Here is a 60948-nt window from a genome sequence, read left to right as displayed (position 1 = left end):
ACTCAACGAATATAAATTTTTCTATTTGTATACAACTTATTGTTTATTTAAAATGTTAGGTAATCCTCTATCGTTTGTTATGCATAATAGCAATTTTTTGAAGAATATTCTATATTTATAACAATTCAAGTGCGCACATAATTATTCATATTAAAAATTATACAATTTTACAAATTATAATATTTTTCAAATATAAATATACAGCGTTTCTGATTGATTTAATAGAATATAGTGCCGTATCCATTCGGAGCGAAAACTCCAAAAATAGTAATTAAGTTTAAAAAAATTATTATATTACAGACCATGTTGACTTTTTAATTTTAAATTTTATTTTAATTTATAATATAGACATTTTATTCTCTTTATAAGTGAGATATTCTGTATATAAATGTAATATAACTCAGTTTGTGATTCCTATAAAATTTGTAAAGAATGATAATAGGAATTAACAAGGAATATTTAAAATCACGATTGATTAACGAAAAAATAAATAATTATATTTTTATTTTTAAATATATTATGATGGCATTAAAATTTGTGGTGATATTTTTATAATAATTTTTTTTAGCAAGCGATGATTAATATTTAAAAAATATAAATAGGACAAAATTAAAGCGATAATAAAACGTTGGACCCAAAAAGGTAAAAGAAAGCTATAGATTATAAAATAAAAGAATCGCGGGAAAATGTCAGATAAAAATTTACTTAAAATCCTTTCAAAATTACGAGTTTAAATAATTGTGGATATATATGCCGACGGTTTTAGAGCAATTCAGTGCAATTAGACAAATAGGTTTAAACCCTGGTGCTTAGAAGAATATCAGTTTTATATTTTTTACAATTTAAATGATATTCGTCAAAGCATAAATACTACGACATAATATGCATTATATAAATTTGAAAAAAAATTGGAACAAAACAAAATAATTTAATAATGGTAAATATATATCAATCGTGAGCCAATATTTTAAACAGTTCTTCGTCTTGTAAACATCCTTTGATAAATTCTTCCTCTGTTAACAAGCCGTCGTTGTTGGTGTCCATTTTAGAGAATATTTTTTTGGCCCGTTCCTCTGGACTCTCTTTAGTTTTGTCCATCTCCGGACCTAACATGTCGTATATTGCCTGTTTTATTTATTTACAATCAATATTTTTTTTACATGTTTGTGCAAAGCAGTCATCTATTAATAAAAACCAGTTTTGAGTATCTTAAAAAAAATATTTTCTTCAATCCTCCCATTTTCTATGGTAGTGGGCCATTTGCGTGGAAAATCTCATTAAAGATAACCCACTCATATCAATAATGTATGCATAATATAACTCAATTTCATATTTATTTGAATTTTTATTTAACATCAAACCTCGATAATCTTGACCATCTCCGAGAGCTCTATCGTGCCGTTTGAGTCGATATCGTACATCCGGAAGGCCCATTTTAGTTTTTGTTCGGGACTTCCAGAAGATGTCACGTTTATGGCCAGTAGAAATTCTTGAAAATCGATGTTACCGCTGTTATCGGTATCGAAAGTCCGAAATACGTGATCGCAAAATTCTTCGGCCGAGCCGGATGGAAAAAATTGCTTGTAAACTTCGATAAATTTTTCCCGACTGAGATTACCCTTGGGGCAATCTTGCTATAATTTATTTGGGATAAAGAAATATGTATGAAAGGGTATGTAAAATCACGAGAATATAAATAAGATATCCCCATGATTATTCGTATAGAATGGTTAGAAATATCCCATGCACAATCGCCCTTAAAAAATTTGAGATAGATAGCTTAGAACAATAGACAAATGTGGTGTGGTGTTTAAAAAATCTCGCCTATAAATAAAATTTCCATTGAACCAAAGCCTAGATGAGAATAGTGAGCGGCTCCTAAAAACGAAGGGCGTATCCTGTTCAGATTTCAGAGGAAATATTATTATCATAAAAAATTATTTCATCTTCACAGAAATCTTATTAACATGTTTATAATATATGTTTTTACCCATTTGCTTCAAAAAAGTTTAAAGATAACGATTATGACAATTATCACTTTTCTATGGTTCTTCTTTCCCAAAAATTTCAATTTAACATGTTTACAATTTATTTTTTATCCATTAGCGTTAAAAAGATTTAAAAATAAAGATTATATGACAATTGTCACTTTTCTATGGCTCATTATTTTTAATAAATTGGTGCAAGATTGATTCAATGATAGTTTTAAATTTTCTATTAGCCTCAATAAATTTTAAATTTATTGCAATAAACTATTTTTTGATATCCTGCCCTATGCTTTTCCTCGAAATTTCATTTTATAAACGCGCAAAAGGAATTCGGTTTTATTAATATATTAATCATTGAGTTCATTAGCTAAACCTCGATCCTTATTGGCGAAATTGATATATAGGTTGCGCCAATATTTATTGTCTGAAGTCTTTAATATGTAGAAATTTATCAATCATGTTAATCACTAGAGTTATAAGCTATTAGACTATCTTCATCATATTTTGAATGGTGATTCAAAAATAAATTACATTTAAGCGAAATTAGGGATTCTTTAATCAAAATATTTTGAATCTTATGATTATACGATCTTAGATATTTTTTTTATCTTTTCTGTAAAATATTAGTTCAAAATTTAATAGAAATCTGAATCTAATATTGAGACGCAGCCTTAAGCATGTAGTTTGTCAAACTTTTCATACATTAATTCTATAGTTTAAGTCAATATGTAATGTTTAACCACAATATATATAGGTTAGCGCTATAGCATATATTATTATTTTTCCCTTAATTGCTCAGATTTAAAAATACTTAAAGTAATTTTTACTTTCTCTTAGAAATGAATTTCTTATAAAATAAAATATATTGCGCAGAAATATTTACAATTTATTTTATTTAAATGTATAATCATGTATTTTTTGGGTTTTCAAATTAATCAATATTCTGTGTCTTAATAATAAAATAATTCAGAGAAAATATTAAAGAAACTACTTAGGAAAATCTTCTATGATTTTAAAAAATAATTTGAGAAAATCAGCAAAAATTCTTAATTTTACTATTTTTTTACCTTTGATTGAAAAAATTTCTAAGCATTTCAAAATATTTTTACAAATTCACTTTTTATAAAGCACATTTAAAAAATTCAAAATTTACGTTGAGGGGGAGGGGGTGAATTTAGGGGTAAAAACCATAACCAAATATCCCTTCCATACTTACAATAATGAGTGGGAAGAGTCCAGAAAGATATTGGTTAATTTATTTTTTATCATATCAATAAAGATTACATGCTTGCTCAGGCGCGTAACCAATGGAAGGGGGGGGGGGGTCTCCCCTATCGCAAATTTGACTGTTTTCATAAATATTATTTTGAGCTAATAAAAATTTACCCCCCCCCCACCCCCCCCCCTTTTCAAAATTTTACAAATATTTGAATATCAATTTTTCAACATAAAACTTATATTTTATAAATAAATTTTAATAAAATTTCCTATCCTTGGGAGTACATTAACATTATTCAAAAAAATTAATAAAATGGAAATTTTTTAGTCAAATAGATTGAAATCAAAACGGTAATTTATTTTATTATTATATATAATTATTTTATGAATTTCAAAATTATTAGTGAGTTAGAATTAATAAGTATTTTTAATAATATTTTAATTATTAATAAATATCTATAATTTTTTAAATATTTTTCATTTTTACTTCCATTTTATAGAACAGAAGAAATAGAAATACAAAAGTTAAATAAGGCTGAGCATGAAAAAAATGTACAAATACAAATTGAAGGAAAAAATGGTGAATTCGAATTATGGTATAAATATTTACTACGTTTAGCTATTTTACCTGAGCATGTTATTGATGCGCTCAAAAGAAACCTTGGCTCAATTTCCTAATATTTTGAAGTTGTTTTATATTCTTGTATGTTTGCCTATTACAACATGTACGAATGAAAGGACTTTTTTCAATTTGAGAAGGTTGAAAACATATTTACGAAGTACTACTTCCGAATCTCGGCTAAATGGGTTAGCTCTGTTAAATATCCATAGAGATTTGGTTCCAATGACAAACGAAATTCTTGATGAATTGGCAACATTCCCACGAAGATTAAAAATCATATTATAATTATAGTATTTAATAAAAATTTTTGTATAATATTATATTTGATAAGAAGTTTAAAAAAACTTGATTTTTTAATTATTTTCTAGTAAATATTTTATACACACTACTATTAGTATTTTCAATAAAAAAATTATATTCTACTTATATTGTATGAGAATTTAAGCTGAGGCTAGTTTTTAAAGCAAATTTAATAATAAAAAAAAATCCAGGATACGCCACTGTGCTTACTTAATAGACAATAGGTAACAAAAGATCCATAAAACATTTCGCATTTATGATTTGAGGAACTTTTGTAGGTAAATTAATATTTAATATGTTGTTTTTCTTTAAATAAATGCAATCGCAATATATTTATTGTTTCGCGATAATGACATCGCGCAAAAATATTCGCTGTAAAGGGTTCACAATAAAAGTTTCGCTAAAATATATTCGCGATTAAGGTTTCGTGGAAATAAATCACGATAATGATTTGCGATATTGTCTTCGCTAAAAATGTTTCGCAGAAAAGAATTCGCGGAACTGGTTTCGCGATATTACCTTCGCTATAAAATTTCTTAGCGATATTACCTTCGCTATAAAATTTCTTAGCGATATTACCTTCGCTATAAAATTTCTTCGCGATAAAAGTTTCGCTGAATTGACCTGATACGGAAATATATACAAAAAATAAAAATCAATTTAAATTATTTTCACAAGTACAGCATATAAAATAATATAAGATAGAAAGGTAAAATCTTCAAGGATTATTTAATTAATTGGGTAAATATTTTTTGCTGTTTAAGCCCATTTTTAGAAGGCTAAAAAATCGCTAAACCAAATTGTTCTTAAAAAGATAGCAGCTCAAATTTGGAAAAAACTAATATTTAAAACGCCTTAATGTTAACGGATTTTCTCTGGCAGATAACTGGAGATTGAGCCAATTAGCTGACATTTAGCCATTACCCAACTTTACAACAAAAATACATGTGATTATCTATGCTGTGTAAAGAGTTTGATTTGATGATGGCTTGATGATACCTTCACTTTTTTATTATATGTTTCATGTTTTCTTTATTTCTCTTAAACCCTCCTGTTTTTCAATCATCGACAATGGTGATATAGATGATTGGCTCCGATTTTACCATGAGAACACATTTGGGATCGTATATCATATGAATACGAATCTTTCTCATAATACTAATATGAATACAGTATTAGTAACAAAATTTTTTATTAAAAACATATTGCAATCATCATATAACCATTTTGGCACAGGATATTTTCAAATATAAATATCTGAATTGATTTTTAAATTAACGAATAAAGAAAAAGAGCAAGATGGTTTTACAATAAAAATTAATATAGAGAATATCCTAAAATAAAATCGCTAGTTTACTTAAATTTTACAGATTTTCTCGAAATTGTCTTTGCCATTTCTAAAAAAAATTGACAACCTTTTGATGTCATTTGATTCTTATTTTGTATTCAGCTTTTTTTCCTTGCATCTTTCAGACATTTTTCCCAAAAATAAAATATTAGGCATGTTAAGTACTCCCTCCCCTAGGGACGCTACAGATTGGCATCTAATATCTAGTCTCACTGGAAAATAATTTTAACATAATTTATTATAGCATAAATATATATGACACATTTTATATTATTTTGGTGTTCGATAAATTTGCTTATTAAAAATATATTATTATTGTTCTGCACGAAATACCTCAAAATTTATAGCCATTTTTATAGATTTTTTTAGATTCCAATGTAAACAAAAATTAATTTTTCGGAAATTTTTTTATATTATTTTTCATAAAAAATTTATAAATATTAAGCCAAAAAATCATGAGTTTAGATTAAAAGAAAAATATTTTTATGGTTTTATTTCAAATAATTTACGATAACATCTTCAATATAAATACTGCTGTAAAATATTGAAGAAAGTAACGCTCTTTCTTTTTTTTTAAATTCCCGAGTAAGGGTAATTTTCTAAAATCATGTTTCTTACCTAATTAAGATGAGCCTGATATTAACTTCCGGAGACCTATTTCAAAGGCATTTTTATGGATTATGTAATTGTTAATTAAAATATTTTAAAATAATTGTTTACATTTCTCAAGATTATAACATAGATTACTTAAGTATACAATTTGGATCGCTCCAATAACTTTAGCAATGATTAGCATTAAGAAACGGCTTATGTTTCACTCACTCAAGAACAACATTAGCATCTAAAAATTCCTGAATATGTATCGAACTTATAAAAAGGTTTTCTAGAATCAGGCCAGATCTCAGCAACAAATTTAAATATTAACTTTCATATTTCTTTATATCGGATAGTTAGGGTATAGTGTTGTTAAATAGTTTAATTTTTAAAAACGGTTAACCCAATATTTTAGACAAAAATGTTATGCGAGTTTCAGGATTTCGTTAATAGATGTATAAACCTTTCCTCCAACTATGAGCAAATTCTCCAGGCTTGCGTAATATTTATGGCTAAAATATTGGGTGAGCCGTTTTAAAAATTAAGCCGTTTAACAACACTAGGGTTAGGTAAGAATAGATTTTTGTAGAACTGGATCGGACCTAAAAATAGGTCACATATAGGCTCTATTAGAAATCTTTGCTTTTATGGGGAAAACAATTAAATCTACGAATGAATCATATGAACGAAAGTGTTCGAAATCGAGATCGAAGGCCTGTCTGATATTAAAGACACTTTGTTATTTATATCGATTTAGTTTTTGCTGTTGAAATAAATAAAATTTTAGCTGGCCGAGTTTATAATATATTAACATTTAAAAGTATACACCATAAAATTGGCTATAATTAATCAAATAAAATATAATGTTGTACAAAAATTATATTAAAAAATATAATATATTATATAAAACAATTTTTTTTAAAGGAAATGATAAATTATCGTAAAATATTTTTAAATGACAAAATTTATTCATAAAAAATATGTAAAAAAATAAAAAATTAATGAAATGTATTTGTCGTTATTTTAATACATTGAAACAGGATTGTAATCACCTAGCTAAAGTGACTCCTTGACTGATAATTTTAATCTTTCTGAATTAATTATAAAACTGTTATATAAGGGCCAAAAATGAACCTACCCTATGAATAGCCATTTGATGAAGGCTAAACCAACGGCAGATAAAAATTAAATTCTAATATAAAAAATACAATATATTACAGAATTTACCTCAAACCTGTAAAGCATCATGCTTAACGTTAAATATATTATAATAGTTTAAATTCATGAATCTATATAAAATATTTTTATAACATTAATCTATTTTATATAATAGAAATATTATCAAATTTGAAATAATTTTTTAAAAATTAAGACGCCATTTTATAAGATCAGATCGAAAAAAATTATAATGTTGGCTGATAACCGATATTTTAAAAAAGATGGAATATGGACCCGATCCGATATAAAATATCGGTGCAATCCTAATTTTTATGTCATGAAAATTTTATAACAAATATATGTAAACTTATCTGGTGAATAATATTTTCATAAAAGTAATCAATTTATAAGTCTTATCTTTCTCTTAGATAGTTTATCCCTCTAAGTATTCAGTTTGCTTATTCTGCTTGTAAATGTTATTTGAAATAATTTGGTCCTGTAAGTACTTAATATGTTTTTTATTTAATATGTAAATAATAGCTTTAAAGTCACTAGTCCTTTTTCTGGGGATATTTCATTTTTATGTATATATTATATAATTTTTTATGGCATGGGACAGGACTGTAAATGGGGTAGAAAACTAATAAAAATTTTAACTCTTAGAGCTATGTAAATATCTCAAATTTGGTCAAAAGATGTATTTTTATATATAATTCCAAACTATCTGTTCAAACATTTGAAATTTGCAATCAGGAGATATTTTATAAAACTTTTTTTGCACTTTCTCGCCAAAATATTTTTGATATTTGTTGCCTTAAGAAATATTTGTGAATTAGATTTTTCAAAATTTATATAAGTTGATTTTGAAGATAGGTGTCAATTGAAATATCTCATGCCTAATTTAATCATTACATATGGATTCTATTAAAGTTGGTAATAATAATCAAATTTTGTAATATTAAATGTCATCAACTAAATAAATTTTGAGTTTTTACGTTTTAAACAATATTTGACCTTCGAGAATCATAAAAAAAAGCCAAGTTGGGAGACCAATTGTGGTAGGTGATGACTGGTTTACAGTCATAAATTATATTAATGTTTCACCCTAGGTTTATTTCTGCCCTACCCCGAGCATAAAGTCAAATTGAGAATTTGAAACCTCTACCAGTATGGGGTCAACTCTTAATCTATGATGGGTAGAGAATATTATTATTTTTAGCTTATGATTTGGAATAAAAATTTTTATCGCAAAATTTCTACTCGGTCTCCTCTACAACAAAAATTGAGTTAGTTGTGGATATATAAGTAGCTTAAAATATATCTAGTATCAAACGTTAGCTTTTATATAATCCAAAAATAGAAGAAAAATAACGCCCAAAAGTTGGTAATTCAAGTTTATTTAAATAACAATTTTTTTGAAAAGCCAGTGCTTCAGAAAAAGTAAACTAATATATAAGTGAAGTTAAAGCTACGTTGTTGATATATTCGTAAAGGTTAAACTTAAAAATATGAAACACAATTTGGGATATTGTCGATTCTCTAAAGGTAGACATTCTCGGCACAGTGCAGTTAATGGCACCATTCTCCGTGCTCTACGCTCAGCTCAAATTCCAGCAACCCTCGAACCCTGTGGCCTCTCAACCGAGAATAATATACGTCCAGATGGGTTGCCATTAATACCATGGAGTAATGGAATTCCATTAGCATGGGACTATACCTGCATCGACCGATTTGCTCCCTCCTTTAATAAGAACTCATTCATGCGAGCTGAAAACTCGAAAATTAATAAATACACTTCCCTAACAAATTGCAATCTCACACCAATCGTATCCGACACAACCGGGTCTTTTGGCAATCATGCCCTAACCTTCTTCAAAACCCTCGGTAAAAAAATCCGCGCCATCACTGGTGATCCTCAGAAAGGCTTCTATCTCAGACAGCGCATATCTATTGATATATGCAGATCTAACTGCATTGCCATCCATGGCTCTCTTTCTTGACCTCCTCCCACCCAACATACAATTCACTATTCTAATTATTTTATTTTTTTTATTATACAGTTTTTTATATAGATTTTATAGTTTACATGACATTTTTAATATATATATTTTTTTAAATTACGTATATATGTTTTACTTTTAACGTTCAATGTATTAAATATTTTTATTAATAAAGTATATATCAAAAAAAAAAAAAATTAATTAACTAGCAATTCCATTTTGTATGATAAATCATATGTTTAAACCATTCTAATCAACAACGAGGTGTATATTCCGTTTAGTTACATAAGGCCATCAGCATGATCTTATGCCGATACTAGAACGATTGATGGACAGGCCTCTTAAGAATCGCGGTCTGGTCTCTGTTTCAGGTTTTATGATTCTTGGTTCCTGGTTACCATGTTTGAACCCTTGAATGATTTATGTAAAATCAATGAGTCCCAACGGTCAACATCAATATAAATATTTAATTTATAGATTCAAACCAAAAACTACGAGTTCGATTGCCCAGTGTACTACGATTGGCAATCTTATTGTAATGTTAGAAAATTCCAGCTTAATTCTTTTAACAATTTCAATCGTATCCAGACATCGAAAAAAACGGGAATAAATAGACTAATCCTCTCTTCTCGAATTATTTTAATTCTTTTCAGCTAAGTGGAATCTTTATTTCTTTTTTCCAATAAAAATAGCAATGATAAATAAAATAAAATTCCTTGTCAATACTCGATTAATCTATTATTTTAGTTTTTATCTTGTGATGCATTCTATTCGCTTATAAAAAAGGTGTATATACTAATAAAACTGCCGTGATTTGTAATTATATTATTTTAAGTTTGAACATAATATTATAATATAGTCTAAATAAATTTTATTATCACCTAGACCTGCAAGCACGACCAAGCTGGCCGTTAAATATGTAATTTTGAAAATGGGAGGCGGGTTTAAAAAAAAAAAACCCGAGGCCTAAAAATTATTATTTTTATAAAAAAAGTCGAAATAAATATTCTAAAATCAGGAAAGACCATAAAATTTTGACTTCCGCAGGTGATTATCACCTAAGTGAGATCAAATTATGTAATATAATCTACAGGGGGTTTGGAAAGCATAATATAAAAGTATCATAACATAATCAGAGATATGAAATGTTTGTATGATTCTACGAAAAATAATATATACACTGGCTCATTCAAAAATACTTGCCTTTATTTCTTTAATTCCATTTTGCTTCACATAGCAATATAATTATTTTTGTAATTTTAAGATTATAAAAACATTTTTTAGTAATCAAAAATAATTTTATAAATTAATATTATAGGATAATTTTGTTACCAAGTTAGTGTCGAGAAAGTTTTTTGACACTGAAATTTATATTAATAAAATACCACCGCCTAAATATAAATGATAATTTTTGAACGCCTAAATTACTACTTAGATGTAATAATTGAATTGATATATATTATAAGGATTAATGAAAAATAATTGTATGTTAAATAAAAATAAAATTACACTTTTTATATGGAACGCGTCCAAAACATTAGAATGGAACATAATTATATGGCTGTAAAGGGTATGGAACAGAACGAAAAAAATGCCTTTATTCCGGGTCACCATTTTTGCACTATTATATAATAATAGACATTTAATATCTAAGATAGATAGTTTTGACTATACCAACTCGAACGATAATTTATTTTATGTTTTTCTAATTTTAAGATCAGACTTCCCAAGCTTCAAGTCAATTAATGCAGTCGCGCCTGGGGAAAATACAAAAAAAATACTTTTATGACATGTAAATGAGTTAAATAAGTAAAAAAAGTTATCAATATAAATAACAAGGTCCTCTATACCTCCCCCACCCCTCTCTAAGTCAATGACGACTTTCTCCCTTCTCCCCCCCCCCCGCCAAATCAAAATTAGCTAAAAAAGGGAATTTAAATACAAATTAGCAAAAAAGGAAATATCCAAATCCCTCGACTTGCAGTAGAGTGATGGAGCAGTTAAAATTTATTGAAAATAAGGCTTGAAAATAAATTTAAAAAGATAATAATTTAATTACATAAAATCCTTTGTGCCACTCTTTGATTTGTTCTTCGGAAAAATTTGTATTAGCTTTGAGAAATGCGATTTCGTCGGCGGTTAATTTGTTTTTCTTTGCCAGTTTGTTGCCCATATTTTGATGATACAATGGTAGTGAAATTTATCTATATAAAAACAAATTTAAAAAAATAAATTGGATGATTTTTGGTTATATTATATACTAGGAAAAAATATGAGTAATAAATATTTACATAAAAATTGATTTTTAGAGCTCATAAATAGAAATACAAATTCAATTTATAAAAGTAGTCTTCATTTAATGAAAGAAACTATAATACGGTTGGAACGGAATTTTGAATAAATTTCAGTAAAAAATATATATGGCAAGTTATATTTTGATTTTTTTAATCAATTTTAAGATCCAAGTATATTAAAATATATTATTTAAGTGTTTTATATGCAAAAGTATAAATTTGAGCCAGGGTATGAAAGGAGTGAAATAAAAAATCTTATAAATTATTTTTAAAAAAATTGCAGTTAATAATACAAATAACTTAATCAGAAACTCGTCATACCCGGCTTCAGACGTGTGGGACTTGGAATAGTAATTGAAGGGCTTTATAATTTATATATATGAGAAAGTATTGTAAGACAAGGTAAAAAAATAATTATTTATTTTATCTTAATTTATTTAATAGATTCATAATTGTCTAAAATAACTAACTCATCTTAGAAGTGAATTGTAATTAAAAAAACAAATTATAATTAATATTATCTATAATTTAAAAAAAATCAATTTTACAGAGACTACTTATTTAAAACAATTTATTTATCTAAATTCATTATCATGATATGAACATATTAATGCTGATCTGAGATCAATATGATATTAAACTAATATAATCGAAGAGTTTTTATCATAGGCGCATCGAATTCAAATCACAATTTCGCTTCTCATATATTCAAGATCCTTTTGGTAACATTTATAAAATAAGGACAAAAATATTTATAATGAACAAATTTAAAAAAATAATAAAAGAGTTGGGTTAAGGCTAACAAAAAGGACGGGACAAGAAAAGTGTAAACACGAGGTACGGGTGCGAAATTGTATGCCTTTGCTGGTTTGTGATATATAGACTAAATATACAAATTTGAAGAAGAAAAAAAATTGCCCCCTCCACCTAAATTCCTGGTTTTAGCTGATCGTGTATCAAAATTTATTTATATTATATTCTGTAAATATAAATATGATTTATAAAACAATTTATTGATTTTAAATCTGCAATCTTTAATAGAATTCTTAATGTTTACTGCAAACATATTTTGTTCGTTTGTAAAAATTACGCGCAACATAATTTAATTAAAATATAAATATTTTTTTTTAAGCTTTACTATTTTATATTGTTAAAAAACGTTTGTAGTAAATTATTATTTTTAAAATTAAAAAATGTTTAAGATTTTCTGATTCCGCTTTTAAGAGGCCTATCCAATTTGCGAATATCACTTTGATGTCGGTCACCATCACCGATATCTGCCGATGCTATTATGGTAAAAATGTATATTATAGAATAAACGAAAAATATAAGAATTAAATTTGCATATAAAGTAAATGAGCATATTTTTAGAGAAAAATTTCTGATTCAATATTAATATTATATCATATATAATGTTTAATTCGCTATTTGCCATATTTGGTTCAATAATTTATATTAAAAATATGAATGAATCGATCCGGTCCAATATTTAGAAAGATAAGAGGAAATCACTAGTTATAATATAATTTGCCTGTCAAAATAGGATTTGGTTATTTATCTAATGTTAGAAATTGTACAATTTAAACAAAGGTATAAGAATGTAAGTTTAAAGATATTCTTCACAGATTTGAAATGATATACTTCAAGTTTAAAATGATAATTTTCAAGGAGAATGATATATACTTTAACTTTCCAATAATCTCCTAATATTAAAGGTTTCTCCGTTACTTCATATTCAAATCATTTTGAGAGGCCGCTATGATTTATGAGAGCCTGAAAAGTTGAACCTCTATATTTTTAAAGGTAGTGATATTACTCGTGCCACATTGTCAATTTATTAAATAAAGCTAGATTTTATTAAAATAAAAGTATACCGTCATTTTTTTAAATGTAAACTAACCTTAATCCATTCTGGGGATGCAAATGTTTAACATACATGTTTCGCCAGCAGATACATACAAATAAGGAGTAAAATCTATTATTTTTATCACCTAACAAATATGTGTCACGAAGTTGAAGATATATTAATATTAACTCTAAAATTTAATTTTAACATTTTTATAAAAGGTAAAACGTTACTAATGAGAAAGTTAAATGCAGGAAAATTTAAAATGATTTTAAAATAGAAACTCAGGGAACCGAAATTAAAAACATTAAAGTAGGGGAAGATTATTATAAAAGAGTGCTAAAAATTAGCTCGTCGCACCAGCCAAATCGATGGCGTAGACACCATGGAGTTGGCGGAGAAGGAGAGGGGAGGGGGTCGAATAAGTTTTGCAAATGTATGGCCCATGTGAATCTCCCCCTTTCGTGGTGGCCAGAAATTTTGCGTAACACCTTTGAAAACAATATAACTAAGCCTTGAGAAGCGAGCATAATTAAAGTTCAAAATAAGAGCTGATAATTTTCTATTAAAAACTCGGCTAAGCACTTTTGGTATCAACCAAAAATCCGGTCAAACGTAATTTAATCACTAAATATAATAATTTTATGAAACATAATTTAACTTCAAACATGAATGGAAGGAGTCATGAATATTTTTACGATGTAACATAAGATCGAAGAAAAAGTAAGCGCATAAATTTGAAACCTGAAGTTTTGAGCATCTTATATTATTATTAGGAATGTACCAATATTTTATATAGAATCGGATCGCACCGATATTTCACCTATTTTTAAATATCGGCTATCGGCAAATATTATAAAATTTTCCGATCCGATCCGATATAAAATGGCTTTTTAACAAAAATAAAATATTAAAAAATTTTTAAAAAAAGTTATATATCAATAAAATTGAAATCCATTTTTATGTTTAATTTTTTTAATAGTAATAATTAAATAAATATTCTGCCATATTGTTAATTTTATTGCATTCTGTTTATGAAAGTGTGAAATAATCTCTTCAGAATCTGTTTTTAATGAAGCTAGTGATATAGTCCCCATCACTGCAGACTGACCTCTGATAAATTGGAAATTTTGGTATTTCCAAAAAGAAATCTTCGATATAATAAAATTTTAGAATTTATTTAATTTTATAATATATTTGTTTATTACTTATTATGTAAATAGATTAATGTTATTACTTATTAAATTATATGAATAAGTGATTTTTCAATAAAAATATTTTATATACTTTTAGAATAGCAATTAAATTGAATATAAACTATAACTGATCATTATAATATATTTAAATGGCATTGGTATAGTTAAATTATAGATGTTATACTAATAAAAAGTATATTTTAATTTAAAACCATTGGTATCTTTACAGAATACAAAATTAGATATGATATCGGATCGGTAATCGGCCGATATCAATTTAATATCGGGAATATCGGATCGGATCGGCCTCCAAAAAGTGGCATCGGTACACCCCTAATTATTATAATAAAATTTGATTATCCACCATAATTTTTTATAAATTTTAGCCTCTATTTAAAATTGTTTCACCTCATCTAAACTGAGCACCTTTCTAAATCCAATATAAATTATAATATATAACTTTTTAATAAAAGAAGATAGATGATGATGTCAATCGGAAGAATTTGGTTCCATTGCTTAAAATTAGAAATGAGTTTCATTGGATTAATTAATAATAATTAAATAAATCACATTCTTCTCCTTGATTAAAAAAAACCAAATTATCACAAAAATCTACATGAAATTGAGAATTGCGATTCACAAATATTTATATGAAAATGAAATTGAGTTATAGGAAAATTAATTAAATAATGTTTGATATTTACCATATGAATGAGACAAGAAGGATGATTTTCTACTATAACCAAATGTATAAAAAAAATTTAAAAATTGATAATATTTTTTCAAAATAAATTACATAAAATTTACTGAAAAATAATGATTTTGATATTAAACATCCTTTAAAAAAGCGAAAATAGTAGGATATATATTATTCTATTCTAAAATCTAATCAATATCGATAATGATATCGAGTAATGTTTAAAATTTATCAAACAAATATATCTACTTAGCTATTGCTAGTTTCTTTCCCTTCTCCTATTTCCTTTCTTAATTTAGATTTAGATAATGCTAAAAAATATGTTTATAATAATATTAGATAGCTTATTAAAGTTTGTTTGCATTTTCAAATGTTAATAAGATTAAATAATTATTTTATAAAATAGGTCACGACCCTGCCCTTATGCAATGCATGAGTGTGGGCAAAAGCGCCATAAACTTCAGATTTTAGGGGCGCTAATTTATTTTAAAAAATTAAATATAAAACAATCTGAAAAGGCAAGCTATTATAAAAATTACAAAATTTGAATAGTTTTTTGATCTCTAGAGAATAGGATTTTGGCAAATGAAGTTGCTTCGATCATGATTTTCTACACCCCTTGGAATTTATATCTTACTTTGTCTTCAAGCAAAGGTATAACCAAGGGAGTGCCCAAATCTTAGCATCCTAGCTCTTATATTTTGGAAGATATCAAGGGTTAAAGTATAAAATATGACTTATTTTACATATTAATTGTCTTTTAAAAGATTTATTAAAAATTAAAATAATGATCCTAATTAGTGATCTGCATCGGGTCTATTTTTTCAAACCTAGCCCGAAATTCTTTTCGAAATTTAATTTTTTTTTTATTGTAAAAAAAATATTCTACAAATAAAAAATATTAGCTCCTTGTTTCTTGCAAGAATTTTAAAATATATAAATTTATTTGTCAAAATGTAATGATATCATATTTAAAAATTTAAGCCCGACCCGAATTGTTTTTAAAATATTAGGCCCGACCTAGCCCAAGCCGAAATTATTTTTAAAAATAGACCATTCCGGCCGGCGTGATTTGCAGATCTCTAATAGAATCTCTGATATTTATGTCAATAATTAGTGCATATTTCATATTATGACTTCAGCCCACTTGGTAGATAGTTTAAAGAAAAACATTATTGGAAAATATATATAAATTGACAAGATTGTCATATAGAAGGGAAATTATAGAAGTAATGAACAATATGTAAAGCATTATTAGTACCTACTAATTCATCAATAAGGTTATCAATAAATAAAAACAAGTTATAAGCGAAACAAAAACTATGGCCTGCCTTATGCTTAAATCTTAAATATCGAATTTTAAATTAGGATTCAAAAATCAATTACGTCTAAATACATTAAATTTTACCCGATTCAAAATATTTTTGAATCTTATGATTCTATGATCTTTTTAGATATTGCTTGTTCTTTTCAGTTTGTTTAAGATATTTAGCAATATAAATTAAATTCAATTTATAAATATTTAATTTGTTTAACAATATACATTAAATAATTTTTCTAAAAAATCGGGAATTATGGAGGTGGGAGTTTCAACCTCAAATCCCCCTTGTCTTTGACACAGGTCATTCTTATTTTTACTAATAATGAATATACATAGCGTTTTATAGAAAAACACAAAGTTAAACGCTTCTTCTTAACTTGAAAGCACTATAAGGTCAATATTTTTAAAAGAAAAGAATGTATTTTATTTTGTTAACATATGGATTGATTTTAAAAATCGATGCTTTAAATATATACCCTGGCTCAGCGTAACAATATAACTTTAGTTCTATTCACAATATATAATATCTTACGCATCACTGAAGCGGATATAAAATTGTCGATTGAAACTATTTCATTTGTAAATATTAGTGCTATGATGTTAATAATAGAAAATAACGCAAAAAAGCAAGATTATATTTTATGATTTTTGAATAAGTATAACGTTATCATCATTCTTTATTTTAAAAGTAATGCTGTTTTAGGGTTACCATTTGCAGTTATTTCATTCAATGTTTCGTTGCAGCATTTTAAAATTTAAATAAAATTTATGAATATAAAAATAAAATAATATTTAAGGTCAAAAATCTAAATCTTACAAAACATTTGTAAATTGAGATGCGAAATAGAAATAACCAATCGAATATTATTTTTAGTAATCCATGATATATTTTTTTTAATATATATTTAAAAAATTATCATTTTTTACATTAATTTATTTTAAAGGCTAGCCCAGATTTTAAAAATTATATCCTTAATGAAAAATTCTGGTTTTAATTCAATATTAGACCTTCTGGTCGAATAAACTTTTTTGTTATTCGATCCTTTATTAGATTATTGGAATTGAATTTTAAATTATAATAATAACATTTTGTAATGCCAATCTCAAATTGACACTTACAATATAGTATGTAACTTTTATGCTAAGCCGCTATTTCTTATAAAATATTTGGAGATAATGATTTATAATACGAATAATGTGGTAAATTATGATGAAATCCATATCTAGGTTGTCAATGTACTCACATTTAATAAGCAACAAAACAAGGGTATTTTATGTGCATAATTAGAGTTCACCCAAAATAGTCTGTTCCAGTTTTGGGATCGTAAATTTTATTCCTCATTAGATGGCATTATCTGATTTTTTATACTTAAATTAAATTATCACCTAAAAATTAATAATTTTTTTTAAAGAATAATTTTAATATTTATATATATATAAGTATATTGAGTGTATAAAAACACATTTCATATTCACTTGACTACATGGCATAACTAAGCCGTGTATCAGTCAATTGGAGGAATCGAATTTGTGTTGGATGGATATCATTTATTCCACTCGCCACTTTCTTATAACAAATAAGTTTGCGTTCAACGCTAAAGCTTTATTTTTATGTGCAAAAAATTGATATTCCCAAAATCATAATTATAAATAATTAAACAATCATTATGCGATTTCTTAGAAAAAGTGCGGCTAAATTTTTATAATAAATCAGTCATTTAAAAAGTAAAAAGTATATTTAATTGATTTATACATGCTAAAAATAAAAGGTTTTGCTCAAATATAAAATATTTTCGACGTGTTGAGCATACCAAGTGCACCCCACCCTATCATTACTTCAAATGAGATGATCTTGACAAGCATTCCAAGGTTTTTAATTATTATTACAATATTATTTTCTATATATGTATTAATCAAAATTTCAAAGTGGTATTCATGAGATGACAAATAATAAATATATAAAATTAGTCAGATTTTTTAAAAAAAATTTATATTGAAAATCGAAAAAATAATTGTTTTAAGTAGTTTTTTACTTATTGATTGATTTATTTAAATCTGGAGATTATACGTAAATTATTATTTAATTTGAATTATAAATAATCGATCCTTTATCATATTAATAATTAATTATTGCTAAAATTATAAAAAATGATTTAATATAATATAAGCATAAATCATAATGGATCAAAGCTATTTTTCATAAAAAAATCTAAAAACCTATCTTTAGTTATAGAAAATATTACAATTCAAAAATCGAATTTTTTATTATTCGCATGAATCGGATAATTCCTCATTAGAATAATAAAAACATTTCAATTTGACTCGTCAAATATTCGATTTTCGAAAATTAAAAAATTGATTATTAAAATTTAAAAGTGATTATAAATTGTGGGAAAAGGGTAAAAAAAAATAAAAGGTTCAACAAAGAAAGTATTAAATAGTTAAGAATAATTTTAATGAATAATTTTGAATATTTACAAATAATTTAGAATATTTAAGAACAATTATTTACAAATTATTTTGAATAGTTTTAAAGTATACAAATAAAAGTAAAACATATAATATACTTTCCCTATTTACATTCGATTTGAATAATTTAGTTATTAGTGTTCATAAAATGAATATTGATTAATTCGTTTTAGGTATAATTGGTAAGGTAATTTCTTTCTTTCCTAACATTCTCTCATTCATCTCTACCCTAAAGTCCTATCAATTCTCGTCCGATAAAATTAACCAAAATAAATTTGTAAAAGTGCGGATTATATAAAATAATCTATCCCTCCTTAAAAGACATTTTAAAACTAAAAAAAATATCATTAATTATTCATTATCTGATTTATAAATAATATAGAATAAAAAACTTAAACCAGCAATGCAATTACGTTATATTTATTAATTAAGAAAACAGTATTTTCTTCCAAGTTTATATTTAAAAAATCATTATAACGCCAGCAACGTAGGAAGGGACAAAATAAACCCGGAACTATAAAACTCCTACTTGTCTATAAAATGTGTAAAAATAAAATGTACGATTTTTCTAATTTGTTATATTATATGGATAAAATTGAAAATTTTTAAATAAAAAATATATAAATCATTCATTCATTGATAAGGTTAGTATAGATATAAATATACTGTAAAAGGAATGAATGAACTATGTTCATTGGTACAAGCAAAAGTTTTCACATATTATCAAATGCACAAAAAGAAAAGATAGTTCAATTAGCTTCCATAGGTTTGAGCTCAAAGCTTGGAAAATGCTGTTAAAATCACATCATTCCGCTAAATTTCAATTGGGCCTTAAAATTAAATTTCAAAAATTATTACTCATCTCCAATATAAAAAAAATCCTAGTTTCGAATATAATACATAATTTTAATTATAAAATATCGATTTTATAAATTAAACAAAAAACTAAGCTTTATTATATCCCCTCACTCAACACAATGTAAAATGAAAGGCCCTGATCAACCTTTAATTGAATTTTTTTTATATAACATATATTAATATTATTATAATTTCATAATCTAAGAAAAGATTTTTTTTTTAAGTATTAGAATCTTGTATATAAAAGATAATAATCGTGAAGCTATTATTTTATTATAATATGAGGCAGCACAGGCATTAATAATAATGATGCATCCATCATTGGCATTCGCACTCTCGAATAACAAAAAAAACGAAATGTGAGATTGCTAAAATATAACTGTTTTATAATGATAAATAATTGATGAGTTAGTTCCCTATTCATTTTCAAACAAAAAAAAAAGTAATTAGCGATTATATTGTGTCCATTCTTATAAAAATTAATTTCATAGTATCATTATGATAAATATAATAATTACAAATTGTTTAAAATAAAAAAATGATTAAAATTTACAATAATTTGACGACATAATTATGGTATAGTTAGTCCATCTAACTTGCCTAATTTAACTTTGAGCAATGGATTGTGGAAATAACTTTTTGTCATCATATTTAGTTAGTTCTTTTTTAAATTATAGAAAAAGTTATGTGCATGGGATCCGAGACAAATCTAGGAACCGAAACCGCCATTTTAAAATTTTCTGGAACTAGAACCAGTTCTAAAAAAAGTGCAACTAATTTACATATATTGTTCAAAATTTTGTGCGATTCAATTTAGAATTTATTTCTCAAATTCTTTCATCGCTTATTAACAGTTTTAATAAGGGCACTTTTTTTCGTTCAAACCCAAATTTAAAAATCGGAACAAAGGATCGTCATTCATTACATCAAAAATATTTTATTTCCCATGAATGAGGGGGGGGGGAGGAGGGGGGGGGGGGGGGGGGGTTGTAAAAAGTATATATTGAAAATGTGACTGCAAAACTAATGCTCTGTACAAAGCATATTTGGCCAGATCATAAAAATCTGAATATTAGATCTGTCAAAGGTTTTTATAAAGGGCAGGCAATACTTAAATATATGATCTTTATTCTATATTTTTGTTGACAAATCTCTCCATTTGAGCCAAATCCAAATTGGCTTATTCAAGTTTTAGTTGATCAACCAATTTTGCAACATTTTAAGATTTTAGAAACACCCCCCCCCCTCTCCGATCTCTAAATTGAAGAAATGTTGTTTATACAAAATGGTTAAGTTTTATCAGAGCTTCTATACTGTAATAAGAATTTGGTATGAATTTAAATATGAAATATGTGCATTTTTTAACAATCATTTTAAAAAAATGACTCACTATTAGGTACGTCTCTATTTAAAGACTGACTTATTTAATCTAGAGTGCAATTTTAGATGGTCCGCAAAAAATCTAAAATTTTGGCATTCCCAATAGAGATGTGCAAATTTATATAAATAATCGGGTTCGGGCCGGGCCTAATATTTTAAAAAAGGTTCGGGCCGGGCCTAATATTTTAAAAAAAGTTCGGGCCGGGCCTAATATTTTAAAAAAAAATTTGGGCCGGGTATGGTTGGACCTTGAAATTTTTTTTAAATATATCTAAATTTATATTGAATTTTTTATGTAAAATAAAAATATATAATTTTATTTATTGAAACTAAACGACATCATATGTCTTTTATTTTGAGTAATTATAAAAATTAATTTCTATATTTAAATAAATTCGGGCCGGGCAGGGTCGGTAAGTTTTTTAAATTTCGGGTTCGGGTCGGGCCGGCAAAACATTTTTAAAAAAATTGGGTTCGGGTCGGGCCGGTAAAACTTTTTTTAAAAAAATTTCGGGCCAGATCACTAATTCCCAACACCCGTTAATTATTAATTTATAATTATGAGCATGTAAAAAAAGTTTAAGCCACTCATTACGATTTTTCCTGAAATCAGAGATCTAGCTCGTTTTTACCAGAATTATGTAGTAATAAAATATTCACACTGACACTATCAGCACAGGAATAAGAAGAGATAATCTAAGAGTTTAAAATATTTAAAGCAATTCAAATCTGTTTTTTTTGGAAAAAGAAATATTAATAATCTGCTGAAAACTAGAATTTTCTATCATTTTAGAATATTCCATGATTTTCTGAAACAAACCTATTACACAACCCTGAGGAGCAGACCTATTGTCCTAGACGTTCATACTAAAAATGGCGATTAAGCACTTCGATCCTCAAGAGATGATATCTCGGTTCTAATCGTTATAAAAGTATGTCGTTTTAAAAAATCTGTATTTTATATAAATCACGGATACAGGGGCCGGGCGTATTTTAATTTTTTAAATATATCCGGGTCGATCCTAAAAAAAAATTTAAATCTAAAATAAATATTTTAAATCGCCATTATTAGCTATAAAAATTAAAAATAAATATAATATTTTTTAAAAATCGGGGACGGGCCTGAAAATATAAACTAGGGACGGGCCGCGCAAATGGTACCTCTGTAGGTCTCTGATATAAATATCCATTTTTTTTCTTAATATAAATCTTTTCCGTGTTAATAAAAAATGTGAAGGAATGTGGATGAAATATTGTTGGTGGTTGGTGTGAGCCATTATGTCCCATTGTTGTAAATTGGTATAAGCCATTATGCCCCACAGTTGGTTAACAATTACAATTCGGGTCCAGACCTAAAAATAAATTCCGGGCCGGTCTTAAAGAATTTCTGATATCCAGGGTAGGGGCTTAAAATACCACCTGCCATTTCCTCTGTATAATAAAAATACTATAAATCACGAATAAAATATTTTGATTCATGGTTATTTATAAAAAAAAGAGAGGTATTGCATCCCAGCTTCGTCTCTGCTTTTTTTAATCCGCTGGTTATAACTGACTCTACCATATTTTAGCTAGGTATTTTTATATGTTAAGTAATACTTTCAAATCCTCATTCACTAAAAGTACCTAATGTTGCCTCCGAACTTTAAGCATCTCGTCCCTCGATTTCAAAGTCTTTTGTTAAATCTAGAGTGAGCATAGCGTAAAATAATGATGAATTATGTGTAGATTCTTGCGTGTCGCCAAATGATAAGTTCCATTTTTTAAATTATTTTATTCTCATAATTTTTATCGTATATTATTTTTGCTTATAAAAATATTTTAAATGATTTTTTAAAAAATTCTCTAAAAAGGTGTTTGTCCGCAAACGTTAAAATGTGTCCTTGATTATTTTATACGTTTTGCTTGTACATTGGTCTTTGAAATTTTTTATTATTGAACAATAAGAATTTTAAATTTATATAAAAATAAAAAAAATTATGTGAAGAGATATTTTATCGATTTATGAATTGGGAAAAAAAACATGATTTAAAATTTGGAAGAAAAGGAGCTATAGTACAGTTCTCATGAGACCTTAATTTAGAAGGTATATGTTGTATTGACTATAAAATCTTCAAAAAACTACTGGTTTTTTATATCGCCGTTCATTTAAAAAATATTGGGCAATTTCATTATATTATATTAAAAATTTATGTATGAGAATATTGGTATTATATTTTTTAATAGATTTAAAAAATCTGATGAAACCAGAAATGTCCAACATGTATAAAGTACCCACACTGTGAATTTCAGATACTTTTGCGGTGAACTTCTGAATTACTACTAATTTTTATATCGATTTTTGTAAGCTAAAAGATACTCAGTCAGTAGTTGTTGGCAAAAATGTCTGAAAATTCATAAAGAATGTATTCAATAAATGCTGAAACAAATTTACCGTGAATTCAGATTTTTTTAAATTTAAAAATCGCTCTTAGTAAATGATTTCAATCGAAAGATTACGAATCCTCATGAATTCCCTATCCCAATACTACATATAAATAGTTATGGTCAAACATATTTTTTTAAATATAAAATCATAATTTGATAATATTAATATATTTAAGGGAGAACATTGTATAATTTCCCTATCTTTGAACTTTATATAGATCGATTCTAAAAAAAGTGTATCAATAGAAGACCTTTATTGTTTATTATCAAATATGTTTTAAATGTCATGTATAATTTTTTTTTCCTTCCTTTCCTAATTTAGATCATATATTCCATTAAAATAAATGATTCATTTTTCTGATGGATTTTAAATAAAATAGCCGGCGTTGACATTTGGTCCTTATCTATTATCGGTGTCACTAGATGAGAAGATAAGGAAGTCTAAATTTGGGAAGGTCCTGTGAGGGATCAAAATGTTGAGGAATTAAGAGTGAGAAAAGGGTGGTGGGATGATAGAAGTGGAATTGCTGTTGGGGAAATCGAAAAAGGAAAACGATAAAATCTATTAAAGAATAGAGGTTATAAATATATCAAAAGACTATATCAGTATGAAAAATATATGCGTTGGTAATGGATGAAAAGTAAAGGGATTTTCTGAAATATATAGCGATGTTAATACTGAAGTAAGAAATCGATAGAAGTGAATGGATATTAATTCGAGAAGTAGAGGTCATTTCTGAGGATTCCGAAATGAATGATAGCAGAATCTAGATAAAAAAAAAAGTTTTTGATGGACTTGATTTGATGTTTAATTATTACTATATAATTAGCAATTTTATATACAATAGTTTTCAATGCTTCTTGTCTTTGCGTTTTTAGCACGAAAAATGCATATCAAAATCAATAATTTTTGTTAAAAAGTCTTTATTATATAAACCCTTCTTCCTCCCTTTAAAAAAAATTTTCGTGGAGATGAACAGAAATTTATAAACTGTCTATTTAAAATCAGATCCTTTCCTATATATATTTTTAGAATTGGTACGTAAATATTTTTTATACAAAAATCGGGATTAAAAAATCAAGAAATTTTCAATTTTTTAAAAATTTATATTTTGAAGTATTAAAATGCATTCGATTATTTTTTCCAAATAAAAAGTGGAGTTAAGAAATATATAATTTTGAAATAAAAGCTTAAATTATAAGATTTTGGGCATGGCTACAAGTTATAAATGGGTAATAAACAGTGATAGTATTGAAAAATATAAGTGTGGTATAGAAAGAGGTATAAATTGTTATAGGTATTGGTACCATGAAATTAGTGTTGTTAAGTTAAGTAGTAACTGTTGTAGCTGTTGAAAAAAAGAAGAAATAAATTTAATATCATATATCAAATGTCAGTTATTTTCTGACAGGGGAATTAATGTTTCCTGGTGGATGGGAGTGAAACGAAATGATCACATGGGTTTTTGGTAAAAGAACAATGGAAGTTTCTTGGTGTGCGGTTTGGAGTAAAGAAGACATTATATTGGATGAAGCAGGGATTGATCGTATTTTTAGATATTTATATTTGTATTGGATGAAGCCGAGATTGATCATATTTGTATGAATAAATTGGATTTGTAAACTATATGGGAACTTGGACAATTTCTAGTTGGTAATGTCTATTATTGGTATTTATTTAATTATTAGAAAGGGACTGTTTTGGATTGTTAGGTTATATTTTTAGAGGGAAGGGTTTAAGGGGCATTTTTTGGATAACTGCTAAAATAAAGTAGTAACATTTTTAAATATTCATATATATTATTATAAATATATTTAAATAATTAATTTTATTTTTATTATGTTTTATTATAATTAATTAATTTTAAATAACTTATTAATTTAAAATTTTGACTCTGTAATCGGGCCTTTTTTATATAGGTAATATTGATAATTAATCAAACAAATGAATCAGACAGATACAAAATCATAAGCACAGCATAGATTTTGCTAGAAGGGAAGCACCATTAGTTTTTGCTTCAAAAATTTTATTGGTAAGTCTACTTATTGAAGACCTTTAGCTATGTTATATTTTCCTAAAAATTTTGGTTTTTCACTTATTTTTCTAAAAAATTAATATAGTCGTTATTTAAAAAAAATATATTTTTACTAGTTTTTTCAAATTCTTGTCTATTGAATATATTTTAGGGAGAGAGGGAGGTGGGGTATTTTAAGCTATAAAACAGACAACTTTCCATCACCCCCCCCCCTCTGGCTAGACCGATGTACAATTTAATATGAATTCTGATTCATCATTTAATGAGAATTACATTCAAATGATTCATGATGATAAAATAGAAATTGTATCATCCCTTTCTACAGGTATTACCAAACCAACAGACTTAAACTTTAAAATACCTTGGCCAAGCTTCTAAAAATATTTTGGATTATACATAGAGAAGGCTGGCCATATATGCAATATAAGTGTTAAGTGTCCCCTATACCTTTCAAGCATCTAAATCATCTACAGCCAATCTATGGGACACATCTCTGTAAGATTATCTTCACATAACTTGTCTGTACTAAATTTTAGTTAAATGTACATATAACAAGATTTTTGTTTAGCTAAATATTATATAAAATTATTAATTAAATTAACTTAATTAAAATGACTTAGACTACCTTCCCAAATAATGATGATGTTCTTAGCATACATTAAACTTAGTAGCAACACAAGATACTATTAAAATCTTTTTATAAAAATATCATTATAAGAAAGCATATAACATTGTCATATCAAAATGCCAACTTGTCTGGAATTTACAAAATAAATCTGGGCCATCATATGAAGATGAACTAATTAAAAAGAGATTAAATTATTACTTAATATAATGTTATCCTTACACCAAGTGCTTCCGTAGAAATTTGTTCAGTCTCGAGAGACTTATTTTTGAAGAGAAACAAGCATGTCCTTTAAACAGAAATTTTGAAAATAGTTTGTTAAAGGCAAATAAAAATTTACCAAGCCGAATTTTATTAAAAAATGATCGATGAAAAACAAAAATATATGATATTCTGATTTTTTATTTCAGTAAAAATATATTCTATACTCCGGATTTTTTTTATAATTATATTTTTATATAAATAAATTGTATATTTCCTTTTAAATACCTTTGATTAAGATTTGTAAATCTTCTATTAAATAAAAAAAAGGATGTTTTATATCAATAATCATTTAATAATTTCCAAAATATTAATGAAAAATAACAAAATGTCATCAAAGAGTTATTGGATCTGAGTCCTCTATACAATATTTATTGACTTTTTTAAAATTAATTATTCAATTTTTTTTATAATTAATTATGTTTATATTTTATATAAAGAAAATTGAAGAATAAATTTGCATATATTTTTTTAAGAATATAAATTATTGATTTTATATTAAAAATTTTAGAACCCCACCCCCTCCTACCTTTTATTGTCATTGTTATAACAGGGGAACGGGAAATATTTTAGAGCATAATATAATAAATAAGGTAAAATATATGGAAGAGAATTTATATATATATATATATTTATATTATAAAATAATTATATTTTATTATATTATTTAAAAAAGACGTTTAAATATAAATATTTTTCTAACCTTGTTTTATTATAAATTTTGGCTTTCTTTACTCTTAATAACATGGGCGCCATACAATTAATTTGAGCAACATCATATTTTTTTGTTGTTTATGTCATAAAAAAATATGAACCAGGCAGGTACGCGAGCGAGGGGGAGAGGGACCCCAGCCAACAAATACAGATAATTAATCTCACTATCAAGTAATCACTTATTTAAGTTAGAGGAGCCTATTGTGGTAATAAATGGCAGAATAGCCTAAAAAAAGGCTTCTATTCAGAAGCCCTTACTAAACTAGATATTAGAACACAATTTCTTTGCATAAAATAAAAATTATTTAATTATACTAGTTTATTTGCACTTTTAAAAAAATGAAACTGATTGCGTTGACATCAGAGTTGTTAAAGTAGCTTAGCTAAAAGCATGCTACTTTTTTCCAATTATTTATTTTTTAGCACATTCCTTTTTTTGAAAGCAGCTAAGTAGCGCTAAAATTATAATGAATGTAACTGTATAATATTATAATTTTTATAATTTATTATTATCCAAATCGATGTGAGTCTGACAATTTTGATATAATGGAAAGTGCCCTAAAAGAAATATTTCCAAATTAATGTAAAATCAAAAGGTGGCTACTAATTTATTTGTTCAAACTGTAAAAATAATATATCCTCAAATAATTCTAGGAGCTATAACCTCAAAAATAACTAAAGGTAATTGTCATTTAAATTTTAATAGTATTTTTATTTTGTTGGCTAATAAAGTTATTGTCGATATACAGTTTAGCCAATGTCATTGGTTGATAATCGATTATTTACCATGATGATTAAAACTCTATCCCCTAACACAGCAATTTTTTGTCGCCAGACACTAAAGATTGAGATAGCAGACAAAGATGCAATCGTTAGAACCATAAAAACGACTTCCACTGATAATTTTTTTGAAGAAAATCCCCTGACGCATTTTTTAAATCTAAAAATACAAATTATTTGTGATAATTTTTAAAATTATGCCTTGCCCTCATGTGCTAGTATTGAGAGATTATTTATAGCAAGGCGAAACTTGTACTTTCTGATCGTTGTTCTAGGGGATGATATTATAGAAATTTTTATTATTAAAATGCAACAAAATAAATAAAAAATGAATATTACAATAAATAGTTTTTATTACATGAATTATAGTCTTTTTACATAAATTTTTTTACAATATTGGTTCAAACCCGATCTGATAACGATATTTATACTGATTTTTAACCCGCCCCCCCCCACCTTCTTTAAACCAAATATAATTAAGAAATCTTTTATTTCTACAATTAAGACTATAATTAAAAAAAATTATATATAATAGATAAAAAAAAATATTATAATAATGTAAAATAAATATACATAACATAAAATAACAAAAAAAAGTAAAAAGATCGGATCGGTTTTTTAAATATCGGTGGCGATCTGATCGATATTTAATATCGGCACAGCCCTAATTTAAATATTTATAAATGTTGATTTTTATGTATTATACACTATGCAATTACATTATAAGCAAAAATTAAACAAATTTATTTCTAAATTTTTTTATTAAGAGCAGCCTAAAAAGTAGTCAGCTACTTTTAAAAAATAGCCAGCTACTTTAAAAAATAGTAGCTAATAGTGTGCTACTTTTTTGATGGGTAGCAATAGCGCGCTACCTTTAAAAGTAGGGTTTAACAAATCTGGTTGACATCATGAAAGTGGCATAAAGTATTGTATTAGAGCTTCAAAAAATTACGATATATTTTATGATGAATTTCATAAATTATGTGATTGTTGAGTTCAAAGTCAAGCCAGATCTTTATGAACTTAATATTTGCATGCCCTGACTTGCGCCCATTCCCATCGTTCAAATATTGTAGGAGCAGTAGGAAAAGGTTATAAAATAATTTTTTTTATCCCATCCCCATTGGATTTAGCCTATTTTAAAAAATGGCTAAGGTCAAGGTTTTTGTAACAAATATTACTTAATCCTCGAGATTTCCCCAAAAAAGAGCCAAACCCCTATATCAATTTTTGTAAACCCAAATTAAGGTTCAGAAATTTAAATGTTTGGTTGGACATTTTGAGACCACAGACCAAACAAAGACCAATTTATGGATAACCCATCAAACCAGGAGTAATAAGAACATGGGGGGGGGGGGGGGGGGGGGGGTTCGATCACTTTCAGAAATCGGTTTTGATTAAGTTCCTATTATTACAATTTCTGCTAAATAGAGTTTAAAATTCTTGAACCTTTACTCGAGTTCACAACTTTGCTTGTAGTTGTAGGTAACATTTGTTGGCTAAAACATTAATTTATCAGTTTTTTAAAAATCGGCTGGTTTTTAACAATACTACATTTTTGAATAATTTTTAAAGTCAAATAAATGAAGGCTCTTGATTCTATAAGAAATCCTTACAAATATAAGAGTATTGATAATATATTAATTACTATATAATTTAAGTAATATATCCATTACTTGCATGAATGAAAAAATATTTTCTTCTTTAAGAAGAATTAAAACTTGATTCAAATACTAATGTTGCTGATTTGATTGATTTGAAAAAGATGCTGAAATAAAGATTCTTGCTAACCAAATATTACCTAAGCCTCTAAATTTCTTAAAGAGGGCCAAACTGCTATGTTTTGGTGCAATCTCGTTTTATTTGTTTGGCTATAATCCTGATTTAACTGTTTTTTTTTAAAATCAATTGAGATTTTTAAAAACACTACCAAATACTGATGATATCATTTTAAAAAATTAGCTCAATTATAAAGGAGATTTTCTTTTTTTGTATACCTTGGTGTTTTAGATGCAATAATTCATAAGTATATTTTATTGATCTTCAACATTTAAATTTTTTAAATATAATTTATATTTAAAAATAAGGCCAATTTTTTCTAATAAATATTTTATACATTCAGGGCCGTAGCCACGAGGGGGCCCCGGGAGGGCCCGGCCCCTTTCCCAAAAAAATTTTTGGCCCCCAAACCTGGCCCCCAGAAAAAATCTTTGGCCCCCAAAAATTTTTCTGCCCCCCCAAATTTGAATTTTTTTTTAGAATTGATTATTTTTATATTTTTAATATAAATTTTAAATATTTATTCAAAAATATTCAAAAAACATGTCTATTTAGAATTGATTATTTTTATATTTTTAAAATAAATTTTGAATATTTATTCTACAAACATATCTAGTTTGTAAAATTTTTTTTTATCCTGTTTTATTTTTATTTTTACCCAATATTAAATTATCATTCATTCATTTTTTTTCATCTGTTTTTGTTGTGTATCACATTCTCTATAGGTATCACATTAATATTATAATATATAACCAGTTATTTTATTTTAGAGCGTTTATTTTAAAATTATGAAGAAACAATCAATTATAAACTCTTATTTTAAGTTAAAGTAAAACAAATGTCAAGCAACATCACCTCTACAAACTACTAGTAATACTACATCAGAAATTTCAGAAACTGATTCTTCTCATAGTTAGTATAAATTTATATTATTATTTCATGACTTATATGATATTGATATAGGGCAATATTTGTATATTATTATTTAAGAGAAAGACATTTATTATTAATATTATCATTTTTGTATAATAATTTTAATTATTAAAATAAATATATTTACTCATATTTCAAGATATGAATGAAGCTAATCTAGAAAATCAAGAGGAGGAAGATGGTAAATAGTTTAAAATTTAACCCAATTCTATTTATATATTTTTGACAATATGAATAGGAGTAGGAGATTATGGTGTTTCATTATTACATTTTGATTTTAAAACAAATAAAGACGAAGAAGAGACTCAATCATCTTCATCTAGCAGCTCAGTCTCTCATTGTCAAGAAGCAACTAGTAATTGATTTATAAATATAAAAATATTATATTTTTTTGTTAATCTTTAAAGATATAATGTTTATGACTTTTTTCTAGTTTTTAATACTGAAATTTTACTGATCAACTTTACTGATAATCTTCATCAGGGTTGGGCACTACAGTAACTTGTATCTTAAATACAAGATAAATTTTGTGTTTGTTCATTTTCAGCATGCCCTTCCTTCGCCCATCCTGATGACCATTATTATTTATGAGCCTTTCCCTCATTACAATTTAATTATAATATTTTTAGTGTCAAAAAAGTCCTCTAATGGTTCAATTCAAATCCCTGGTGACCTTGGCCAGAATAAACCAAATCAAATCAAATTAAACAATTACGAGAAAAAAGATATCCATGGAAGGCAAAGATCATTTCAAAAATCATGGTATAGAGGCCGAGACTGGTTGGAGTATAGTGTAGAAGCTGACGCTGCCTTTTGTTTTCCATGTAGGAAATACTTGTGTAATCCAAGTGATGAATTTGGACAAACGGGATTCAGAAATTGGAAAAATGCGTTAGCTGCCAATAAGGGACTGCTTAAACACGAGAGCTCAAAAGCTCATTTAAATTCAATTACAATATGGCATGATAAAAATCAAAATATAAACAATGGTACAGAAATAACTAAAATGTTGGGAGGTGATCAAATTAATCGTAATCAATATTATATTAAATCAATATTTGATTTGATGCTGTTTCTTAGCATACAAGAGCTACCTTTCCGTGGGACTGGTTCAACAAATATTACGGATGCTGCAAAAGATGAAATCATAATTTATTCTTCTGAACTATTTATAGCAATGTTTTCCTACACCATCCAAAAAGACCCTGAATTAAATAAAATTATGAAATTTATACCCCAAAATGCCCAGTATACATCACCACAGATTCAAAACGAAGTAATATCCATTATGGCAGATATGGTGCTTGAACATATTTCAGACAAATATAATAAAAGCGAGATGCCTTTTTTTTGTCTTAAGGCCGATGAGACGAAAGATGCTTCAGGTTGTGAAAATCTGAGCATAATAATTCGCTATATTTTTTCTGGAGAAATCCAAGAAAATTTAATAGGAATCATTAATTTAGAGTGTCTTTCTGCTGAAAGCATTACAGATTGCATTTTAAAGCAACTTAATGATCTAAATATTAATTCAGCTAATATAATAAGCCAGGCATATGATGGTGCAAACGTTATGTCTGGCCGAAATGGAGGAGTGCAAACACTTCTTCAAAAAAAAATTAATAAAAATGTTCCTTTTATACATTGCTACAACCACAAGCTGCATCTTGTGGTTCAAAATTGGTATAATAATATTGTTATTATTTCTAATTTTTTTAATTTATCAAATGCATTGTATAATTTTTTCAGGCGTTTTAACGTATCCTGTAAATATACAGGCCACACCCTTAAGAGACTTTTAGACCAGAGATGGACTGGTCATTTAGAAACATCTCGCATTATTTATGAGAATTTTGAGGCTATTGGTGAAGTATTATTTTACTTTTCTAATATAACTCTTAATTCCGAGGTTTCAATTCATGATTCAGTCGAAGCCTCTGGTCTTTTATCTCAATGTATTAATATAAATTACATTATATTAGCCATCATAATTTATGAGATATTAATTACAATAGATCCACTAAATAAGTATCTACAATCAGTAGGTACTAATTTAGTGGATGCTAAAAATTGTATTGATTCTACTATCAATATATTAAAAAATAAAAGAAGTGATAATTCTTTTGCTTTGATTATGATTAAGGCTGAAAAACTTTTATCAAAATTTAATCTCACTCCCCAAAAATCATCACGGGTACGTAAAACGCCTAAAAATTTCCAAGATTTTTTAGTTGATAGCAAACTAGAATTCGATTGTGAAAAAGACTCCAATTGGAGTTCTTTAAAAAGGATATATTATGAAATTATAGATAACTTTGTGGATCGTTTTTTAGACCGATTTACAGAAGATGATTTTAATCTTTTAATACATTGTTCCCCCTTGACCCTGATTATTTTTTATCAGATAAAATGGCCCCATTAAAATCCCTGTTAAACTTAAATATGGAAACACTGCATCATGAAATGAAGATAGTAAAAGGATTGCTAGCTTCGGAAGTTAAAGAAAATCATAATTTTGAAAACATCTTACATATTATGTATAAAAAAAATATAATCATGCATTTAAAGAATTATATAAATGCTACTCAGCAGCAATAATCATTGGGATATCAACGGCTTCTTGTGAGGCCTCGTTCTCTACATTAAAGAGAGTTTTATCGAGCAGTAGAGAGTCTATGAAGGATAAACGTAAACAAAATTTAGTATTAATGGCGTATGAAAAAAGAATAAAGCAGGATTTATCTTTTAGTTCATTTATATTAAAATTTAAAAATAAAAATCGCCATATTCTATTATAGTAATATTTTGTTTTGTATATGCATATTATAGTATTATTTTTTTTTGTATATTCATATTATAGTATTATTTTGTTATTAAATTTTTAATAAAAATAGGAAAAAATTTCTATGAATGAGTAATTATTTGTTTGATTTTAAAAAAATAGTGCCCCCCCCCAAGTTAGCACTTGGCCCCCCTAAGTGAAAATTCCTGGCTACGGCCCTGTATACATTTATATACATTTTAAATGTCAAAAAATCATATTTTTATACAAATTTTTTTAGCAAATATTTATTTCATATTTGAATTTATAAATTTACAGATTATATTAGTAATTGTTAATTTTTTTAGTCATTAATTCTAAAGAGTTTATGAAATTTTAGATGTCAATAATAACTCAAAGATGAATTTTAAAATTTTTTTAAAAAATTACACCCCCTCCCACCCCAAAGCATATCCCTGGCTGCATGCATGAGTTGCAGTCAAAATATTTATAAAATAAACTCTTGTTGATAGTTCAGAAATATTCCTATTTTCTTAGGACATGTAGTTTACCCATATTTTATAGAGAAAAATCATATGTTTGCAAAGCCAGTCTGTGTGTACAGGTAACTGCAGAGTGCCTAAAATTGGGTGGGGGGTGACAAATGGTGACATGGTTAATGTGTATTATAATATACATTCTAGCTTGTAAGTTATAATCTAACATTGATTTTTTGTTATAACATGACAGAAGACTGTGCTAAAACATTTGCTAGGATAGGGAATTTAGTGGCCCTTTCAAAAACTCCAATGACATGGTTAAAGTGTATTATAATCTACATTCTAGCTTGTAAGTTATAATCTAACATTGATTTTTTGTTATAGCATGACAGAAGACTGTGCTAAAACATTTGCTAGGATAGGGAATTTAGTGGCCCTTTCAAAAACTCCAATTTATCAAAGCCCTAAGAAAAAAAAATCCAAATAAATAACAAATAAGGCAAATCCAAGTTAGCAAAAAAAAGGAAATCAAATTTAAAAAATGGAAATATAAATAGCAAAATTTCATTTAAAAATCAAAATTAATTCACAAGAATCATTGTGTCCCTAAAATAGTCTAATTTATGTAGTCCAGCATCCCACCCTTATATCGTGTTTCTATAATATGAATATATATTTTAATAGCTATTTTTTGATAATTAAATTTTTGAAATAAATATGTTGATTTTCTTAAAAATTACAAATTAAATTAACAATTCTTAATAAATAAGCTTGTTTGATCTTTAACCCAGTAAAGATCATCATTTAAAAAATAGCAATAAAATATATTATAAAAATTAACAAATAATTAATTATATTAAAAATAAAAATAAAATTAATATAGAAAATAATAACAGTTCACAATATTTTAATAATTTGGATGATTTTTAGGCTCAATATTTGCCATTATATATCAAATATCCTAATATTATGTATTCATTTAGATTATTATTCTTAAAGAAAATTATAATATCTTAAAATAAAGATAATCTTGGTGAAATATAAAATAATATACAAAAGTAGATAAATCAAAAATTGATAAAATAATGAATAGAAAATTCTCACAAGTTTTTGGTGAATGATGGGAAATTTAAAAGCGTATGATAGGATAAGTGGTTGTATGTTGAAAGATCGTAATTTAGGTAATATCTGAAAGGTCATACAGCTTTAAAGATGCATCCCTTCTATTGTTCTTTTTAAAATACTAATAACTAACTGAATACTAATTATGGAATTAAAAAATATGACTAAGTACACTTTTTTAAGCTCATCTTAAAGAATAGAATATCATCACCCAAGATCATTTTTAAAAAATCTAAGAAATTGTGTTCAGGCTGCTAATTTGAATATAATTTATACAATGTTGAGCCCAAGATAAGGTACAACCTAAAATTTTAACATATTAAATATTTTAAAATAGAAAAAAAAGCAATAAAATAATTTAATGTAGAACTATATCTACCTGAGAGGTATTTTGGAGCAATCCCATTTCTACATAAATTTTTAGTTGCTAAAAGATAAAAAAAGTATTTTTGTTACAAGCTTTTTAAATTGTTACGATATTACTTAATTTACTTCGAAGCTTTGTTAAAGTTAAAGTAGCAGGATTTTTTTTTTGTTACTTTAGAGATAGTTTTCTATTTTTTTTGAAAGATATTTTTACTCTATTTCATCCTAATTTTTTATATAAATTGTATATAATATGGAGGTAAGTGGATTGATTTATATTTTAAATTTTTTTATCATTTGTCCATTCTCTTCAGTAATAACTCTAAATTTAGCTCCAAATAATAAGTTTAATTCTTTACTAAATTGGATAATTATGGAATAAATAAGTGTCAGGTTTCAGTTCTGACTAAACAGTCGACATATTAAAATCCCTCTGTTCCAACAAATAGCTAATAGTGTATATTTCGGTTTTTATATTTTATATTTTATTTTCTACATATTTGAAATACCATTGAACCTGGTACCATCGGCTTACAAACATTCATAAACCCACTAGGCCACCCGATCATGTAATAATAACACATAATATGTATACACATATTTTTTTTAATATTATTATCCTATTTTGAGGCTTTAAAAAATAAATTTTAATTTAATATATATTATTATATTGATGTCGAATTTTACAATAAACATAAATTACAACTTGTTACTAGTTTTATCTTTTGTTACACACATAAATAATTTTTATATTAGGCCTATTTTTAGGCTATTTCCAGGCAAAACCTTTTTCCAAAGCGGTTTTTAAGTAATGTTACAAGCAATATTTTTTTTTTATCTCCTGATATAACTTGTCTAATTAATTTTTTTTATAAAATATTATATTTTAAAAAAAATTCCATAGCCCCATTTCAAATCGCTATTTAATCGTTATGAAAATCAAACCAGTTTGATTTCTATTTCCGATTAAAAATTGTAATCTGGATTGTTTTTTTTTTAAAAAAATTATATTATATAAAAAATTAATTTGTCAAGTTAGTATCCTTTGTTTGCAAATTAAAAAAAAAGATTACTGGTACTACCCAAAAACCGCGTTGAAAATACGTTCTGCCTGGAAATGGTTTTAGAGATGTGATATCTCGTTTTATATATATCAATACGATTATTTATATTTATGTAAAATAATTTTTTATATCATTAATTTAAATATACATTAGTTACTATTTATACTGATCTCAAATTTTGTCTACAATCGAGATTAATTAACTCTATTTTAACGTTTGGGCTTTATACGCCTTTAAAAGTTATAGGCTGTGTTCTTAACTTTTTTAGTAATTAAAATAATTTATTTAAAAATACTATTTCTTTAAAAATTAAATGAAATAAAAAATCAATTTGGCTCCTATTTAATTTCTCATAATTAAAACTGAAAGACTCGGATTTAAAAAGGAAAGATATGTGAAATGCTATAATTACTAAGGGTTTATATTAGGGCATTAAATTATTATAGATCCAGAAAATATACGTATTTTTTTTATAAATATTTAAAATAAGTTTGAAAGGCATATATCCTCAATTTTTCCTATATTATAATACAAATATTTGCTAAGTATCGACCAAATCTATATATTTCACACAATTATGGACATTATTTTTTTAATAAAACAATTTCTGGATCACTTTCTGCTATTTTTTTAAATGTAAAAGGGTTAGAGATTATCAGCAAACTCATGTATATGCCAAACTTTATACTATAATAATACATTCATTATAAATGTAGAGGTTTTCAATTGAATTCTTGTTCTAAAAAATAACTCTTTTACTATAACAATATTTTGATAGTTGTTAGCAAAGCATTAATAATGTATTCTTTTTAAAATTTATGAAGGGAGTACCATTATAAATATATTAAAAAAGGTATATAATCTGTAATTATCGCCTCTTAAGGTAGGTATTTTTTTTAGAAAGTATAGATTTTTGAGAGGGGTTTGCATCCAGCCAATATCCTGTCATGTACACTCAGATTCTAAGTATTAAGGCTATCAAATTTGGTATCTTTAATGTACACATATTACACTTATAAAATCAAAATGATTAAAAATATTTTTTCCCAATTGTGTCTAATCTGGATATTACCATATGTTTGTTTAAAAAAATATATATAAATTTGATAATCCAAACTAGATAAATCAATTCATATAATGATTTTGTCCAAATTTTATATCAAAAATTATAAAGAAACATTTAATAAATATATAAGAAAGAAAAATATTGTTTGTATTACATCGTTACAATGTTGTGCATATTTACATCTTTACAACACTAAATAAAAAGTCTTAAATTTATTCTTATAAATATTTATAACAAAATTTGATATAGAATGCTGGCTATTATGTATTACGACCTAGGACACAGCCTTAAAGCCTAAGCAGAGGAAATTAATAATAAGTGTTTTCAAATATAAAATTTGGCTTCCAATTTTTTTGAAGATATAAAATAACATTAGCAGTCCTTTTAATCCCAATAAAATTGAATTGAAATATGGCTGCCAATGTTTTTGAAGCGAGAAAATATTAATCACAATAATATTCAATTAAAATATGGCCGCCATTTTTTTGAGATTAGGAAAATTAATATTAGTTAAATTAATCGAATTTTAAATCAATTAGTTTCAAACATAAATTTTCTTAGAAAAAATGGCCACCAATTTTTTTGAAACGAGTAATTGATTAGTCATTAAGTGTAGTCATTTTAATTTCGATTATTTTTAAACATCGATTTTTAGGGAAAAATGGCTGCCAGTGTTTTTGAAGTAAAATTTATGACTCGTTGTAAAATGACATTAGTCGAATTTTAATACAGTCAATTTTCAACGGTACACCGGCAAAACTCAAGGACAGAATGAAATTTTATAATGAAGTGGAAAACGATACAACCACCATACCTAAAAGATATAACTTAGTTATATTTGGTAAGAGGAAATTGTCTTCAAAAAAAACGATAGGACCAGCTACTTTAAACATTAAAAATTCCATAGACAGCAAAAACTTATTACAGATATGTTCTAACTAGTGTTGTTAATTGGTTGGTTGTGTAAAACCCAGACCCGGAGTTTAGATCTAAAAATCGACTAAACCAGCTCTGAGCACGAACCCCGAGCATAGACGCGGAGTTCAGGCGGAGTTCAGACCCATGGTTTACACCCGGAATTCATACCCATGGGTTCATACCCATGGGTTCATACCCATGGGTTCATACCCCTGGTTCAGACCCGGGGTTCAGATGGCTTTTATCATAAGATATACGTTATTCCATCTTGTTTTAACTGGAAGAGGTATTTTTGTAGCCCCATTAAAAGATTGATATGTCAGCAATAACTTTGGTGAGATATGTAATTTAGAAACTAAAGCTCTATATTTATTAATTTATCATTCAAAAATATGAGTCTCTCATTAACGATTAGGTTTAGGAAATGGGCCGGGAACGTGACCATATTAAACAGTCTTATAATTTAAATTGTAATACTTTTTAATTAATTCTACGGCTTTTACCACGTTAGGACCGTTATCATGAGTAATCGATATTATATTATCTTTAAATTGGAAATCATGTAAGAAGGTTATCATGAGTGATGATATATCATCCCTTGTATGTGGATGGGGGAATGATAAAATATCCAAGACTAGATTTATAATATTCCAGTCATCGTTGAGGTAGTGAAGTATTAATGAACAGAAAGATGAACCATTATGGGATTTCCAGATATCTGTTGTAAAGACAAATTTATTTTTAAAGTTATTTAATTCTTTTATGAGTTGTATTTTAGCCATATCATAAATTCCTAAATTTTTGGATATTGTTTGTCGACTTTAAGATGGCTATTTGTATAAAATATATCATTTTTTTAAATGATTAATTATCTACTAAACTTAATGGACTATTAGTTTATATTAAGAAGTTTAAAATGAGTTTGTTCATTATAAGGTTCTCATGTATAAGGGGCTTTCTAATCCAGTGCATCGTATCTTTGGTCCTTATTTCTGATAACTCCGTAAATATCGTCGACACGGACTTGAGGTGTTTCTTCAGATTAACTTAATAAAAATATTATGTATTTTGTGCATTTTTATACAAAAAATAAGATTTTATGATAAAATACAATGAAAAGTCTAATTTCTGGCTAAATTACTATTAATAAATGTTAACGATAACACAAAAATATATGTCAAAAATACAACAAATATAATATGCAAAATATTTTTTAATAAGAAAATGTAAATGTTTTATGACAAAATAAAGCTACTCCAAAAATTAATAAAAAGTAATATACTTTGAGATGTATTATAACTGTACATTGTCGGACAATATAGATATTTCTTTCTAGACTTCTTGGGGGTCAGCGCAAAAGAATTTTTTATATCTACTAAATTGTATGATGTAGAATCCCCAGAAAATGAAACAACTAATTCTTGTCATTGATGAGATAATAAAAATTCCTCGTTTGGAATGTTTATAAGTAATTACATTGCAGAGGTTAATTGTCCATCATTGATAAAATAATCAGACTCAGACCATTGATCCTCATTTTCTAGATTGGTAAACATATCTTTATTATAAAAAATTTAAGTGATATTTAGTTTTGTAAAAAATAATAAAAGCGTGAAAACTGTAGAGGAAAACTTTTAATATTTGAAATAAATTATTTTTTTATTCTACTATTTTTATTCCTATAGATAGTTTTTAAAAATAAAAATAAAATTTAGATATTTTTAAAGTTAAGTTAATTAATTATTAATTTTTTAATAGAAAATTTTTTTTAAAAAAATATTTTTTATTCAATTCAACTTTATTTTAAAAAAATTTCTGTTTTTTTTTATATTTTTGAAGTAAAGTTTATTAAGTTATGATGATTTAATGAAATATGTTGACGATTATATTAAAAATAGAACCCCTTCTAAAAACTTGAAAGAAAATGTTGAGAAAATCATTATTAATTTTTTAAAACTTCTGGTAATTTAACTTAAATTAAAACTTATAATAATTCTTTTTTAAATTTGTGACAATTTTAATTTTAAACTTCTTCAAATCAAATCACTTGTCATTTTGAAAATGTTAGCATTGGAAAATAATAACTGAGATTGCAAAAACTAGTGACGACCCTGTCAATAAATTCTATTTAAGGTTCCATTACTCAAAATTCGAGTTTTATTCGATATGGGAGGCGAAAACATTATTTTCTAAACGTTTCGGATTTGGGTTTATTAATATCGGATATGCCAACACTATCTGATTCGATGATTTATTCGCAAAACATTCAAGGATTTTGTGTGTCGCTTGCTGATCTTTTGAGGCTGATATGATATTTATAACTTTATGGTAAATTATTTTGTCAATTCGGTTTTCTTCATAAATTTTACAGTATTGGCCATTGACTTAAATACGTTTGGATACGATATGTCAGTGCTCGTATGATTTCTTTTAATATAACAGTAGCAAAATTATTATTTCTAAAATATCTATTATTTTACACTTTTTACCTTTAAATCATTAGAGTGAATTAATTTAAATTAGACTTTTTAAATTATATTTTTTAATAAAAGGTTAGATTTTTAGGAACAAAGCTAACGCGAGAATTTATGAATAAGGTTTTTATTTCATCTTATTTATGCCAAAAACTTCTTTAAATCAAATAACTTCATATAATTGACATGACTTATTTTGGTCATGAGAGATTAGATAATTTGGAGACTGGGGTGGGGAGGGAGGGGGGTTGGACCTCTCTCAGATCAAAAAAATGCATATTATACGTTCAATAATTATTTTCGATAAATACCTCAATAAAATAATATTTTAATATTAAATTAGTTGAATATATGTTTATATTTCTGGAAAGATATCATTATTGATTTATATAAATTATTTAATATAAATTTATTACCAAAAAAATGCGCAAAATTAAGGATAGCGTACTGGCTTTCTTTTGAGGGTAAAAAAAAATACTTCTAATGCTGTCAAACAGTGGCCCCTACACTTTTTGAGAGAATGAAGCAGAATACCCCCATGAAAAGTACCCCCTTGAAAAATATCCCCCCCCTTCGAAAAAATGATAATTATGACACTCATAAATTTCAAAAATAATTTTTATTGCATCAATTTTTAAAATATAATATAAATAAAATGCAAAAAATATAGCTTTATAATATTATTTTTAAATTAATAATTTAGATAAATTAGGGGAAGAGAAAACGAAAGAATTTATAATTTCATCAGTATTTAATTGTTTAAATAAAAAAATTTCCATTGATAATATGGTTAAATTATTGAGAAAAGAATCTTTCATGGTACTGCGCAGTCTTGTTTTAATTAATTTAATTTTACTCATGACTCTTTCGGCAGTACATGAGGTTGTGGGAATGGTTAATAAATATTTATATAAAATTCTTAAATTAGGGAAAGCAGAAAAATTTAAAAGTAAACGATAAGGTAAAATAAATGAATAGTTTAACCAATCTGAATCGTAAGTCCCTGAATTATCATCATCATCAGAAGTAGCTAAATAATGTATTGGTAAAAATATTTTAATTAAATAAATTTACAATTCTCAGAATCTGACAAATCTTTAGATTCTTGAACCTCTAGGTCGTGAGTAATAATTACATTCCCCATTTTGGCCATCTTATAAATATTTCTAAACTTCAACATTTCTTCGAAAATTTGACTTGAATTTAAATTGTAAAATTCACAAATATCCTCGATATCTACTTTAATAATTGATTTTTCTGCCCTTCCCTTTGGCTTAAAAAATGATGTTTGATGTAAAAATTTCATCATCATTAAATCTTTCGTTAAACTGCATAATAATTAAATCGAGTGCAGCATAAAACACACCTATTTTAAAGCTAAAAAAAATTTCTATATTAAATGATGAAAGTATATATACCTCTCCTTTTTGGATTGTTTTGAAATCTAGAACTTTCAAAATCAAAGGTAGATTTCTCTCCTTCATAAAATCTTGCGCCTTTGAAAAAACATCCAAGTATTTAAAAAATAATTAAGACAATAATTTATATTATACTTCTCAAATTAATCAAGCAATCTTTTGCCAATTGAATTTGATTTATTGCATACCCTATATCCTTCGAAACGTCTGCAATTTTGTACAAGCCAAACTTGTTATCAACAATATTTTATCCAAAACACAAAGTGATAAGATAAAATCAAATTTTTCTATTCTAAAGACTATAGCACTAGCCATAGTGGAAGTGGCAGGATCTTCAGAATCCTTTAAATTTGTTAAAGCTGCCCTCAAGGCATCATAAAGTTGAAAAAAATTTACAATAGCTTTATATGACGATAGCCAGCTTCTAAATAAAAAAAACATTTAAAATTTAAATAAATAAGGAACTATTACCGAGTGGTATTCTTGACGCGTAGAAATCGTTGCGATTTTTTCAGATCATTACACTGAAATTTTTTGAGTACCTCATATCTTTTTACACCATTAAAATAGACATAAATCTCATCTAGTATTCCTAGAACATTTCGAAGTTTTTTAATTGATTGGCATAATTGAACAACGATTAAATTTAATCGATGACAATAACACCAAATAAAAGCTGCCTTTGGCGCCTCTGCTCTAATCAAGGCTTGCACACCATTGATTCTTCCACTCATGTTTGAGGTGCCATCTTAACTTTGCCCAACTAGATATTCAAGGGGTAAATTCATCGAGCCAAGTTTGGATATTATATTATGCTTTATATCGAGACCTGTGTTATTTCCCCTACAATATATGTCAATCAGTTTTTCAACAGGCTTCGGCGTCTCACTATTTTCAACATATCTTACTATCAAAGCTATTGCTTCTGATTTCGAAACATCGTATGTGCCATCAACTATGATTGAAAAGCACCTGTTAAATGTAATCTCATTTTGAATTTTTTTTATAACCATATTTTTCATGGTTTCAAAGAGAATGTTTATGTTATTATTATATGATAATAGGTTTGAATATAATTTCGTTTTTAATCCCTTATTTTTTTTATCCTTTTTTCTTTCTTCATTTTGCTGTATATACATTTTTAGTATAGGTTCAGAATCTGCAATAAGCTTAATAAGGGCCATCATATTGCCTTCTTGTTGCTTGTTCCCCCAGAAGGCTTGGTTACGAGATATTAAATAAAATTTACTAAACATCGACCAAAATTTCCGTCAATATATTAAATTAAATATTAAGTGGTGGGGGGGGGGTCTTATTATTACATTTATAAACCAGAAATCACATGATCATGATGGATGTAAAAAAAAGTACCCCCACTCAAATTTACTGAAGCAGTTGCTTCGGACCCCCCCCCCGTTGTAGGGGACCCTGCTGTCAGATATTTGCACGCATTCATCCTAAGCTCCAATTATTATTAATCTTGAATCAATTATATATTTTCTATACTATTAATCTGGTAGATATCTTCAGTAAAAATCTAAATATTGTTGAAGTAATGAATGACTCCAAAAGGTTTCTTAGATTATTTGATTAAGCTGAGGCAAACGCCATAGACATTTTCCAGATCAACTTTAATAATTTTTTAAGTTCGAATGATAAACTAAATATTAAAATGAATAAACTTAAGCTTATCATCAATGACATGTTTATTTTAGAATCAATAAATGACCTGTATTAAATACAATTTAAATTTAAGTCATAGCTGTCATCAAATCCCTGTTAACAGTTAATTAACACCAATAATTTTTTTCTTTAAATTTGTATATAAACCCAGTCTTAATAGAACCTAATATAATAATATAAGCATTCCCTCCATTAGAGCCTCCCAGCAATTTTATTGATGCATTAAAATGATTTCAACTTACATTAAAATTATTTTAATATGCATCAAATCTAAGTGACAAATTATTTTCCTACTTTGACTACGCAGAAAAGCTATCTACAGGCAACTTTGAACTATGGGTTAGTTCTTAAATATATATATAGAGATATCAATCCCATTACAAATGAACTCATAAAAGACGTTAATAGGGCCACTAATACATTCATTTACGTCAATTCCTGATTATTTTTTATCTATTAAGTACTATTCTATTATCGATAACAAATTTAATCTCGGCAATTCCAATAAGAAAATATAAAACTGAAATAAGGAAAAAATAGATATAACGAAAAAATGATTATCTATACCTAAGAGAGAGTGAATGAAAATAGATATCACAAAGTATATAGATATGCCTTTATCGCCTATAAATAAATTAAGACGCAAAACATTTCCCAAAATCATAGGAGGCCCTTTGAAAGATTATGAAATTGAAAAGAAAGGTAGAAAGAAAAGACACCTTCAATACTGAAAGAAAAATAATAGATCTTTTAATGACTGACAATACATTCACAATTAAAGATATTATAGAAAATTTACCTCCGGGATTTCCTAAAAACAAAGGAACTATAGAAAATATATTTAAAAAATAGGATGGTCCAAAAAATGTGCAGGAAAAGAGGAGAAACACACCGGGCGCTATCAATATATGCCAAATTTATTGTATAAAAATAATAAACATAGCCAAAGAAAAAATAATATTCTTAGACGAGACAGGCATGAATTTACATGCTGTGCCTGTTTATGCATGGGCCCCATATATCGTTACACCAACCTTGAATGTCCCACCATTTAAGGGTAAAAATATAAGTATATGTACAATTGTAATCAAAGGTGTTATCTATCGCATCATCCAAGGACTTTATAATAGTCTATTATTTCAAGATTATATGATAGAACTTAACTTATTAATATTATATCAAGTGATGCCGTTATTGTTATGGACAATGTATAGATCCATAAAAACCATTTTAGCTTTAAAGAGTGAATAGAATATTTACCACCCTATTCGCTGCGGCTTAACCCAATAGAAAATTTCTTCTTTCTTTGGAGTATTCAAAAGCAAAGACCGGTTAATCAATGCCCGACCAAATACAAGACACGAAATCGTTCATAATGTAACATCAATTCTTAATAAATTTACTATTCCTTATGACTTTTCAAATTATTATAATAAGATGCATCAATATTTGGAGATTGGTTATCGAGAAAACCTATGAGTTAAGGTTAATTTATAAAAATATAATTTATTGTAATATATTTTAAGGGAATATGTAGAAAATCGGAATAAAGAAAAAAACGAAAATCAAAATATTAAATTTTTTTAAAATTATAATGTATTTTTTACATCTGTTTTGTTTTATATTATACATTGGATCGTCATTTATTTTTTAAGTATTATGCAAATATATAAACACACATTGTTTTATTTTTTTAATGTTTTATTACAAATTTACTATTTTACCCTATAATGTAATATATATTAGAGATCTGCAAAAGTAGGCCTGGCCCGCCGTACCCGGCCTTAACTTTAAGCCGGACCTATTTTTTCTATAAAAAATTGGGCTCAGGCTGCGTTGGGCCTAATATTCGGGCCGGGTCGGGTCGGGCTTTGGAAATATTTTATATATATTTAAATTTATCAATTTTATGTTGTATTTTATATGTAAAATAAAAATATTTGATTTTATTTATAGAAAGCAGACGCCATATAACATATATCTTTTATTTTGAGCAATTATAAAAATTAATTTCTAAATTTAAAAAAAATTTTAGCCAGGCCGGGCTTGAAAAATTAGGCCCGATGCAGATCACTAATATATATATAATATATATATATATATCATTTATAATTAATGCTAAATTTGATATTTATCAAAAATAAAATATAACATTTATATATTAATAAATTGAGTTATTTATTATCAACCAATCACACTGATTAACTTTAAATTATGAAAAAAACTAAAATGATTTAAATAACATTTATTTTTGAAGTCTTTAAAGAAAAATTTAGAGGGATGTATAAAAGTGTTTATATATTTGATTTAGTAAGAGTTAACTTTCCTTAAAAACAAGGGAATCTTTTGCCTCTTTTCCTGATATTTATAAGATGTCATTATATTTATCTTATAAAATAATAAAAGTATAATAATTTTTTAATATAATAAAAATGATTAAATGTCGAATTTTTTATTATTTTAATTAGAATTGACCTGATATTATTAGAGTTTAATATATAGAGAAAAATAGGCAGAAATATGGTTTTAAAAATGCACCCCACCGAAGGCAAGCAAAATGGTAGAAGGCCCTTTAATGGGGGTCTGGACCTCCCCGACGTTTATAGGTGTGGCCCGCCTCTAAAGAAGATTTCTAGCTATGCAACTGATTAGGATAATAGAATTTGTGAGAGAAAATACCGATTTAGACATGTTAAGAGATCCTGTAATTGACATAAGATTATTAATAATGCCCAGAATGCTGTTTATTAAAGAGAAGTCACCGGTTATGAAACCATCATCTAAATCTCAGGTATTTAATAAAGGTTTTTCGGATCGAATCTATTACTATAAAAATGAAATTAGTTGTAAGATGATTTTAGCGATTTATACCCATCAGTTCTCTATCTATCTTCGAATTACACTACTGAGGGTGACCTTAGCGTATATAATTATGATATCTTAGAAATTGAATAAACTAAATATTTATCTTTATAATATATTAGAAATAATGCTTAATTATGTCTTTGGAATTCCCTTAGGAAAATGCTATTAAAAAAAATTATCATTATCTAAGAAAATGTATTTGACTTGATTTAAGCTTTATCGTAACTCATGTCTCTTTTAATAGCTCTTTCCATTTTTGCATAGATGATTTATGTAAAAAACTATAAAAATAATGTTTTTATTATTAATAATAATTCATGGTTAAATGAAAGCAATTTAAAAAAAAAAATTTATCCATAATTTATTGTCAAGAAAATAACATAGTTTTTTTTTTCTTCTAATCTTAGAATTTTTATCTTTATAGCTAAATATATGACATTTTATTAAAAAATATGTATTTTTTATATTGCCTTTTCTTCCTATAAATCAATAAATTATTTTAATAATTTAAATAATTAATTTTATATTTATATATTACTTCCCCATTTCTTTTCTTCTACTATTCAAAATTAGCTTTGTAGTTAAAAATCAAACCCTGCCTTAAATAATGGTATAAATAGAAACTTGTTTAACAAAATTTAATAAACGACTATAACTATTAAAAGATCTTTAGATAAAATTATTAAAACTCAAGTAATGATCACGGCCAAACTTAAGCAAAGCAATGAAAACGATTTAGTATCGACAAGGGATTTCGTGTATCGAAATCTACCCAAACTGCGAAGGCCAAAGTGAAAATTCGAATATGGCCAACTACCTTCATTGTGATGCTAACGATGGCAGACTATATAACGGAAATCAACCTACTACTACAACAATCGTTTCATTATGGGACCATGAAGAAATGCATGGAGGGTTTTCTTGGAAAGTGGAATGTTGAAATAACGATTTGTTTTTTTATATATCCTTAAGATATGTTTTATTTTATTTGATTTTAAAGTTTTAGATTTGTTAATTTTTTGTATAACATTATACGATTTTCATATTAGTTTTTTTGTATTAGAATCTAATAAAAAAACGTAACTTTTACTGGAATGATTTTTTTAGATTACCTATTAAAAAAATGTATATAAACCTGATAAAAAAATTGAAAAAACGGGTAGAAACAAAAATAAACATTATTATTTTACAATTATTTTTACGATATATATTATTATTTTTACCGGATCGGGTCGGGCCTTGTTTAAATATAATTAATTAATTGCCGCTAATATTTTTATTGTAAAATAAAAAGTAATATTTAATTTTTTTTGTAGAAACTAGACGCCATATGACATGTATCTTTTATTTTGGTAATCAACTTTTATAAATTTTTCCTAAGAGAAAAGGCGCCCACATTTTTTATTAGTAAAATAAAAATATTTAATTTTATTTATTTGGAAACTAGGGGCCATATGACATATATCTTTTACTTTGGGTATAATAAATTGTAACCTTTTTATAATATTTAAATTATAAATTTTTTATAAAATTTAAAATATAATTAAAAAATTAATGGATATAATTTTTTTAAAAGATCAAAAGAATGGGACATATAGCAAAATATGGGGAAATTTTGAAGATGTTTTGATGATAATTGACTATGTTAAATGTAAAAAATGTATATATATGGTAATTCTCACTTAAGATGTCACAAGTGCGGTAAGAATGACAATTCATCTATTCCTAAAACTACTCAATATTCAAGAAAACTATATATATATATATATAAATACTTCCTAACTATTAAAAAAAAATATGTGATACCATGATCAACTATTCCGGCTATATGCGTGCTTTTGACTCGATAACCGGAGATGGCTAAACATTTTACTCGAATTCAAATTAGAACAAATTTGATGAATAGAATAAATGTTCAATTACTTAATAAAAACATCTGCTACCATTAATATCTGGACAAATTCCTTCAAAAAATTTCCTATTTGACCGTTTCTATTCATTATATCGAAGTTGATTTATATAAACATGTTTATTTACTAGTAAGTTTAAAGAAGAGAAAAATACCGCTTAGAACATACATAGCTATAAATTTTGCCATAATGGGAATAATTCCCGATCACGTTAAAAATATAATATTTATATCTGATCAAGGAGCTAATATAATTAAAGCCCTGGGAAAATATACCAGAATAAGTTGCAGCACACATCTGTTAAATACAGTTCTTTGAAATACCTTTAAGGAACAATTTTTGAAAATTATCGCTCCTATAAAATATTAACCCCTTATTTCTACTAAAATTTAATCATGTATTTTAAACAAAGTGGCATGAATCAATTTTTGGACAAAACATTACAGCAAGATATTGAAACAAAATGGAATTCGAAACTATATATGTTGAGATCTATTTATAACCAATATGATGATATCGGTAATTTTTTATCATCCGATATTAATAAAATGGAAAACTTGGAAAAAATTATTTTAAAAAATTTAATTGATACTTTATATCCTTTTGATAAAGCTATTAAAGAACTAGAAAAAGATATTAATCCTACTTTATATAAAGTACTGCTATGCTTTAATAATATTCTTCAAGAGGATTTAAATTGCACTTTTTATCAAACAGTGAACTAAAACAAATAAAAACCAATTTAAAAATTATTTTATCAGAAAAAGGAAACAAATGACCTTGAAGTTTATATGAATTTGAATATAAAAGAGAATACAGAAAATATTGATCCGGAAAAAGATATATTAAAATGGTGAAGTTGTTATATGATAGGAATATTAATAAACTAAAATATTGATTAATTATATATTTTGTCATTAAATAGTAATAAGTTAAATTTTATATCATGCACTCATTAAATTATCTTTATTCAAATACCTCATTAATATTATTTGTTTATTCTTATTTAAACTTATTTTTATATTATATTTAACCTTCGTGTTAACTTATTTATTCAAATTATACAAGATATATATATAGATCCAAAACACTTTTAACTTATAATATTTAGTTATTTAAAAATAAACTTACCTGTAGTTTTACACCTTGTTTATAATATTACATGGTGCACCGGGTGAGGTCCGGCCCATGTACCCAGGCCGGGCCTCCTGATCTGTTATATACGGAAAATGTTTGATAGTAGAAAAAATTTCTTCAGGTTTTCTTTACCTGGGAAATCAAAATTCTTAAATTATATTTAAATATAAACTAAAAAAATATGTATGAACAAGTTATAGCTAATGTTAACATGATTTAAAAATAATTCTACTCAATTTAAAAAACAAAATTTAGATATGCAACTCAATGTGATGATCAAGAAGCAGTATGGAAGTTGGACACAAAGCTATGAATTCTATATAGTGAAATCAACAATGATTTACAAGACAATTCCAATGCACATAAGCAGAAAAGTTATTGTAAATTAAAATACCATTCCAAATTAAAGTCATAACTTATAACATAAAATAACTTATAACCTAAATATTAATCAATCATAATGGATATAAATGAATACAGAGAAAACCTTGAAAAATATTTATTAAACAATAATGTTACAGCTAATAATCATTATAAAAATCATAATATTGACAATTTTCAGTCTAAAATTCATTATAAGAAAAGTTATAATAATAAAAATAATCCTGGTAACTATTTAAAGGATAATATAAAAATTATAATGAAAATAATTTTCATAATAGAAATAATCCTGGTAACTATTTTAAGAATAATAAATATAAAAATTATAATGAAAATAATTGTCATAATAGAAATATACCTGGTAACTATTATAAGAATAATGAATATAAAAATTATAATGAAAATAATTGTCATAATAGAAATAATCCTGTTAACTATATAAGAATAATATAAAAATTATAATGAAAATAATTGTCATAATAGAAATAATCCTGGTAACTATTATAAAAATAATCAATATAAAAATTAAAATGAATATAATTATTGTAATAGTAAAAATCATAAAAATTCCCATAATAAAAATAATAATAAAACTTGTAGTAAAATTATAAAAATAAAAGATAAAAAATCAATTGATTTAGAAAAAAAATCTGGTTTCTTTATTTCTGATAGTTTGAGAGGATTATCATACATGGAAACAAAATAAAATAAAGAACTTATTAATGAAGAAATTAAGGACAAATGTTAAAAAAATTATAATTTCAAAGTTGAATCTCACAAATTGAAATCCATTGATCACATGTTAAAATACAAAGAATATTAAATATTAAAAGTGATAAAAAATTTCGAAAACATAACACTTTGAAGATAATAAAACTTAAATCGTACTTAAAAGATGATACATTTAAGAATAAAAGTATTATAAAAAAAAAGACAATGTTAAAACTAAACATCTTAATTTTAGAAAAAAATTTTAAAGATGCGATAAGATCATTTTCTAAAAATTTGTGGCTAAAAATGTTAATATATTTCTAATAGTTACATTGATTGTTATTTACTTTTGAAAAGTACAGTGGCGTCGCTAGGGGGGGAAACGCAGGGGCTCGAGCCCACTGGAAAATTTGAATAGCCCCTTGAAGCAAAAAAAATTTTTTAATCTAATCTTAACCCCTTGAACTAAAAATAAATTTTTTTGATTGCCCCTGAAAGATTTCTTTTATAATTCTATTAAGTAAAATATAGATTTTATTTTATTATTTAAAAATTAATAAAACTATCTAAATATTTATTAAATGAATACTATTTTAAATATTAGATTAAATTAATACATATAAATTATGTTTTCACTATGTTGGCTAGCAATCAAATTTTGTGTTAAAAATAGAATATCAATATCACTCACTAAATATTAATTTAGCATTAACAGTTGAAGCTTAATTGACTATTATTATTTAAATTATTTTATAACCCTAATTAAATAAATAAAATCATTTATAAATCGAAAACTAAAAAATTTAATATTGTAATTAGCAGAGTTCAAAATGACTAATCAACTGTATATTTATTTTTAAATTTTATTATCATACCTATTCATAAAAATATTTTCAAGGTCCAAATAAGTATAATAAAAAGTAAGTAAGTATACATATAGTTTATAATCCTCTATTATATACAGTTGTTTATAAAATATTAGATAAAATGCCACTTTTATATACGTTTGACAGTTATAATATATTACATTATAATGAATTTTACTAACAAATGCTTTTGATAATAAATATAGTAACAATTTGCTTTCAAGCATTTAACGCCATCTATTTAGTTATAAATATTTTAAAAATATATTTTATTATTCATCCTACAATAGATGTAATAAATTTGATATCTTTTCTTTTATACGTTAGGAAAGCTATTTTTTTCTTTTTCAAAAAACAGTTTTGAGTTAAATTTTTAATACAAGTATTTTTGATATTTTTACAAACTACTATTATTTTAAGATCATTGGATATAATATACCACTAGAGGTGGTGTGACAATATATAAAATCTTAATTGTTTCATCATATCATTCTTCTATTTATTTTATAGTTCCAAAATGTTTCATTTCTAATATGGCATCCTTGCCGTGTAAATAACTCAAGGCTTCAATATATTTGCACAATTATTTCTTCCAAAGATTTTTTGTATTTTTATTTTATCAATTTATCCAACATAATAAATTTTGATACTAGCTTACATAGTGAGTGTCATGGCTATTACTGCAAATTAACCAGCATCTATTATTTGTGTTGCTATGTAATTTAAGATTATTACTACAACGGCTGAGAGCATATAAGTGCATATTTTAGATATGTCACAACGACAAGTTTGTCATTGTGCATCAAAACCTAAATATAAAAATAGAAAACAAATATATATATATAAAGGAAATTAATAATAATTAGGAATCACGAAATCATAAAATCAACTTTAATTCTTTATTCAAAATTATAATAGTAAAAATCATAAAAAAAATAAAAGAAAATAAAATATAATTAAAAAAGTTAATAATTTTAAAAAACATCAAAGATTCTTTGTATCGTAAAAATTTGCCTTTTTATACTCTTTTCAATCTTCTTATAACTAATCATAACTATTCAAATATAATCTTTTTATCACGCGTTATAACAATAAATCCACAAGAATTCTTTATGCAAATTACATATAAAGTACAACAAAATCCAAAAGAAATCTTTATGCAAATTAATTCTAACATTCACAACACCTCCCTACTTAAATTAGACCCAACATACTGCGAATGTCTTCTTTCGATCTCGACTTATTCTTCTTAATTTTTGCTGTCTTCTAAGTTCTAACGAAGGCTCTGTCGCTTGAAATTTTTGAATTCTATCTGTCGCTTGTCACCCTGGGAAATGATCAGCTTTTTATCTCTGTAGGCCACTGACGAACTTGATAAACGCTTGTTTTCCACGATCCACTCTTGATGAACGATTATCGATGCCATCCAGTTTCATCATAGCTTGTTTTCTATCATTCTCTTGTAATCCACGATTAGCTTTTTATCTCGATAAACGATTGGTCTGCGATAAACGATGGTTTTTCACGAATTCTTGTTCCTATGATTGTCGATTTCCGTATCTTAGACTCAAGTCTCGATAATAATTGGCTATTATTGATCCGCGATTAACGATTGTAGCATAACGTCTTGACCCTCTTTTCTATCAAATTGCTTGTTTTCCCCCTTTCTCTTGTAATTGATTGGTTGTTGCCTCTAATTCTTGTAATCCTATCTATCTTTCAGACTTCCGGGTCTTCTACGACAGTTTGCCCTTGCTGAGATATCGGGTAATCACATCTAATCTACTTCTACCTAAATTAATCTATTTACATATCTACATTTATCTCCTCTAAACTAATTCTGCCTTTAATAAATGGCGTAAATTATACTAAATCTTAAATTTTATAATACGTAGCAAAATATAATAAATTATATAAATATATCACATTCTATCACCCCTCTCCCCTTAATGAAGCCTAGACCCATATTTTCATTGAAAAATTTACTTGTACTCATCCTTTAGCTATTGATCTTATCTTCTTTTCAGCCATGTCTAAATTTATATCTAAAAATCCTATTCTAAAATATATATCAAAACCTATCTTTTTAAAAAAATTATCATTGTGTATTTATTTCCTCATGTACTCTTTGACACTCAGTCTTTAAAAAAAACTGCTGAAATATATAAATCTCTTTCATACATACGTTGTTGAGAAATCAATGACCTAATCATAAAAATTTTCATACTTACGTTTATACAACCTCTTAATTCTAATCACTATGGTTTTCACCCCACGTCTTTGAAGAACTTATGAAATCTAATCATTATAATTTTTCGCACAACCGTTGTTGAAAACTGAAATGTATATTTCTAAAGCATGTTTTTCCTTTTGTATTATTAGAATAATATTGTATGATTCTTCTTAAATCTTATTCATGATTCAAAATAAAAATCCGATCTCAAATTGAGCTCGATTGCGGCATAAATTTTCTAATGACGAAAAGCCGATTCTCTCTATGAAGATTTTTTGGTTAATCTACAACCTAATATACTAATTCACATTAATCCTTGAGGCTGTTTTATCTCTCGCAGCCCTTAAAATAAAAGTTAAACGTAAATCTTCAATAAGAATTTAATCAACTATTTCCTAACAATAAAGTTATATTCTAATCTTATTCACCGAATTTTTTAATTATTATATCTCAGCAACCTATTAGTTAAATATTAACTTTCGCAATTTATGTTTCTATTTCTTTATCAAAGTTATTTCTAGTGATCACTTGATAATAATTCTAAAATCTAAAATATCATAGTCTTTATTAGTTTCAAAATTCCATTGGTTTTTAGTTTACCAGTAACTTCTAAATATAAAATTCCTAATTATCACCTTTAAATAACTAAACACAATTATCTCTATCTACTATGAATGTTACCTTTGTCTTTAATTTTAGATTGTTCTTCTGGAATTTTTTTTTTGTATTAGAATACAGTTTGACACATCTCCTTGTTGTCCCACCGGTCACAGACTGAAGGTTGTAAAGGGCCGGTCTCCTCCGCTCTCCAACACCTTTGTCACAACGACAAGTTTGTCATTGTGCATCAAAACCTAAATATAAAAATAGAAAACAAATATATATATATAAAGGAAATTAATGATAATTAGGAATCACGAAATCATAAAATCAACTTTAATTCTTTATTCAAAATTATAATAGTAAAAATCATAAAAAAAATAAAATAAAATATAATATAATTAAAAAAGTTAATAATTTAAAAAAACATCAAAGATTCTTTGTATCGTAAAAATTTGCCTTTTTATATTCTTTTCAATCTTCTTATAACTAATCATAACTATTCAAATATAATCTTTTTATCACGCGTTATAACAATAAATCCACAAGAATTCTTTATGCAAATTACATATAAAGTACAACAAAATCTAAAAGAAATCTTTATGCAAATAAATTCTAACATTCACAACAAGATAAACAATTATGGTCAACTGTGTAGTCGTTTATATATTATATACTATTTAAAATGGATGATAATTTAGAAATTTAATATCTCGCAATAATTTTCTCGATTACTTATCTAGCTACTTATGTCATCTAAAAGGAAGCTCTAACCACTTAATAGTTTTATGATTTGGATTGATCGTTTATACTTACTTCTTCAAGAATTGTTGATTTGGTTTAGGCCTATAAATTTTTCCTTATTAGTCCATTCTATAAAACATTGTATAAAATGATAACAGAGAGTTATATTAGTTTGATAACCTTTGTCAATGTAAGTTGCTAAGAATTATATTATTGCATGTGGTTTTTAAAAACTATTATCAATTGAGGCATATAATTAATATTTTTTATCACTTGTAATTCTTTAGACGCAAATTTTTTTTATATCAGCATTCGAAAATATTTTATACTGTAATAAATAGATTTTGTATTAAAAAATTTTATTTTTAGAAGTGTCTTGTAATGTTTTAATTATTTATATGCCAGTTTATTTTGTATGCATAATATAATAAATGAGAAAATTAAAATTCAGAATAATTGTTCAGAGTTAACAAATTTAAAAAATGTATAATATATTACTGGGGGGGGGGGGCATGGGAGGCGAAGCCCCCCATAAATTTTTTTTAGTTGAGCCCCTGAGATTGTAAAGGCTAGCGAGGCCCCTGGAAAAGTATATATATATACATATAATTTTTTAGGTTGATATAGTAAAAATAGTTATATTTTAAAATAAAGAAATTTAAAATAAAGAAATTTTTCTATATCTTTTTGCTTATCCATACCACTCACACCATATTAGCTAGTTGATAGTAATAAATACATACAACAAATTTACAATTATAACCCCGGTCAAGTCCATCACAACTGAAGTCACTTTAAAAGAACTAATGAAAACAATCAGTATATTCGGAATATCTGAAGAAATAGTGACCGACAACAGCACAAACTTCACGAGCCATTTATTTGAAAAAATTTGCAACGATCATGCAATAAATCATACCTTAACTGCAGCTTACCATCAGTAGTCCAATGGACAGGTAGAGAGAATGGTAGGAACATTTAAAATGAACATGAAAAGAAACATGGAGAAAAGGAACACAGATTTAGACATAGCACTAGAAAGGTTTTATTCAATTATCGCAATACTCCGAACAGCATTAGAGGCCTAGCACCAAGCGAATTATTATTCTCACACGACACAAGAATAAAATGGGATATACTAAAACCAGGATGATAAATAAAGGGGATAATATATGGTAGAAAACATTTTTTAAAAATAAATGGGACAAAGGTGTTGTCATAGGAAAAGAAAGTGAATTATTTCAATACCGGATGCTAAATCATCAGAAGGCATGTAGACCAAATTAGAAAAAGAATATGTGAGACACCAAGCATATATAATGAACATATTTGAAGAGGGACAAGAAATGTAAGGCCAATGAAAACAAAATGCTTACCGAGTCATCTTAAAGATTACGTGATGAACATAAAGGATTATAAAAATTATTTAGAAAAACAAGTTATACTTGACACCAGTGGCGTAGCTAGGAATTTTGCTTAGAGGGGGTCCATACATATAGCTGGGGGGCTTCGCCTCCCAGATCCCCTTTAACGGGCCTTCAGCCCTTTTGCTCGGCCTTCGGCCGGGTTTATCTTACAAATCATAACCATATCTTCGATAATATATAATAAATATATTTTTTAAATATATCAATAATATGTTATTATAATTTAGTAGATTATTCTCAATGACTTTATAATAATACTATCCAGAATAATTTCAATAGTAATATAATATCCTTCCACAAACATCAAAACCAGAAAAATATAATTGATATAAAATCACTTTTAAGTCTTTTGAACGTATAATCTAAAAATATTTTTGCTCTGGGAGGGGTCCAAACCCGAAAACCATCCCCGTAGCTACACCACTGCTTGACACACTATTCAATTTATAATAATAATAATTTTAAAAAAATACATATACACAAATTTAAGCCCAGAATATAAAAATAAATTTAAACGCAAAACTAAAACGCAAAATATAAAAAATTTAAACGCCAAACTAAAACGCAAAATATAAAAATAAATTTAAATGCCAAACTAAAAGACAAAATGTAAAAAAATAAACGAAGACGTTAAACCAAAACGCGAATCACATATCAATTATTATTATTTGAATTTTATTCTTATTATTCCAATTTTATTATTCTTATTCCATTCAATAATTTCTATTCAATTCAATATTCTACTAATACATTCTATTATTCTTATTTGACATTCAACAAATTATTCCAATCACTAAATGACGAATTAATGATAACGATTTGAACAGAACGGGATCGATGATAAAAGACACAGGAGAACGTACAAAAACAACAAACGATTGGAAGCAAGTTCCACGACTACTGCGAGGAACACAGAAAGGTCGAAGAAAGAACAGGGGGGGGGGAATGTTAATATATTTATATATTAACTTAAATTTTACTTTAAGGACTTATTCTATTATTTCTTTTACTTAACATAATATTAATCTACATTGATTGTTATTTACTTTTGAAAAGTATATACAATAGACATATAATTTATTAGGTTGATAGTAAAAATAGTTATATTTTAAAATAAAGAAAATTTGCTACTATATCTTTTTGCTCATCCTTACCACTCACACCATATTAGCAAAATAAATGATGATCTGAAGAATAATTATTATATTAAGACACTTTTTTAATTGAAAAACAAGGAAGTGAAATTTAAACCTTTTTTTTAAAGAGAGGGAAATGTGCATATTTTAACCTCATTTATTCAAATTATTATTAATATAAACATAAATAAAAACCGACATATAAAAAAATGATTTAACACCGCGAAAATAACTTAAACATTAAAAACTTGATATTATAATCTTATTGATTTATCATTCCAATATTCAATTAATTCTATTCTATATATTATTCCGATAATTCACTTATTCTAATATCGAATTTAATTAATTATTATTCATAATTATATGATTTATTGATAATGATAACAATTTTGAAAATTGATAATATTAACAACGGAGTATAACAAGTAAGCTAACTAGACGAAATTACGATTGATGAAAACAACTAACGATAAGGATACAAATAACGATTTGGACAAACCAACTTGTAAAATCAAATGCAATATAGACATGCCAACGATAATGAATGTGTATACAACAACGCCAAAACTATTAACCATTTGGACGACATGCTCTCGATGATAGCCTACTTGAAATTATGGGAAAGCTTCTTAGAAGAGGGAGAATGTTATATAATAGGAATATGAATAAATTATAATATTGATTAATTATATATGTGGTCATTAAATAGATAAGTTAAATTTTATATCATGCACTCATTAAATTATTTTTATTCAATTTATCTCATTAATATTATTTGTGTATTCTTATTTTTTTGTTAAACTTATTTTTGTATTTTATCTAACCTTCATGTGAACTTGTTCATTCAAATTATACAAGATATGTAGATCCAAAACACTTAAATTTTAGACTTATAATTTTTAGATATTTAAAAATAAACACACCTGTAGTTTTACACCTTGTGTACAATTTTACAGGAGTAAAAATGAAATTATATTACCCAAGATGATAAAATTGGCTAGAAACATTCTAGCAATTCCTGCAATGCCCATAACTTCAGAGCAAACTTTTTCAATGACTAAAAGGCTATTAGAAGAAATAGATTGAAACCAGAAAATGTTGAATGCTTTAATATTTTGAAATGATAATTATTATTATAGTTGTGTAATTTAATTATAATTATTATTTATTTGGTTTATAGTTATCTTAAGAGTTGTTAACGCTCCTTTTTAAAAGTAGCTAGCTCCCGCTTCTCCTTCTCAAAAGGAGCTAGCTCCCGCTCCAAGTAATGGAGTGCCACTCCATAGCCGCTCCTTTGATTTATTATTTAGAAAGTACACAAAAAAATTATATTTTTTTATCAAGAAAGTTTTATTTATACTAAATGATATATCAAAACATTTATAATCTTTTATTAGCTTTTAAAAGTAATAAATTTTCTAAATTTGAAACTAACAAACATCCACGCCTCTCCCCTAAAACCTGTTTAGTAATACTAAACAGCGCTCAACAGGAGCACTAGAGGGAAGTGGGGTATTGTATTTTATTAAAACATTTTTTAATTCAGAAAATTTATCAAAAATAGTAATTTTGATAACATTATTTAAAAAATATTTGTCCAATATATTATCTTCATTTCCTGATCAATTTCATGGAATCCAAAAAAATCTTCATATTTAACAACCCAAGCTCAACATAATGAATTGCCCAAAAATAATTATAGCAAAAATTATTCTAAAATAAAAAAAAATATATAGTTATCATTTTGTATTTAAAAGAAAGATTTTTTACTTTTAGATGCTTTTTTAGGTTGAAGTTGCTCACTTTTGAAAAGGCAAGATTTTTTATCATATATCTATAAGATGAATATATTAATATGACTTACAAGATTTTCCAGGAAATTTTGAATATAAAATGAAAGAAAAACTTGATGTTTAATATTTTACTGATTAGATAAAAAACCAATAAAAAACTCGACTCAACATTTAATATTGCATAAATTTAAATAAAATAAAATTTCATTTTTATTCAATTTTAATTAACAAATAAATCGATTTATTAATTTAAAAAATAATTTAATTTATTCATTAAGTTTAAAAGAGTGGTGGAGCGGCGCTTCTCCCCTCCAGCCCTAAAAGGACTTAGCTCCCGCTCCTTTTGAAGAGCGCCGCTACTTAACAACCCTGGTTATTTTTGATAATAGTATTTTAAATAAATAAAATACTAAATAAATTGTCTATTGAGATATTTGTAATACAAAATATTATATATAAAAAATAAACTAAAAGCTAATAGTAAAAAACTAAAAAAAAATTAATTTCTATCGGGCGGACAAATAATTTTTTTTTTCGTAGCAAATAAATAAAAAAAATTCGGATTCGAGGCAGGCCGGCAAAATTTTTTAAAAAAAATTCGGGTTTGGGCTGTGCCGAAAAAAACTTTTTTAAAAAAATTTCAGGCCAGGGCGGGCTTGAAAAATTAGGCCCGATGCAGATCACTAATGCACATAATGAATATTTTGAATTAGAATAAATAAAATTAATATTATGCGAAATTCGACTTCTACATCAGCACTGTGCATTGCCTGGATATAACATTAAAAATGGATCATAATCTTTCAAGCAAATAATTATTTCACAATAATTTATCCATTATTACTTATTTAGCTTTCAGCATTTTCTCTAAGAGAATGTTATAACTAACCACATAGTAATATAATCTGAATTTTTCTTTTCCTTTC

At 26.0% G+C, this 60948-nt stretch overlaps 1 protein-coding gene across 2 annotated transcripts; it reads right to left on the bottom strand.

Moving 5' to 3' along the window:
* Window positions 1-576: 576 nt before the first annotated feature.
* Window positions 577-35303, bottom strand: LOC135925268 (neuronal calcium sensor 2-like). Of its 2 annotated transcripts, none has more exons than XM_065460504.1 (4): window positions 11844-11890; window positions 11288-11432; window positions 1362-1634; window positions 577-1125 (listed from the first exon to the last, which is right to left on the bottom strand). In XM_065460504.1, exons 2-4 carry the CDS (start codon window positions 11399-11401, stop codon window positions 949-951), a joined length of 564 nt encoding a protein of 187 aa, XP_065316576.1. In that variant the 5' UTR covers window positions 11402-11432; window positions 11844-11890; the 3' UTR covers window positions 577-948. The 2 variants fall into 2 exon arrangements, with proteins under 2 accessions (XP_065316576.1, XP_065316575.1); XM_065460503.1 differs by lacking the exon at window positions 11844-11890 and adding an exon at window positions 35210-35303 and having other exon boundaries at window positions 578-1125.
* Between the last annotated feature and the right edge of the window lie 25645 nt (window positions 35304-60948).

This window comes from Gordionus sp. m RMFG-2023, chromosome 2 (genome assembly GCF_954871325.1).
Source record: "Gordionus sp. m RMFG-2023 chromosome 2, tfGorSpeb1-WG-v2, whole genome shotgun sequence".
NCBI lineage: Eukaryota > Metazoa > Nematomorpha > Gordioida > Chordodea > Parachordodidae > Gordionus > Gordionus sp. m RMFG-2023.
This window is presented reverse-complemented; position numbering and strand designations above follow the sequence as displayed.

Coding starts and splice junctions, on each gene's coding strand:
- LOC135925268 (XM_065460503.1), bottom strand. CDS start 11,401: ATGGGCAACAAACTGGCAAAGAAAAACAAATTAACCGCCGACGAAATC. Junction 1,635..11,287: donor AGTGGCACAAAGGATTTTAT/GTAATTAAATTA, acceptor AATAAATTATAG/CAAGATTGCCCCAAGGGTAA. Junction 1,126..1,361: donor AGATGGTCAAGATTATCGAG/GTTTGATGTTAA, acceptor TAAATAAAACAG/GCAATATACGACATGTTAGG.